This window comes from Suncus etruscus, chromosome 9, assembly GCF_024139225.1.
Source record: "Suncus etruscus isolate mSunEtr1 chromosome 9, mSunEtr1.pri.cur, whole genome shotgun sequence".
In the NCBI taxonomy this organism is placed as follows: Eukaryota; Metazoa; Chordata; class Mammalia; order Eulipotyphla; family Soricidae; genus Suncus; species Suncus etruscus.
The window spans coordinates 99,616,482-99,688,570 of record NC_064856.1 but is presented as its reverse complement, the minus strand read 5'-3'; the positions used below and the strand labels follow the sequence as shown (position 1 = coordinate 99,688,570).

The following is a 72,089-nucleotide window of genomic DNA, read 5'->3' as shown; positions in this document are numbered from 1 at the left end:
GTTATAATATTTTGTTATTTTATTTAATTTATTTTCTTTTTTTCGGTTTCTGGGCCACATACAGTGATATTCAAGAGTTACTTTTAGCTATGCACTCAGAAATTGCTCCTGGCAGGCTTGGGAACACCACATATTAAACCAGGTCCATAGTAGATGGGCCACATAAAAGTTAAATGCCCTATTGCTGTGCTATCGCTCAGGCCCCCCCTTTTTTATTTTAAAATATTTTAGAAACTTCCTGCCTTTCTAACATTGTTCTTGGTAATCTATCTTCCCAGAATGTTCTTCCTTTAGAACTTTCATTGACCAGCAGAATCTTATTATTTTTCTTCTTTTAAAAAAATTATTTTACTAATTAAGAAAGTTAGAAAATATTTTAGTTGTGTCCAGCTATTCTTCTAAAAAAATCTAAAAATGTCTAAAATTTGGGGGAAAGATTTTCTTTATCTGTGTCTTCACTCTGTTCCTTCTCATTTACTAAACCACAATACGCTTTACCTGCCATATATTTTTCTCTGCAGCTTAATTATCTTTCTGTCGTCATATTCTAATATCATTAACACTGAAATTATAATAATTTTTCTAAAATGTTGAACTTGCCATTTATTTAGGGCAATATTTACTAGCCAATAAGAGAATGAAAGTATGTGTTACTAATGAACCTTAATTAATATGATCCCAAGTATTTTGGCACATGTTTTTTTCTACTGCTTTTGCTTAAATACCTGTGCTAGAGACAAAATCATATATATTTTATCTTTATATACTCCAGAAAATAAATTAAATGAACTTATTTTCTTGCTCCTTAACAGTTTTATAAATACCTTTATGTTTTAATTAAAAGTAATTGAAAAAATAAAGATATAGAATTTAAATATATTGTATATATAAACTTCAATTAAGAGTGTTTTTCCAATTTTTATTTTTATATATTATTTTGTTTATTTATTTATTATTTATTTATTTTGTCTTTTTTAATTTACCTATCTACTTTTTGTCGATTTCTTTGTTTTGGTGTGGTTATTGAAGTTGTTGTCTCCATTTATGTATTTTTTTTTCTTCTTTTCTTTTCTTTATGTGCTCTGCCTTGTTTTTTGTCTCAAGACCATGGCTTTTTGTAGTGCTTATCTTTATTGTTGGAGTGCTCACTGGATATTTTATTTGACACTTCTTTTTCTACTGTTGGGGTGTTTCACCTTCTTTTTTTTCCCTTTGTCTCTCAAACCGATGATGAAGCCTCTAGAAGGATTCTGCCCATTTTCGGCATATTTGATTTTCACCCCAGTTTAATACTTTTCTCTTCTTCCAAAAAAACACATAACTTAAACTATCTAGTCCTGCCTCCCAGTTAAAGGGGGAAATAAGGGAGATACCAAGACCAAACAGGTGTAAGACTACTAAATAGTAAGCTAGGTACAGAGGGGACCACATATTCTAGCAGCCCCTGGGGTGAGGGAGGAGGATATGGGAAGTAGGACAAGAACGGAGGTGTAGGGAGGACAAATAGGTGATGGGAATCCCCCTGATTTTATGTAAATATGTACCTAAAACATTATTGTCAACAATATGTAAGCCACTATGATCAAAATAAAAATTATATTAAAAATAAAAAGAGTGAGTTTTTCCTAAACCATTTTTCCCAAATATGAGAAACATATTAAATAAAATTTGAAGACATCTATATTTAGCTTAATGATGCCAATATTAGGACAAGTATTGATCATTAAAAAAACATATGAAAAAAACATTTCTTTATTCCTCTAAGTTAAAGCATTTGATAGTTACTACTGGAGACTTCTTGGGTCTAAGGAATACAAGATTCTTTTACTGTTATAGTGAAGCCCTTTTAAAATTGATATGAAAATTGTAATAAGTTCCAACATCTTATCTGCAAAAATAATATAAAAATGTCACAATAAGTTTAAAATTAGAGTGATTTTCTGTCTTTGCTTGAAATTTAATACTCAAGTTTCAGATACTATGAATATTCTTGATTGTATTTGTGGTAGAGTTTGAAAGAAAGTTTATTATTTTCAGCTTAATGCTAAATGAGAAAAAAACCTGTTTGGGTCAAGTGGATGTTGACTTCCACCTTATTGTCCTTTTTGCTGCATCTTTCACATCCTTATTTCTCAGGCTATAAATCAGTGGGTTTAGCATGGGAATTACCAATGTGTAAAACACAGCAGAGACCTTCTCCTGTTCCAGGGAATATTGAGAGCTTGGCTGAATATAACTGAAAGTCACAGACCCATAGAATAAGGTCACAGCAGTCAGATGGGAGACACAAGTGGAGAAGGCTTTGCGCCTCCCTTCAGCAGAGCGGATTCTCTGGATGGCAATGATGATCCGGATATAAGAGACCATGATGACAATAAAAGTGAACATCGCAATAACCCCAGAGAATATTAAAAGTAGCATCTCATTGTTATGGGCATCTGAGCAAGACAGCTTCAAGAGTGGGGGGATGTCACAAAAATAGTGATTCACAATGTTAGGACCACAGAAGTCCAGTCGGAGCAGTCCGATTGTATGTGTCAATGAGTTAATGAGTCCACCTAAGTAAGATGCAAGGACCATCTGAATACAAACCCCCTGGGTCATTATTACTGTATACATTAAAGGATTAGCTATTGCCACATACCGGTCATAAGCCATCATAGCCAGGAGGATGCCCTCTGTGGTTACATAGACAGCAAAAAAGAAACTCTGGAAAACACAACCATAAAATGTGCTGGACCTGTGCTTTGATAAGAAATTAATCAACATCTTAGGAGCAAAGACCGTTGAATAGCAAATATCACAAAAAGAGAGGTTGCTGAGAAAGAAGTACATTGGAGTATGGAGCTGCACATTTAACCGGATCAAGATGATCATCCCCCAATTACCTACCAGAGTAATGAAGTATATAAAAAAGAAAATCAGAAAGAGAGGGATCTGCAGGTCAGGGTTTTCAGTTAAACCTACCAGAAGAAATTCCTTCACTCCTGTATGATTCCAGCCTGCCATGGATTCAGGTTTATGTAACTCTTTATTTGTTGAAAGATGATCAGGCCACTCAGATACAAAAATTGATTATTTCTTTCATGGTCTGTAATCCACTTCAATATAGAACACTGGCATTTAGCCTGTAATTAGTAAAAGTAAAGAGATAAGTCTCAGTGGTTTACATCTATAAATTAATATATTTAGAGACTGTTATTTTAGAGAGGTAGTTTATCCCTTGCATATTAGATGCCACATTAAAAATGGAAAAAGAATAAAAAATTATATAAGAATAATCTGAAAAAAGAATAATCTAGCAATTGAGTATATTATGATTCACAACCAGAACACACCTCATACCCAAATTTTTGATTCAAGCTATAGTATTCACGAGTCTTTTACCTGCTCAGATTTCCCATTTAGAAGATTAATGACTGTGGTCTCTTCCTAAAGAGTAGAACTTTGAGAAAAGTGAAATGTTTTATGCTTGTATTTCAAGCCTTAAAACTAACAAAATATTGAAGTAATATTTAACATGAATACATTTCTCTCTTGCATTTGCATAACTTTTTATCCTTTATAATCCTTGTTTGCATCAACATTAAAACCACAAATGCAACTTTTATAGAGAAGCAAGACATGATTGAATATGACATACTAAAATGGCATTCTGGTCTACTTTTAATTATTTATTTTGGGGTGTAGAAAATACCTGATTATGTTCAGAATTACACCTGGTTCTGCAGGAACCAGGAATTCCTCCTCAAAGTGTTCAGGGGACAGTATGGAGTGCTGGAGATTGAACCCTGTGGTTTGGCCATAAGCAAGCATTGTGCTTTATCTCTCTGGACCCATCTGTTCTATCTTTAAAAGTATATGCAGACACTTGGTTTTGCCGGGGTTTCTTTAAACTATTTCTATACAATGTTTTTACAATTATATTTAATATTAATAAACGAATTCATAACTAATTGTATGTTATTAAATTTGTATTCTTTTCTGTGTTACAAGTGTTATTCTATTAGCATTAGATGAGAACATTTCATTCTTTCAAAGAAGTCACATTTTCTTAAGAAAATAAAGTAAGCAAACTTTGATATTATGTCTAATAAAGAGAATGCCAAGATTAAATTTAAGGAGTATGAGTAGAATGATATGGCAGGATCCCTACTTTTGCGATTAGTCTCATATTATTTTTGTTTGTCTGTGGGCTATATTTGGCAATGCTCAGGTATTATTCCTGGCTCTGCATTTAGGAATTACTTATGATTGTACTTGGTTATGTAATGCTGGGTTTCAAACCAAAGTTTGTCACAAGCAAGGCAAATGTCCTATGTGCTGTACTATCTCTTCTGCACTTATTTTCATATTGTCAAAATAAATTGTCAAATTTTGTCAAATGTCAAAAATTTCTAAAACTGACATCTTAGAACACAAACTTTCATGTAAGAGATTGGGAAAAATACAGAAGATGTCAAAAAGGCTGCATGGATTATAGTGCTAAGAAAAAACGTGATTTCTACTGAGATCTTGAAAAATAAATTTCAAGTATCTCTGAGTCAAAAGCAATATGCTCATTATATGAATGAGCTTGAATTTCTCACTGATTGAAACTATTAATTAGATCCTATAAATAATTTTGCATCAGTTGTCTTAGGCAGCACAGTGAACTCACCTTAATATATCCAAGTAAAAGATAATACTTTATTTAAAAGAGCAGTGGGTGTTTTTGCTAAATAAAATATTATATAAAATTATTCTTTTCTAAACTAGAACCAATTTTTTAAAATTAGAATCTAAGTACTATTTGTATTAATGTTTCCTATTGGCTATTTTTTTCTCCTCGAAAGCTGTGAAATGTAATGTTAATAACACCTCAAGGGATTATGTTGTAACTACTTTGCTGTTAAAGTGCTAGATTCAGAATATGTTACATTATACTGATCCAGTCAACCAGAATTTGTATAATATTTATATTTACCACTTAGAGAAATATGGGAAAATAAATTACTTTCAACTAGTCAGTATCAGTTTTCACATGTAAAAATTACCTTATGCATGATAAAGATGGGCATGTCATAATACGAACACAAAAACAGAGAGAGGTATGGTAGGAGGAAACCAAGTGTAATTTAGTTAAATAAACAATACTTTTTTTGGTGTTTGGGTTACACCTGGCAGTGTTCAGGGTTTACTCCTGGCTCTGCACTCAGAAATAGCCCCTGGTACTCATGGGGAACCATATGGGATGCTGGAATTTGAACCACCTTCCTTCTGCATGCAAGGCATAAATGACCCACCTCCATGCTATCTCTCCAGCCCCAAACAATATATTTTTAATATTGGTTTGTTTATTGAGCTCATAATAAAAGCAGTAATTTCAGAAATAAAGTTTTATGAAAATTCAAGGTATGCTATGTACTTATCCTATTATAACAGTAATATTACAGTATAGTTCATGCTCTGGGGAAATGCATGGTTTTTGCTACAATTAGTGCTTTGTCCTGATCAAAGATAACTTTCTTTTTTTTTTTTTTTTTTTTTTTTTGGTTTTTGGGCCACACCCGTTTGATGCTCAGGGGTTACTCCTGGCTATGCGCTCAGAAGTAGCTTCTGGCTTGGGGGCACCATATGGGGCACCGGGGGATCGAACCGCCATCCGTCCTATGCTAGCGCTTGCAAGGCAGACACCTTACCTCTAGCGCCACCTCGCCGGCCCCAAAGATAACTTTCTTTACAAAATTAAAAAGTATCAATTATATTTAAAAAAATACATGGACTTTTATATACTAATTTAGACTCAAATGCATTTTCTCCTTTTGAAATGCATGAACAAAATGGGTAAAACTATTTTGTGAAAAACATGAAACTTCACAGTATATTTTGTATAATTTATGACTTTGGATATCTATTATATGACTCTCTTCAGAGTCAATATCTGACTACCAATGCTGAATGTTATACTTGAAGGACTTGAAGGTATGATATTTGAGAAATGTCACAAAATTAAAAACATTTTCATTTAGGTGAATAATAAAACCAAGGTATAGTCTTATTGGAGACTTAACGGTTTTTACAAAAGGGTTCTTGATATTGTTGGGCTATATTTGTTTTAAAAATAAACATTTCACTGTGTAGTCTCATAGACACTTGCCCATATAATAAGATAATATTTAGAAAGTATTTATTTATTTTTGGGTTTTGGGTCACACCCAGTGATGCTCAGGAGTTACTCCTGGCTAATTGCTCAGAAATTGCTCCTGGATTGGGGGACCATATGGGATGCTGAGAGATTAAACAGCGGTCTGTCCTAGATTAGCACATGCAAGGCAAATGCCCTACCACTTGAGCCGCTGCTCTGGCTCCATTTACAAAGTATTTATGAATGAATCCATTTTAAATAACTATGTTCTATAGTAAATTGTTATTTCCATTATTACACATAAATATGGAGTATTATGTATAAACACAAAACTAGTTATATGAAATATGATTTATCTGTAAGTGCAAGTATCTACATGTAGTTTATAAAATCACATATAAGTATAGTTTATATTAGAACTATTTTTAAGACAAAACAAATTAACTAGTACACATTAACTTAAATAATAATGGGGTATCAGCCAGAGCAATAGCACAGCTTTAGGGTGTTTGCCTTGCACATGGCTGACCCAGGACAGACCAGGGTTTGATCCCAGGCGTCCCATATGGTCCCCCAAGTTAGGAGCAATTTCTAAGCCATAGCCAGGATTCTGGGTGTGACCCCAAACAAAAAATATTAATAATAATCATGGGATAGAAGTTCAGTCTATTTTTAAAAAACACATTGATTTAAGGATGACTTTACTCAAACACACTAAAATTAGAATGGAAAGAAGCATCTTATAGCAGAAAATTTATAGTTATTTAGCAGAATTAAGTATCTCTATACCCAGTTTTGTTACAATTAGATTATGGTCAAAACTAAAGAAAATAAAAATGACTGTCAAATATTATTACCTAATCATAAAGTTCAAGTTTTCAGACATACACTTGAAAGAGATTATTTATTTGAACCACAGTTATGACCAAAGTTACAGTTCTTAGAAATTCCATTTTAAAATTTTTTCCATAAATATGAAAAAAGCTTAAAGTTTATTATATAAGATATATTAATGCAATTAATATGCACATCAATCTACACCAAAAGATTATGTAAATATTGCTTTTTTCATAAATAAAATAAGTTTTGAAAGGTAGAACATAGGTTAGCAAATGGTTTTCTATATTTGGAGGCAACAATATAAAATCATATTATTAACTAATAACATTATTTTCATTTGGGTAGTGAATACAAAAATATCAAGAATTAAAGATAAGTTTGCATTGCCACATTATAAACAGATTTAAAACTGAACTCACAGATAAACTCACAAATAAAGTAAGTCCAGTATCTAGTGAAGTCCAAGTTCTCTGGTTTTTGAAGAACTTGTGACTGAGGTAGAGTTTTGTTTTTCAGGGTTCGTTTTCCTATGGTGACTTAAATTATACCCAGATTGTAGATAGAAATCTCAGATGTCCACAGGTTGTATAATTAACATCCTCTCGCCTCCAGAGAAAAGTAATAATTTCAGAGCTTCAGATATTTTCAATCACTGTTTCCTAAATATTTCTGTTTTTGCATTGATAAAATATACTTTACTTTTTACCTTTTTAGGTCTTTTTTTAATAAATAGGTTTCATAAAACAAAAATAACAGGATACTTTCACAATTCAGAGAATATATAAATTGCATGGACCCACAAAATGTGTTCCAATTATATTTATATTATTTCCACAAGTGTTCAAATATTCTAATGATGAGCCATCCAGAATTAATTTAATTCCTGTAAATAGAAACATTCTGATAACACAGGAAACCATACTCCTGATACCTTAATATTCTTATTTAATTATTGTGAGAGAATCAGAATTTAATATAGAGGTTAAAGCAGCCACCTTCTAATAAGCTAACCTAGTTTTAAAAACAGCACTATTTATGGCCCCCTGAACTTAAGCACCATTGGGGGTGAACCCCGGACATAGTCAGGAATAATGTCTGAACATAGCAGGTTGTAGACCACCTCCCAACCTCAAAAATAAAGTTTGTATGAGAAACTACACATAAAAATATGTGCACATTTAAAAAGAAATGGGAGATAAAGAAAAATAGTTGAATTTCATGATATTGTCTTGTACATTTTATAGTTTTATAGTTTATGGAGCTTATAGAGAAACATTTTATAGTTTTATAATTTATGGAGAAATGGGTTAAACTCTATAAATGATAGTGTAGATATACTATTATCAATACAGGGACTCCCACTAATGTTTAAGTTAGGTAAAAATGGCAGTTTTCATAAACTAATATCTTCATAATTTATGAAGTCACTGCTGTAATTCTTAAAAGGAAAGTGTCAAAAAACAAAACAAAACAAAAACACAATTTAAAAGTACTATATACCAATCAAAAGGTTTCCACTGACATACAAATGCTGCCATTTAAGGTAAGATATTTGACATTACTGAGATAGTTTAATTCCTTAATAAATGACAACTCTTTAGAGGCTAATGAAGCAAACTAAAGAAAAAATTTAAATTCACAAATGTAAAATTAACTTTATAGGAAAATGATTTTAAAAAGCAGATTATAACAGTGATCTATGAACTTTGTTTAAATAGAAGCACATTTTAACATGATTTTAATCCATACTAATGTAATTAAGATAATTTGTAATTTAACAGTCACTTAATGTAATTAAATAATTTATTCTCAATATTTTTATTTTAATTGAAATATAGTTGACAGATGACATATTTGTTTAAAGTGTAATGTTTCAAAACTTACACACACTGGAAAAGAATGAGCTCTATAATCTAGCTAATATATATCATCATAATTACAAATTTTTAAGAACTTTTTTACTATCTACACTCAGCAATTTTAAAACACAAATTAAACTATAAATGTAGGGATATTGCTAATTTGATTGCTGTGTGGGTAACTTGACAATAGTTGGTTAATAAACATTTTGAAATGGCTTAAATATAAAATAACTTATTCATATGCATGTACCAATTTAATTTTATGCTGACAGCTTATGAAGAAAAATAAAAGTATGAGTTTAATTTTAAAATAAAGTCAATTTAATATGATTGCATATTATAAAATTTTTGAGGCAATATTAAAAGTAAATGATGCAATTTTCTAGCATATATTTAAATATTTCTAAATATTTAATGTGTCTCTAATTTGAATAAAAATTCATGGAAAATGTTTATTACTGTTTGTTATGGCAAAACATATTGGCAGTGTATAGTCACTTCTGTGTGATAAAGAGTTTTGAAGACAATCAATGACTCACAAACAAATATATATGGAAAATTATTTTTTATCAGCAAAACAGATTTATTCACATGCACGAATGATATGATTAGGGCACGCCCTAGGTAATGAAGTAATCCAATAAAGAAGCACAAAATCTTCAAAAGACATTGGGACTTCCTACAAAGGACAGATTTGCATTTACTTCATAGGTTAAATCTTTCTCTTGTAGAGTTTGGAAGGCTTTTCAGAAGAGTCTTGCTTTGGAAGCTGCGCTTTTTCCTCATTTTCCTGGGCTAACTTTTCTACTGCCTTCTGATATGAAAGTTGATCATCCAGAAGCCTTAAATTCTTCATCTGCTTAATAAAGAATATTCCCAGGAACTTGTGAAATCAGCTTCGCCATTTTTCTGAGCCATGTCTTGGAGATCTTTGAGAAGTGACTCTTAACTCTTTCTCTAAGTCCACAATAGTCTGTATAGCTTCTGAGCCAGTTCCCCAGTTGATGATATCTGGTCTCTGAATCACTGGGAGGGAGACTTCAGCTTCATGACATTTTAGGTATTGTAGGAACTGTCTTGCATGTTCCTTCTTTACCACAACTTGGTCTTCAAAGAATGGAATAAAAAAAGGTAACTTTTTATCAGCAGCATAATAAAAGGCCATTGATGAATAGGCATCACTGATATTCAGTTCAAAAGATATTAGATGATTAATAGCAAGTCTGCTCTCCTCAGCTATGGAAAATTATTTGATAAATATATCATAATATAATCCTTGCAATCTAGTCAATTCTAACTTCAGGTAGATAATATTTTGATACACTAATTGAGTAGCATTCATAATTTATTTACTATATATGTGATAAAATTTATATGTTATCTATATTTTCACATGTTCATAGAACTCCATAGATATTGAATTAAAAATATATCCTCCTTCGGCCAGAGAAATATTGCATGTTATCCTCAGCATGCATGTGGTCTCCTGAGTACTACCAGGACTGATGCTTAAATATATATATATAAAAGAACCTAAACCTAAGACAACTATTGGAATTTTTTATTCCTTATTCATAAGTTAAAATGGGCAATAAAATTCTTGTTGTTTTTTTTACTATGAAATATGATAGTATAAAAGAATAATGTGCACCTCAATTCAATTATAAAATAAAACTTTTAGGAAGAAAGTGCATACAATATGAGTGCAGAGCATCTCTCTTGCATGCAGTTGACATCAGCTTGGATTCTATTAAAACATGGTTCTCAACGAACCACCAGGTGTTATTCTAAAGCAAAGTTAAGAATAGCACCTTAACCCTTTAGGATATGGATCAGCCCATCCTCCAGAATAAAAGAAGAAAAGTTATTAGTTTGGCATTCTTCAAAATCTAATCTTATATTTATTATTTATATTCATTCTCACCTAACATTAAAGACATCAAGTACTTTTGTTTTGTTATTATTTTTTTACTTATCAAGGTCAGGATTTAATTTCACTTGATAAATATCAGTATCTAACTCATGCAAAAAATCCTCAGATCTTTATAGTCAAAATCTCTATCTTTACCTTTAGATTGTCTAAGAAATAACATATTGAGTTATGCAATAGCTATTAGTTGAAAAGCTGAATATGATATTTTATATATTCTATTCCATAACTGTGATTTTAAATAGAATTAATAATGGGCATCATCATATGAAATTATAAGCCATTTGTTTATGTATAAATAACTGAAGGTGTGGAATATACATACATGCATGCTTACATTAAATTTAGATAAAGGGTAAGCAGGCACCACAAATAGAATACTGAACAATTACCTTAACCTAAAAAGATTAGATGCCAGGTCTCAAAACATATAAATGGTATATAATAGTGACTAATATAAATTCAGTAGTATATTCTCTAGTTTTAAGTAAAATAATAATAGTGCATTTGCTTTTAATTAAGATTTTCTTCTCTGTACTTATATATCTAAAGGTGGTTACTTAGCAACTGAACTTCATGCATTTGATTAAACTTGTAAGGAAGTTGACTACTGTGACCACATAAACAATAATAATGTGTATAGTCCAGAAATTTTCCTAAATAAAACTCAAAATAAAATAAGACACCTTATATATCAATAAAAATAATTAATCCTGAAATTAATATTAAGATAGAAACTGTACTAATATTTGTGGTTCTTAATTTAATTTTCAAAATGATAAGAAACTTTTAAAATAATTTCTTTATTTAAACACCTTGATTAAAACATGATTATGATTAGGTTTCAGTCATGTAAAGAACACCCCCCTTCACCAGTGCAACATTCCCATCACCAATGTCCCAAATCTCCCTCTACCCCACTGCACCCCCACCTGTACTCCAGACAGGCTTTCCAGTTCCCTCATTCATTCACATGGTTATGATAGTTCTCAGTGTAGTTATTTTTCTAACTGCACTCACCACTCTTTGTGGTGAATTTCATGAAGTAAGCTGGAAGTTCCAGCCCTCCTCTCTTTACCTCTGAGAATTTTTGCAAAAATGTCTTTCATTTTTCTTAAAACCCATAAATGAGTGAGACTATTCTGCGTCTATCTCTTTCCCTCTGACTTATTTCACTCAGCATGATAGATTCCATGTACATCCATGTTTAGGAAAGTTTCATGACTTCATCTGTCCTGATGGCTGCATAATATTCCATTGTTTATACGTACCACAATTTCCTTAGCCATTCGTCTGTTGAAGGGCATCTTGGTTGTTTCCAGAGCCTGCTATTGTGAATAGTGCTGCAGTAAATATAGGTGTGAAGAAGAGATTTTTGTGTTATATTCTTGTGTTCCTAGGGTATATCCCTAGGAGTAGAATAGCTAGATCAAATGGGAGCTCAATTTCTGGTTTTTGGAGGAATCTCCATATCGCTTTCCATAAAGGTTGGACTAGCCAGTATTCCCACCAGCAGTGAAAAAGAGTTCCTTTCTCTACATATTTCTGCCAGCACTGATTATTCTCTTTCTTTATTAATGTGCGCCAATCTCTGTGGTGTGAGATGGTATCTCATAGTTGTTTTGACTTGCATCTCCCTGATGATTAGTGATAAGGAGCATTTTCTCATGTGCCTTTTGGCCATTTGTATTTCTTTTATATCAAAGTGGCTGTCCATTTCTTCTCCCCATTTTTTTTATGAGATTAGATTTTTTTTCTTGTAAAGTTCTGTCAGTGCCCTTTATATTTTGGATATTAGCCCCTTATCTGATGGGTATTGGGTAAATAGTTTCTCCCAAACAGTGGTGTCTCTTATATACTGGGAACTATTTCCTTTAAGGGGCAGAATCTTCTCAGTTTAATGTATTCCCACCTGTTTATCTCTGCTTCCACTTGTTTGGAAAGTGCAGTTTCCTCCTTGAAGATGCCTTTAGTCTCAATGTGATGGAGTGTTTTACCTATGTGTTGTTCTATATACCTTATGGTATCAAGGTCTTTAATACATATGGATTTTACCTTCATGCATGATGTTAACTGAGGGGTCTATGTTTGCTTTTTATGCAAGTGGCTAACCAGTTCCACCAACAAAACTTGTTGAAGAGGCTTTCCCTGCTCCACTTAGGATTTCTTGCTCCTTTGTCAAATATTAGGTTATTGTATGTCTGGGAACATTCTCTGATTACTCAAGCCTATTCCATTGATCTGAGGGTCTGTCTTAATTACAATACCATGTCGTTTTGATAAGTATTGCTTTGTAATATAGTTTAAAGTTAGAGAAGGTAATGCCTCCCATATTCCTTTACCCTAGAAGTGCTTTAGCTATTCGAGGGTGTTTTTTGTTCCAAATGAATTTCAAAAGTGTATGATCCACTTCTTTGAAGAATGTCATGGGTATCTTTAGAGGGATCATATTAAATCTGTATAATGCTTTGGGGAGTATTGCCATTTTAATTATGTTAATCCTGCCAATCCATGAGCAGGATATGTGTTTCTATTTCTGTGTGTCCTCTCTTATTTCTTGGAGCAGAGTTTTATAGTTTTCTTTGTATAGGTCCTTCACATCTTTAGTCGAGTTGTCTCCAAGATATTTGAGTTTGTGTGGCACTATTGTGAATGGGGTTGTTTTCTTAATGTCCATTTCTTCCCTATTATTATTGGTGTATAGAAAGGCCATTGATTTTTGTGTGTTAATTTTGTAGCCTGCCACCTGGCTATATGAGGCTATTGTTTCTAGAAGCTTTTTGTTAGAGTCTTTAGGGTTTTCTAAGTAGAGTAATATGTCATCTGCAAACAGTGAGAATTTGACTTTTTCCTTTCCTATCTGGATTCCCTTGTTACCTAAACCAGACAGAAATGCTGCCAAAAAAGAAAATTACAAACCAATATCCCTGATGAACACAGATGCAAAGATCCTCAACAAAATCTTGGCAAATAGGATTCAAGGCCTCATCAAGAAGATCAAGAAGATCATTCATTATGATCAAGTAGTTTCATCCCAGGAATGCAAGGATGGTTTAAGATCCATAAATCTATCAACATAATACACAACATCAACCACATGTAGTGCTGGGATTCTAATCAGGTTGACAGCATCCAAGGAAAATCCTTAACCTCTGTAGTATCTTGCTGGTACTGATCCTAGGGGGTTGAATTCATCTATAGAAAAAATTTAAAATTTAAGAATGGGACTTTAAAGTACCCACAGAGAAAATAGTAACATTCCAAATAGTTATTAAAACCAAGGTATTTTAAACAAAAATATCAAAATAGAATTTGAGTTAGCTATCTTTAGATTTATGCAAGATATCCAGTTGAATATTTCCAGTTCAGTACTCCAGCAACCATATAGTGCTGGGGAACAAATAGGAACCTCCTAATGTATCTATAGATAAACACCTTATTGAAATATATGGAACTATCTTTGGAGTACTTCCCTATTAATGGAAGCTTAAGTCAGTGATTTTCATAAACAAAGCAACAACAGCAATGATATCATCATTTTCTGATTTAACAATACCCTTGAAATTGCCTCTATATTTGTGATTTTTTTCCTCCATAATCATTGGTCATAAAAACTGTGTAGACTGGAAAACAAGCAAGCAGAAGAGGAGGATGGCATCAGTAAATTTTTCTTTGAAAACACAGACACACATACACACAAACACACACACACACGAAAGAAAAGTTTCATAAAATTCTGAGGGTTTTGTTGTTCTTAGTTGTTTTTGTTTATTAAATTTTATTTTTTTATACTTGGAGATGGACAGAGCTTATTTGAGACTGGAAATAAAATCAGAGTCACAGACTGATTACATGTAAAGCAAGTAAGTGCCTTACCTTATATACTATATGTATTTCAACCCCTAAATTTATCTTTTGTATATAATTACTATAAATATGTACATATAAAACAAGGCAATGGAACAAATATACTTTAATTAGAATAGCAATGTGTCAGTAATGAATTATGACATGATTTCTACACAATACCTAAGAGAGTTTGCAGCCAAATAGGACAAAGCATAAATTCTTAATTAATACTTAATACTCCAAATTGCTATAGCAACATGAAAAAGAGTATATTATGTGCCTTAAGAAACTATCATTTTTGTTTGTTCTTTGTCTTTGTTTTTGGGTCACACCTAGCTCTCAGGATTTCTCCTGGCTCTGTGCTCAGAAATCACTCCTGGCAGGCACGGGGGATTATATGGGTTGCCGGGATTCGAACCACTGTCCATTCTGGATAGGCCACTTGCAAGGCAAACGCCCTACTCTTGTGTTAAGAAACACAAGAAACTATTTCGTAAAGCTTGAGAAAAATAGCCACTAATAAATTTATTTATTTGAAATAAATTAGATGTTCTAAATATATAATTTTCCTAGAAACCTAAACACCTGTCATAAATGCATTTGCCCTGATGTCTAATGCTCAATAAAAAGCAATAAATAGAATTATTGCAAAGACTACTTATGGACAGAATGAAGAATGAAACATCTGTGTTAAGTTGCAGATATTACTTTGAGAAAATTCTATGTGTACTTTTTGCTTATACTTTCTATTTTGTAACTTAAATGAGAACTTAGCTTCTCAGGTACTGTTTCTCAGCATAAACTGAAGTAGAAAATTAATTTCATTAAATGTCATGACCCTAACTTATTTATTTTACATTGAGCAAAATGGCTCAAATGATAAAACATTCATTTATATGTTGATTCTATTAAAATCATGTGATGTTTCTCTATTACATGTGGCTATTAGACATGAGTCCAAAATTATGATCCAGAAAAAAATTAAAAAATCATATCTGAGATGTAATTTCTAAATTATTATTCTGATTTATGACCTGCTTAGAATATCTTCATTTCTTTGTATATAATCTGACTAATGGACAAGAAAATATTATTGAGACAGTTCAGTGGTACTGACTTAGGACTAATTTTGCTTTGGGCTATGTTAGTAATTTTTGGATGTATTTTGTTGACCACAAATATGAAGAATTAATATTTAGCTTTGAAGAAGCCTGTTTCCCTTGAACAAGAATTTAATCTCACATATCTCTACATTTCCTTAGATAAAAATATTTTTACTTTATACTAAAATAAATATAGAGAATGCCACAGAGGTCTATTGAGTAGATTCTAGCATGCTGTTAGAAGTTCTAAAATAGGGGGCCAGAGCAGTGGTGCAGGTCATCAGGTATCTGCCTTTCTCGTGCTAGCCTAGGATGGACCACGGTTCGGTTTCCGGCGTCCTATATGGTCCCCCAAGCCAGGAGAGATTTCTGAGCGCATAGACAGGAGTAACCTCTGAGCACCACCGGGTGTGGCCCTAAACAAAACAAAACAAAAGAAGTCCTAAAATAAATAATATCGTACTCTTCACCCCATAATATAGATGTTTGGGCTTAAAATACCAGTGATGGGGCCTAGTGGTGGTACAAAGCAATAAGGCGTCTGTCTTAAACGTGCTAGCCTAGGACAGACCGCGGTTTGATCCCCAAGTGTCCCAAATGGTCCCCCAAGCCAGGAGCAATTTCTGAGCCCATAGCCAGGAGTTACCCCCGAATGTCACCAGGTGTGGCCCATAAATCAAAAAAAAAAAATACCAGTGATGTTAAGACTGCTTTTAGGAAATTGATGCTTTGTAAATTCTTGAAAATCTGACAGCTTACAGATACATTATAGTTTATATACAATACAATTAAATATATTTAATTCATTTTTGAAGATAAAAAGAATCCTTAAATTACATAAATTTTGACTTAAAAGTTAAATTTTGTATTTTCTATCACTTACATTCATTAAGACAATGAATAGATTACTAGCTTATTTCATGATATTTTCAGCAATGATTTTTATACACAGTTACAAAGTTTTTCTTTATTTAGTTTCAATCAATCATACAATGTTCTAACATCCATCCCCTCACCAATGAACCTTTCCAAGCACTAATGTCCCCTGTTTCTCTTTTACCCTCCTCCCCATGTGCTTCTGTGACAGATATATTTTTCTCTTTTTCTTTTCTCCTCATTGACACTGCATTTTCAAAATTGTTATTAAAGGGATATCATGCACATCACTTCTTGCCCAGAGTGATCATTTCCAACTATCACCAACAATGATTTTTAACAGGAAAATATAAACAAAACTTAAGATAATGATTCAAAGCAATCCATAAAACAATATTAAAAACATGAATAATAATTTAATCTGCACTCTGATGCACTATTTTTAATAGGACAAAGAAGTTATTAAGCTAAATATTGAGTTTAAGTTTTTTAGCTGTTGGAATATCTTAAAATATTTGAAATATTCCAGAAATATATATATATATATATATATATATATATATATATATATATATATATATATATATATATATGGTTTGGGGTCACACCCGGCAGAGCTCAGGAGTTACTCCTGGTTCTACACTCAGAAATCGCTCCTGGCAGGCTCGGGGTACCATATGGGATGCTGAGATTTGAACCACCGTCCTTCTGTATGCAAGGCAAGTGCCTTACCTCCATGCTATCTGTCCAGCTCCCAGAGATATTTTTAAAAGCTTAAATACTCAAGAATTAAATGTTTATCAGTGCATTAAAATCAAATAAAACATCTACAGTGATAAAATAACAATAAAATTGAGTAAAAATAAGTAAATTGAATATTTGCTATGTAAAATATCTTTATTTAAAAACATAACAACATTCTTAGAGATACAATTCTAATTCTTAAAGAATAATTATGATAGAATTTTACATGCATGAATTCATTACATTTTTCATTTTAAAACCATGCATTTTAGTAGAGATGTCTAATATCATGTCTAATTTTCAGGTTTATGCTCAAAAGAGGAAATCTAGCACTTAATTTTTTTAATTACAAAAAGTGCACAATGTTACAATCTCACAAGTGTAAAATGCAGCCCTTTAAATTTGTAAAGACAAAAAAAGAAAAAGAGAACAAAGAAACATTATACTTTAGTCATCAAAATTTATTCGAAAAAATACTTTTATTTCACTTTATTTTCTTTGTTAATTAATATAACAAAATAATAGAATAAGTTATTCAACTGTCTTGAAGATAAAACCTCTAAGATGGCACACTATAAGCATTAATAATGTGAAAAATTTTAGTTTTGGTCATCTTTATTTTATCAGGTACCTACTATGAGTGAGTAATTACTAGTATACTTGAAAGACAAACTGTTTTGATATTAGTATCAAAATATCACAATATCCAGAATGGTGGTGCAAGTGGTAGGGTATTTGCCTTGCATTTGCTAACCTAGGGCAGACAGCTATTCAATCCCCCGACTGCCCATATGTTTACCCAAGCCAGGAGCAATTTCTGAGTGCATAACCAGGAGTAACCCATGAGCATCACTAGATGTGGTCCCAAAACAAACAAACAAACAAAAAGAATCACAATATCCTAGAAATAAGATTGTTATTGTTATGTACCTTTTATCTGATACCTTGAGAATCTTAAAATGACCATTATTTATCCATAGATAAAATAAATTTTCTCTAAATGGTAAATATTCTATAAATGCAAATTTTTAGTTTATTAATTTGAAGAAAACTATATATTTACCCATATAATTTATACATTTATTCATAAAGCAATCTAACAAGCAGTTGACCTATAGCAGGTGCTATATATAAGCTTATATATATGTTCATAAATATATTTATATACATATATATCTACTACCAAAATATTCTAGTATGAATTGACTGACAAATGAATACATATCATCAATACAACATGATGAAAAGAGAAAATAAATCAATGCATAAAACACATTTGGGAATATTAATCATAACATTGACTATAATTTTATTTTTAAATATTTTATAGTAGAATTATTTGGAGAAGATCATTCTTGACAGAGGGCAACATAATTTTGAAATAAAAAGGATGAAAATGATATTTTTATTTGGAAACTAACGAAAATTTTAGAATGGTTGACGTAAGTAATCAATGTAACCCTGAGCAATCCTTAAATGATTTGAATGTTAGTCATTTGACTGTCAGGTTTCTTTCTAATAGTTTCTTAAGGGCATTTTTGACATCCTTGTTTCTGAAGCTGTATATTATTGGGTTACACATAGGAAAGACAACAGTGTAAAAGAGTGCAACCACCTTATCTGTGTCTAAGGAATAACTGGTGGTGGGACGTAAGTACATAAATAGGAGAGTTCCATAGAATAAGGCAACAGCCACAAGATGAGAAGCACAGGTGGAGAAAGTTTTTCCTCTGCCTCCTGATGACTTAATGTTCAAGACAGTGACAAGGATGCAGAAATAAGAGATAAATATGATCACAAAAGTGCTGGTCTGGATGAAGCCACACAAAGCAAAGAGCAGAAGCTCATTGAGATGAGTATCTGCACATGATAAAGCCAAGAGAGGTGGAATATCACAGAAAAAATGATTAACGACATTGGAGCCACAAAATGGCAGTCTGAAAGTGAGGCAGACATGTACCATGGAAGTCATGCCTCCACTACAATAGGCTAAAACAATGAAGCAGATACAGACCTTCTTGGACATCAGTGTAGAATAGAGCAATGGGTTACAGATGGCTGCATAGCGATCATAGGCCATTGCTGCCAAGATAAGGCACTCAGCATCAGCAAAACATGCAAAGAAATACATTTGTAATGCACAGCCATAGAGAGAGATGCTTTTCTTGGATGCTAAGAAATTCACCAACATTTTAGGAGCAATTGCTGTGGAATAGCTGATATCTAAGAAAGACAGATTGCTGAGAAAATAATACATAGGAGTTTGAAGGCTTGAATTGGTATTAACTAGGATTATTAAACCTACATTTCCCACTACTGTGAGTATATATACTATGATAAATATAAAGAACAGGGTTACTCTAATAGGAAAATAATCTGTGAATCCAACAAATATAAACTCAGTTGGTGGAGTATAATTTCTCTCCAACATCTTAGTTTTCTTGTTTCTCTCATCCAAAATACAGGGTATCAGAACACTTGAGTTGACTTCCGTGATTGCTGAACTGAGAATGTCTTTAATTTCCCTTTTAAGAAAACAAAAGAATAGTAGAATCACATATATGGCATTTTATGGAATGTGCTTAGCTTATCATTGTTTTTTTAATCACATAATTTAAAACCATTACAATGATTGAAAGCCATCATTGACAGCAGAGAATATCACACAGTATGTGTTGAGATGCAGTAATTGTACAAGTTGTGAACTTTACATGATGGAATTAGATCTTTCCAAGCTGGAAGGAAGTCATTTTAGCTGAACTGGTAGGATCTAATATGAGAATTGGCAGAGGTCTTGGAAATTAATTCCTATAATTACCACACTTCAGTGGCATTTTCTACAGAGAACTAAGAAAAAATTTAAGGGAAAAGAACAACCTCTCACAGGTAAATTTGATAATTTTAAGAAAGTGTATTTGAGATCTTGGCAGGCAGTTTAACATAACAGTTAAGAGTGCAGTTATGTAGGGAATTACTGTGCTTAATCTTAGCCTTGCTTTTTACAGTTGGCTTAACTTGATAAAGTAATTTTTCTCTCTCATATATATAGATGTATGGATAAGCAGTTGTGTATTTTTAAAGATTTAAGTGATATATGATAGGTAAATTCATGGAAATATATTAAATATAATTAATTCAAACAAGTAAATTGATCATTTTTAATTATTTCAGTTGCTCACTAGAAAGAACTTGGAAGGGGAACAAATAGCCCTTTCTATCTTTCTTTGATTTTTGGACAATGCTCTCTGTAGTTACTACAAGCTCCACTATTTTTGGTTCTGTCTATAAGTCATTTCATCTGTTATTACAATGGACTTATCTAAATAAATGATGTGCATATCAGGTTTTATTAACCATATTTCTATTTCTTTGGTAATTATTAATATAAATTGTAAAAATCAGGCAAGTTTGTGGCTAGAGATAGTGCAGCAGATTAGAAATTTTCCTTGCACACATAACTGACATGAATTTAATTCCAGTAACCAAAGTTGGTGCCCTGAATTTACCATATAAACATAAAAAGTTAAGGTAGCATTCTTATTTCTTCTTGAATATTCATAAAAGCTGAAAAACTACCTAGTGAGTTTCTATAGTCAATTATAAAAAAAAACTCAGCTTCCCAGACAATATCACTTATACTAAAGAGTCACACTCAGCTGAAATCAAAATAATTTCTAAACTAAAATGGGCCCCACTGATTTTCAGAGGGCTTTCATGGGACAAAACTATTTGTTTCTAAAAAGTGCCTATAAGTGGATATTTGAGTCACTAGAGTAGAACATAGTAGAGACAAAAATTAGAGTACACCCTCAATTTTCTCATTTGAATAGAATTGAGCTATGACATCAAACATACAAAATAGAGAAAAGCAAACCTAAGTTTACCCTCCCTATATTTTTAATATTCTGCAATTTTAATAGTCATTGAACCTTAATACTTAAATCTTGAATACTTAAATATATTAGGTTTGTTTATTCATAATAATAATATTCCAGAAGGTTGAAACTGGAATTAAATTACATAATTTATAAAAATATTTATAATATTTTGTGTGTAATATATTAATAAATTATATTGTTAGTTGTTCTAAATATCAGTGAAATAATGACAATTTTTAAAATAATTCTTTTATTCATCATGATAATTTCACTAAGTGGGTAGTTTTAGGAAAAGCACCCATTAGTCATATACTTAAAAATGGAATGGAGCCATAGAAATTCTGATTTGAATAAAGTTTAGTTCATGTCATTATGCAGCTAAATAAAATAGATAATAAATATTCTCAAATCCTAAAATAAGCAGAATTATTATATCTCTCATGATAATAAAGAACAAAATCAGGCAATAAATTTCATAAAGTGCAATGAATTCAATTTTCCTTACAATATTCCTCATCTACTATACTCACAAACTTAAAATATTAAACAACCAGTGAAGATGCATTTTATCTAAGAACAATTATCTGTGTTATAGTCACACTAGGTGACTATTTTGTTGATACTTTAAGGAATCAGTTACCTACCTTCTATTCATCTAGAATTTTGAATAGTAGAATATTTTTGCAGGAGAGGATAATATTCTCTCCAGATTTTACAAATACACTTTCTAAAGGGTGAGTATTTATTGTCTAGTTTAGGACAAATGGGATAATATCCCAAGATAATCCCCAATCTCAGGAGAATTTTTCATTGGCAATTACCTTCTTTCCAGTAGCATGGTCTAAGAGACTTACTTTAAATGAGAAAGATGAAGAATAATTGCATAATTGACTATAATGAAGACAGCTACAAAATAACCTATGTCTTCATTGCTGTAAGATCTTTGATAAAAAGTTCATCAGTATGAATCAATTAATTATGCCAATTGAAATGAATTATTTTTGACATTTATTATTTAACAGGTTCTTTATACATGAAAGCATTCATAGTAGGAATTGTGAAGTACAAGATCAAATCACTGAGATGAATCCCAGTAACCCAAATTCCTCACTATTATTGCAGAGCAATAATACAGTGTGTAGGGTGTTTGCCTTGCACGTGGTAAACAGGGTCAGGCCATTTATTCAATAAAAAATCACTCCTCATGATTCCCCCAGGCTCTCAACAGGTGAACTACTGCTAACAGAATATGAAGACAGGAAGCAAATCAAGTTTCAATAGTTATATGAAGTGTAGAGGCTGGGATATTTTATATAGACATTAGAAAGCAGCCTTAAAATATAGTTTAAGTAGGAAAATATAGTATAATATAATATAAAATATACAGTTATGACAGTATAATATTGTGTTCTCCCTGTGTAGTCCCTACATCTAAAACCCTAATCAGTCTTATTCTATGCTTGCCTGAACCATTTGTGCTAGTTGGCATCTATGCTATTTGTTACTGGATATATTTTTGAAAACATTTTACTTTCTGATATCTAAACTATCTTACACAGATTATTCTCTCTCATATCCCTGTGAAATTTTTGTTTGGTGGATGAAATTCCATTCAACTTTTTCTCAACTTTGAATCCTAAAATTTATTCTTAAGCATTGACTGATTAGTATTAAAACAGGTCCATATGGCTAGAAAGTGGAAGAGCAAGCTAGAAAGATTCTTAAAGGTTACAACACGGTCCCTAGAGATGAAGATTATTAAAGAAGTTATCTCAAAGTTTAATAAAGAAAAACTATTACATTTCAAGATTATTAACCACTGACACTAACATTAATGGACTGCCTCAAAACAGTTTCTCTTCTTTAATTCTACAGAACCATGCATTTCTTCCAACTCAATTTTCCATTCAAACCTACATAATTATTAGTATCAATATGAAAATAGAAATAAATATTTGGAAGTAAGAAAACAACCATCTTCTGTTTACTAATGCCATAATTAAAACTTACGTTTTATGTTTTCATTGTCAATCCTTTGTTCACAAGTAATTGGACTTTCCTTGGACAATTGCCAAAAACTGCATTTGATAATAATGAGGAAAACAACTTTGCTGAGTTAAAACAGAAAAAAGAATTGGCAGAACACTATTGGATACTCACATAAAAATTTTTAAAAATAGTTGGAAAATGGATAGAAAAATAAATTAGTAAAATTTGAGATTCTCATCATGGAAAAGTTTGCATTACAAACCATACTACCAATCACATGTATTTTGCTTCACATAAAAAAGCCAATAATTATTAATTTTTTTTTGGTTTTTGGGCCATATCCAGTGATGCTCAGGTGTTACTCCTGGCTATGCTCTCAGTAATCACTTCTGGCTTGGCGGAACATATGGGACACCAAGGGATTGAACAGCATTCTGTCCTAGGCTAGCACTAGTAAGGCAGATGCCTTACCACTTTGCCCACCGCTCTGGCCCCCAGGGATAAATTTTTGATTAAAAATTGTAGTGCTCATAATTAAGCATTAGTATACAGGGTACAAAAGTAAAATATCATTTTTCTAAGTTCTAGAGTGGAGCAAAATAATTAATGTTCATTATTAATCAAACATTCATGAACAACTAGAAAGGCAAAATGCATTTATTTGCTTTAAAGGTTTGTAATTCAGAGTTTTTAGGAAAATTCATGTCAGGAAGATTGAAGCACCATAACTTGATGTCCATAACATTATCTCTCTCTTTCTCTCTCTCTCTCTTTTTTTTGTGGTTAGATGGTTGGGAGAGGTGATCCTCAGGGCTTCTCCTGACTCTATGCTCAGGAAATAGTACTAGTGATGATCTAGAGACCATGTAGTATACTGGACATTTAGTGTACCACTGTGTTGTCAAAGTTTATTTCTTAGAATGAGAAAGATAATTTGTTGAAATAAAAGTTTGAACTATGCAAAGTGCTAAAATGTCCATGACATATATGACAGATAGCATCTTGATATTTCCAAGGCAAAAAAAAGTAAGAACATTTGACAAAATTAGTTCTTAGATCTTGGGAATTTGGAAATTGGAGGAAAGAAAAAAAACATAAAGGGAACTATGGACAATATTAAAATTATTGAATGATAATAGTAAATGAAAATATAATATGACTAACTTCCTAAAGAGTCAATCCTTTGGGGCCAGAGAGATAGTACAGTGATAGGGCATTTTCCTTAGATGCAGAAGGATGGTGGTTCAAATCCTGGCATTCCATATGGTCATCTGAGCCTGCTAGGAATGATTTCTGAGGGTAAAGCCAGGAGTTACCCTGAGAGCTACTGGGTGTGACCCCAAAACAACAACAACAACAAAATAAAAAATATATATGTATATATAAAGAAGTTTCTATCCTTTATTTACTGGAAAATTAAATAACAAAAATAATTATAAAAGTATAATTACCATCAGATAATTTACATTTGTTCTGAATATTTAAAGGCTATATTGGTCAGCTTGAGCTGGTTAAACTGCATATCCAAAATTATCCAGAAAAATACCTTACAAACAGATTCCTGAAAAATAACTCTCAAAATTTTAGAACGATTTATTCCATAAGAATAATAATATCTATTTGAAGCTATCAAAAATGTGGTATATTAGTGAGTGATTTATATTGATTGTTTCTGTACACTTAGGCAGCCATTACTTTGCTCTCTGGGCTGGGATGTTGACAACTTGGTAATTAAAGTTATCATGTATTCTTTCCATTCCTCTGTACTGAGACCTATAATAATCAGATGAAACCAGGGCTAGGGTGCCTCATAATTCCCCAGAACAACCAAGAGCAAGAATAATTATCAGGATCAGAGAAGAATGTAACCCCTAAATATCAACAAGTATTCACACACACATGCACACATTCAAGCATGCATGAATGCATGTATGAACACACATACACAAAGAAACAAGAAAAATACTTTAGTCTCTTCCATTGCTCTGTATTTATTCCAGTACCATGCTGTTTTAATGACTATAGCTTTGTAAAACAGTTTAAAGTTGGGGAAAGGGGCTTGTGAGGTGGAGCTAGAGGTAAGGTATCTACCTTGCAAGCGCTAGCCAAGGAAGGACTGCGGTTCGATCCCCCGGCGTACCATATGGTCCCCCCAAGCCAGGGGCGATTTCTGAGCGCTTAGCCAGGAGTAACCCCTGAGCATCAAATGGATGTGGCCCAAAAAACAAACAAAAAGAATAAAGTTGGGGAAAGTGATGCCTCCCATATTCCATTTTCTAAGAGTAGCTCTAGCTATTCGCAGGTGTCTATTGTTCCAGATGAATTTCAGGAGTGTTTGATCCACTTTAAAGAATGTCATGGGTATCCTTAGGGGGATTGCATTAAATATGTACAATGCTTTGGGGATTATTGACATTTAAATTATGTTAATTTTCCCAATACATGAGCAGGTTATGTGTCTCAATTTTCATGCTTCATCTTTTATTTCTTAAAAGTCTTTTGTAGTTCTTTATGGATAGATCCTTCACATCTTTAGTTAAGTTTACTCCAAGTTATTGAGTTTTGTGGGACATTAATGTGAATAGACTATGCAGAGAATGTTTCCCGGACATACAATCAGCTAATCTTTAATAAATGGGCAATGAATGCAAAATGGAGCAAGGAAAGCTTTATTCAACAAGTGGTTTTGGGATAACTGGTCAGCCACTTGAAGAATAATTAACTCAGATTTCAATCTAACAGCATGCACAAAGGTCAAATACAAATAAATTAAAGACCTTGATATCAGACCCAAAACCATAAGGTATATAGAATAAGTAGGTAAAACACTCCAAGACATGGAGTCTAAAGAAATCTTCCAGGAAGAAAAACACTCTCCAAAAACGTTGAAGCAGAGATAAACAGATGTGACTATATAAAGCTGAGACACTTCTGCATATAAAAAGAAATAATGCCTATGATACAAAAGCCACCCACAGAATGAGAGCAGCTATTCACCCAAATACACATCAGATAAGGGGCTTATATTTAAGATATATAAGGTACTGACAGAACTTAACAAGAATAAAACATCTAACCCACCAAAAAATGGGGAGAAGAAATGAACAATTTCTCAAAGAAGAAACACAAATGAACAAAAGGCACATGAAAAAATGTTCCACAACACTAATCATCAGGGAGATGCAAATCAAAACAACAATGAGGTACTATCTCATGCCACAGAGATTGGCACACATCACAAAGAACAAGAACAATCAGTGCTGGTGGAGATGTGGGGAGAAAGGTACTCTCATTCACTGCTGGAGGAAATGCCAGCCCTATGGAAAACAATATGAAAATTCCTCAAAGAACTGGAAATTGAGCTCCCATAAGATCCAGGTATACCACTCCTAGAGATATACCTTAGGAAATAAAAAAACAATACAAAAATCCCTTTCTTACACCTATATTCATTGCACTACTATTTACAATAACTAGACTGGAAACAACCAAGATGCCCTTCAACAGATGAATGGCTAAAGAAACTGTGGTACATATACATAATGGAATATTATGCAGCTGTCAGAAGAGATAAGTCATGAAATTTTCCTATACATAGATGTACATGGAATCCATTATGCTGAGTGAAATAAGTCAGAGAGAGATAGATAGGGAGATATATAGATATATAGATAGATAGATGATGGATAGTTAAATAGATGATAGATAGATAGATAGATAGATAGATAGATAGATAGATAGATAGATAGATAGATAGATAGATAGATAGATAGAGAATAGTCTCACTTATCTATGGGTTTTTTTTTAAGAAAATAAATATCATTACTGAAATAATTCCCAGACATGAGGGTCAGAAGGACCGGCTCATCATAAAAAGCTCACCACAAAAAGTGGTGACTACAGTTTGAGAAATAACTGCACTGAGAAATATCATAACAATGTCAATGTGTAAGGGGTGTAGAAAATCTGTATCAAATACAGGCAGGGGGTTAGGGATATGGAGGACATTGTTGATGAGAATGTTGCACTGGTAAAGGGAGGCATTCTTCTTACGATTGAAACCCAATTACAATCATGTTTGTAAACATTGTGTTTAAATAAAGGTATCATTTATTAAAAAAAGAAAAAAGTTCCCTATTCTTTATTACTGCAATGTAATAGAAAACTGAAATATTAGTTCAAAGAAAACAAGTGTATCAGGTAGGATTTATTTCCATTTATAAGTAAATTAAAACAAGTAAAATATTGAGAACTGAAATCCAATTTTCATTTTAAAAATCATGTTACTGAAACACATTTTAAATCACGTTTCATTTTTCTACCAATGCTTACTACTTTAATTTGGGTTGAGCTTAAATAGTTTCTATGGGATCAGTGGTTTTGCTTTCACTTTTGTTTCTTTGGAGTCAGAGTTCATCTTTGTTGAATTTGCAGTCATTATAATTATGTAGCATTCTCCCTTTGATATAAATAATATAGTAACAATCAATGAACAGATATTTCTCATAGGCATTAGTTGTTCTATTGTACAAAATTATGAAATTCAGGTTCCACTGCTTGACTTTGATTAATCTTTAATTGAGATTCCCCTCAGTGAGGGAAAAATGAAGGGAATAACATAATGATAATAGATTAAAACCCTTTAAATAAACAGTAAATTTATTTTTTTGTTGAAGTGGATTCTAATTTTTAAAATTTCTAAACTTTAATTTGAGTTTGCCAAATCTTGGTAACATGACCAGTTTTTAAATTATTTACTTTAAAGAAGATTTTTTTCTGGATCAATGCAAAAAGCATTACCATGAAATATGAGATACTTACTAAGGGTGTCAGGAAAAAATAAAATTTTAATTTTTACAGTTAATGTCATGTATTAGTTTATCTAAAAAGTATTTAAAAATGTAAAGAGGCAAAGATTTACAACTATTATTATACAGTTTATAAAATAATCAAAATTATTAAGATATAACTTCTTTCTCATTAGTTCATTTAGTCACCTACAAATGTTTCATCTTTATTTTTTAACTATAGAGTTCCTCAGAATTGTTCATCTATTTTTTTTTATTTTCATTAAAGTTTGTATCCTGAATATTTGTCAAAATCTTTTTCCGTAGACTCTTTTGGATAAAGTGTTTTAGACTGTGATTAGTAAAAATTTTATGATGGTAACAATTAAAGATCTTACTATAAAAAACTTGCTAGGTTAATTCAGTTTTGTGACATAAAATTTCTTAAAATAATAACCACAGTTAATTAGAACACATTAGACCTCTAGGTATTTTATTTTGTACTTAGAATGTGCTAGTTTTAATTATTTAATTATATATACTCACATTTAGAAGGTAAAATACATTTCTCTTTGTGACTATATGTCAACATATCAAACATATCCAACCCATATAAATTTTTATATCTACATGGAAAGAAAATAATTATTACAGATATAATAACATTTATAAGGCTTTCCATACATACTTTCTCCTTAACCAATTAAGATTCCATTTTATTCTCAAATTTTGACATAGGAATCTTTATTACATGGAATGAAGAATTTACTACTGTTAATATTTACTGCTGTTAATAAAATATATAATTATCTAACTGACAAATAAAATGGTACAAATAAAGTTTCTACAGCTCTTTATTTTCTCCATACCTCAACACTATTATTTCTTATTTATTAAAATTATTTATTAATTTTTTTTTATTTATTTTTTTTAACTTTGGAATTTGAGTTATTATTCTCACTTTATTCCAAATTTATTTGACTGACAGTTTTCATTTTTTATGCCCACATTTTTTGATTTTTATAAGATGGTTTATAGGCTTATACATATTTCTCTTTCTTCTGTGTGACATTGTTTATCTCTGCTTGATCTCCTCTTATTGAATTTAATAGTGGAGTTCCCCCAGTATAATCTATTTTCCTTATTTCCAAACTTTTCTAACTTATCTCATCTCAACATGTACTTACTAAAAAAATAGCAGTTGCTGTGTGAATAATAAAGACAGTGTGCATCCATTCAAATTTTGATAGCATATTTTCTGATAAATGTTAGCAAGTACCTATGAGGTCAGCAAAATACTTGCAATTATAAATTTTTTTTATTTTAATAATATAATTTTTATTTTGATCATAGTGGCTTACATATTGTTGACAATAATATTTTAGGTATATATTTACATAAAATCAGGGGGGATTCCCATCCCTAAATTGTCCTCCTTACACCTCCGTTTTTGTCCTACCTCCCATTTCCTCTTCCCTCACCCCCAAGGCGTCTAGAACATGTGGTCCCCTCTGTATCTAACCTACTACTTAGTAGTCTTGCATCAGTTTGGTCTTGACGCCTCCCTTATTTCCCCCTGTAAGTGGGGGCAGGGCTAGCTAATTCAAGTTGCGTGGTTTTGCCTGAAAAAGAGAAAATGAATAAACTGGGGGTAAAAGTCTAATACCCCGAAAATGGGCAGAATCCTTCTAGAGGTTCTCATCATCGATTTGGGAAATGAATGAGAGAATGAAGGTGAAACACTCCACCAGTACCAAAAGAAGTGTCAAATATCCAGTGAGGACTCCAGCTATATCGATAAGCACCACAAAAGACAGATAAACAAAACAAAACAAAACAAACAAAAAACAAAAACAAACAAAACAAACAAAAAAAACACGCCGTGGTCTTGAAATAAGAAACATGGCGTAGCACATATTGAAAGAAAAGAAAGGAAGAGAAAAAAAAATAAGGATAATTGGGGACAACAATTTCAATAATCACATCCAAACAGAGAAATCGACCAAAATAGCTAGGGAAATAAAAATAATAATAACAGAAGGTTATATATATACATATATATGTATGTATATATATTTATATATATATATATATATATATATATAAATGTCCAAGGTTTTGTGTTTTTTTGTATTTTTGTTTTTTTTCCCTCCTGCCCTGGCACAGTAAATATTGGGGTCATTCGAAAAGGAATTCACTTGCCCTATGCGATATGGGGTTTCTCCGTCCTTGGAGTATACTGTCATGGAATCAGCTCTAGTCTTTGCTTTGCTTTATTAATTTTAATATTTTCCATGAATTTATATTTTATCTGTTTCCCTGTGCTGAAATATTTTAAATTTGCATATTATGTAAGTTAGATATTTGTTAAATTAATATTGAGTCATATATTTGTCCTACATATTTGGGATAAAATTTATTTAAAACTCTTGTTCTATTTACCTATTGCTCTCATGAATTAAAATTTCTATAGTTTCTATGGAAAACAGTATGGAAGCTTCATAATATAAATAATACAAGATCCAGCAATTTTACTCTTAGATATCAAGATAAAAGAACACATAATGTCAAATTACAAACATATATTTCTATAAAACATATATCATTACACAGTTAACAATAGACATAATTCGGAAACAACCAAGCCCCTAATAATAGTAGTATAAAATGTACTATTTGCCTTTATTCTATTATACAATAGCATTCCATTTATTATATTTGCATATATATTATATATGTATATATAGTCATAACATTGAGGTAGTGTTCAACTCTAAGAAGATGAAATTTTGGGATTTTTTACAACATAGATAAACTTGAAAAGAGAATTTTAACTAAAATGAGGCAGAGGACAAATATAATTACGAAATGAATTAACTCATAGTTAGTAGTACATAAAGAAATAGAGAACAAGAGAAAAGAAATGTCCAATAAAAAACAAAGTCTTTGACTTTGGTAACAAAACTGAGGTGACCAAACAATAGTGGAGAATGGACTGAAATGTGGATGGGTAGAGAACCAATAAACAAGGTATAAGAGGTATTTTCACTTTAGTAAAGTTGTCATATACCTGAAAATTACTTTACTTTTTTTTTACCTTTTCTGAGTTAATTAGCACAAGTACCATTAATTCCACCAAACTTAAAGAAGAAAAAGATGGAAAAAGAAGAAAAGAAAGAACAAAAGGAAAGAAAGGAAGAAAAAGAAAGAAGGAAAAAGAAAGAAAAATAAAAAGAAAAGAAAGAAAGAAGAAAGTAAAAGGAAGAAAGAAAAGAAAGAAGAAAGAAAGAAAGAACTGAAACCCAAACACAATCATGTATGTAATAAAGTTGTTTAAATATACACACACACACACACACACTCAAAAAAGCACCTTGATGATCCTAAATAGTGTTAAATAATAGGTAATATTGGTGCCTCATACTTTCCTTGAAGGTATATACCAATCACTTTGAAGAACATTTTGGCAATTTCTGTGAAGCTATATTTACCTTATATCCAGCAAATATACTGCTTGTGATTTACTGGAGGAAAAAAATATATTTACAGAAGTTTTGCTGAGGCTCTGTTTATCATCGTCAGAATCTGGAAATAAGTGAATGGGTAAGTGAATGAGTGATCAAATTATGGCATGCTCATATTATGAAGTTCTCAGAAATCAAAAGGAATAAAATACATAAATATGAAGCAAAATGAATAAATCTCAAAAGAAAGGAAGGAAGGAAGGAAGGAAGGAAGGAAGGAAGGAAGAAAGAAAGAAAGAAAGAAAGAAAGAAAGAAAGAAAGAAAGAAAGAAAGAAAGAAAGAAAGAAAGAAAGAAAGAAAGAAAGAAAGAAAGAAAAAGAAGAAAGAAAGAAAGAAAAAGAAAGAAAGATAGAAAGAAAGAAATACAGAAAGATAAAAATAAAAAAGAAAGAAGGTTGTCAGCTCAGTAATAACTATGAAACTGCTCAACAACCCCTGACTGAAATGTACTCATTCCTATGAACCTGTCTGTTTTTTTTTTTTTTTTTTTTTTTTTCTGTACCACGTCTTGCTTTTGAGTCATCCATTCCAGAGTCGGCAAGAACATGAACCATGTACCATGAACCATGAATGAATATCATGATCTGCAAACAGCTGAAAACAAGTCGCATGTGGCAGTCGTGAATTCCCAGAAACCAGCCAACCATAGAGCTCCAGAATTACCCCCACAAAATGGCACTTGAACGGGGATTGAAAACTTCAAAGTAGTGCCTGGAGTAACACTTTCTTCAGGGTACTGAATAACAAAACTGTTATCACTGTGTCAGCCTCCTCAGCACTGCATGTGCTATAACATCTACTGCAATATTTACTTGCATAACTCTCTTTCTGAGTTGCCTTACACTGCTCTAGAGTATTTACCAAGATCTTTCAGATAAACTGAACATGGTATATTGGTTACAATTATGTTTTTAATTACGGAGTTTAAATAAAGTATTTAATAAAAAAAAATTCTCCCAGGCACATACCCCAAGAAGGGAAAAGTCTTACTCACAGGACTTTCCTAAGGCTGATATTGGACCTGGTGGGATAAGTAAAATTCCATTAATTGATGTCTGACTAGTGTGTGCAGGATACAGTAGTTAAGAGTCCTTTACTAAAAAGACTTCCCTTTCTTTTGTTTTTATTTTTGGGTTGCTCCCTTCGGCACTCGGAAAATGATGATCTCCCTGACAGCTCTTTTCTGACAGATTACTTAGTCAGCTGGTCACTATCCAATATTTCCTCTATCCATGGATGTTTTTTTAACAAATAGGAGTGGAGAAATTAATGTCATATACCTGTAAAATTACTTTACTTTTTCCTTTCTTCTTTTCTAAGCTAATTAGCATAAGCACCCTTGATTATGTCAACTCTCTCAGTTGATTTATGTTAAACTCTGGTCAATAAAAGTGGATAGAAAGCAGCAGAAAAAAAGAAGCTTTGCTGGCTCAGTAATATCCAAGTAACTGCTCAACAACCTCTGGTTAAAATGCACTCATTTCTATAACTGTCTGGTTTCTTGTTTGTCACTCTTTGCTTCTGAGCCATCCATTTTAGGGTCGAATGAAGATGAACAGTGGAAAGGCCATGATCTGCAAATGGCTTAAAGAAAGCTCCATGCAGCAGTCTTAAACTCCTGGGAAACCAGCTAATCCATATGTCCCAGAATTACCCCCACAAGTAGATAACATGTCATAGTCATAGTGTACCACTAAAATATATAAACATTTACAATCTTGTAAATAAATATTGCATAAATAAAATTGAAACTACTTAAGAATACAAACATACTAATTTAAAAAACAAAATTCCCCTATGTAAATGCATAATCATAATAGCTGAGATATTAAAACAAGCTAAATACCATTTGATGTGTGAGTGAACAAGGACAGTACTATGTATCTACATAATAGAAAACAACCAGATTTGAAAAACAAAAGGATAAAATCTTGAACTAGGTTGTTTCTGAAATAGTAGACTCTATACCTCTCATCTGTGAGGCACTAAATTGTATCCCTGGTGCTTCCTCGTCCTCCCAGAGGCACCAGAATCAGCTGCAGTAAAAAATAAAATGATGAGATCTTGGCATTTGTAAAAAACATGGCTGAATCTCAAAGATATTTTTTCTGAAATTAAATGAATCAGATGATAAAATATTAATGTCTCATAGTTTCATTATTTGTAAAATACAAAACAAACACACAAAAGCTAAATCAAATGGACCACAGAACAAAGCAAAAGTCAGATTCTGACAACAGAGCAGGTGGAGGTTGTTGGAAAAAGCACTGAATGGTGGTACATGGTAACTGTAACATTGCTCATGGATATGTATCATGTCACATACTTAAGAAGAGATAGAATTGAATGTGGGGGTAAACAGTTCATTTATTTATCATGTCAAATGTCATACAGTGCTATAAAAAGTGTTATTAGGAAAAAGTATTTTATGGAAAACACTTTTTATTAGAACAGTTAGTATACCATCCAGGAGTACAGAATACCTAGTGCAGAGAACTGAAAAGATGAGACATACTCTCTACTGACTGTAAAATAGCCTGAACTACTGACTGATGGTCAATAGCAATTTTGTTAGCCCTGCCTCTGGCTTTTGCATTCTATTTATTTAGTCTAAATATCTAGGTCCAAGTGACCAAATATGAGTGTTGATAATTATGAGAGTCATACAAGAATGAGGGACAAAGCTAAAAGCACAGAAAAAAGCAAAAGATAGGGTTGATGGAATGATAAAGCAGCACAATTTGCTTAAAGGTTTTTCAGTCCCTGAGCTAATCTTTCTATAGGGTAAGCATTTTAATCTTGCTTAACCAAGATAGAGTGTTTATCTATACCAGAAGAGTTTTATATAGATTTTCTCTAAATTGGAAAAAGTCTTAATTGCTAATAACTGATGATTCATGGATGCTTGGTTACAACTTAGAGGGGAAAAGTTATTAATAATACAACAGTATGATTGAATTTTCAACATGACAGTGAAAGAGAAGATAGACTAAGATTGACTATTTGTTTCTGTTGGTTCTGAACCAACAAAATAATTATGACATTTTTTGGAATTATTAGCCATATAATTGTTTAGAATAAGCTAGAATTCCAAAGATGGGGGCAATAAAAACAGTTAATTTATTTACCATGTCAAATAATTTTAAGTGTTTGAGAAATCAGGAGACACTTTCTGATGCAATTGTCAAATTACATAGAATCCATAGACCTGCATTTGATAATCTTGACTCTTGAGATTTAAACTATCTTCAAAGGAGATAATTAAAATCTATACTGTAATCCCCAGGGTTTTCCATGGTTTTCTTTATATAAAGAAACAAATGTGCATCAATGCACTTCTTATTCAGAAGGTATCTACAATTTTTACAAAAGGTAATTCAAATATTTACTGAATTTTCTGACATTTAAAAACAATCTTTTAAAGCTACAGCAAATGATCATGAAAATAATGGAATATGCAAGAAATATTCTGAAAGGAAGCTCTAAGGATTTGGCACTGACACTTCTGGCAAAGACAGGTACTGTTTCTATTACCACATGAAGATGAGAGAGCACATTGTAATGAGAACAATGGTGTAGGTTCACTTTTCAAGCACCATAAATATCACACTTCAGGTTATGATCAATGTTAATATAAGAGTAAGAAAATATATATTGATAACAAATGGACAGAAATAATTATACTTCAGTGACTGAATTTATCCTTTTGGGATTAACAGACACACTGGAGCTTCAGATTATTTTCTTTGTAATTTTCTTGGTAATTTACACACTTACCATTCTGGGAAATGTTGGAATGATCTTTTTAATAAGGATAGATTCCCACCTTCACACTCCCATGTATTTCTTCCTGGCTAACCTTTCCTTCGTGGATGTGTGTTACTCATCTACTATCACCCCAAAGATGCTGGTAGACTTATTATCAGAGAAGAAAACGATCTCTTTTGCTGGCTGCTTCTTACAGATGTACTTCTTTATAGCCATGGCCACAACAGAATGCATCCTCTTTGGGCTAATGGCCTATGACCGCTATGTGGCCATATGCAACCCACTACTTTACTCCTTGATTATGACTCCCACAGTCTGCCTTAAAATGGCAGCGGGGGCTATTACAGCAGGTCTGTTGAACTCCATGGTTAACACCAGTTATGTAAGCAACTTGCCCTTCTGTGGTTCCAAAATCATCCATCATTTCTTCTGTGATAGTCCTCTACTTTTTAGACTCTCATGTTCTGACACACAGCTGAATGAAAGCATTTTCTCCACTTTTGCTGGTGTAAATATGGTAGGAACTCTACTTGTTATTCTCACCTCCTACTCTTACATTCTCTTCTCCATTTTTCGGATGCACTCAGGGGAAGGGAGGCACAAAGCATTGTCCACATGTGCCTCCCACTTGACAGCTGTAAGTCTGTTCTATTCCACCGCCATCTACACCTACCTCAAACCTAGCTCCAGCTACTCCCTCAATCAAGACAAAGTGGCTTCAGTCTTCTACACAGTGGTGATCCCCATGTTGAATCCTCTCATCTATAGCCTCAGGAATAAGGAAGTAAAGAAAGCATTAAGACATGTAATGACAAGGAAAAGGATTTCTTCATTTCTGTGATTCCTAATGGTTTGTTGTATGACCAGAATATTTAATGGCTCTAAAAACTGATTCAAATATAGAAATGTTGATTCAAGCATTTCTGATTAATTTCAGTAATACTCAAATATGCATATGTAATTAGACATGCTTTTATCCATGTGCTCAACTATAAAAACTTACTACTTCAGCTCTATTGAATTTAAGTAATCTTATTTCAACATTTCAAATAGTTTCTATTTGATTCTTAAAATCTATAATTTTGCTTTTTTAAATGCTTTATATACATATGTATTACTTATTTAACTAATAATAATTTATAAAATTGTATATTTCTGTAGTTCTACATATTTTTGAAAAATTTCTAAGATTTTTGGGAGTTGGCACCACGATCTGTGGAACTTAGGAAACATGGGAAAGTGAGTTTCATGTATGTCTAATTCTATCACATTCTTTATAGATGCCAATCAATATTTTGACTTCCATGGTTTTTAGTAATTTATTGATGTGACGGATATTTATGAGAATCTGAGAACATGAGGGAAACTGGTAGAGATTTACAAACATAATGGGCAGTGAAGTATGGTGATGAAGAATTTTGAGCACAAGAAAGTCCAGACCCAACAGAGCACAAAAATTGAAAAAAAAAAAAAAAACACAAAAAAACAGTTTAGTGCAAAATCCTTTGTTCTTCAAAGCTACCTCAACCTTAATTGAATTTTTTATTGTGAAATTCTACATGCTCACTTCTACACTTAAAGACATACAAAAATGGACTGGATTTCCTTTTGTCAGAGCTGTGTGTTGCCAGGATCACTGAAACTCTCAGTTCAAGTGAATAAACTCCTTTCTCTTTTACCCACCTTGAAATGCAATCTTGGTTCCTTGAACTTCCCCTAACATTTCTGGAGGCCCCAGCAAGACTGGCTGACATGACTCCAATAGTGTGTAGGAACTATTCTATTCGGAAGCTGTGCTCTGCTGATTTGCAGATCAAAATATGTGCACCTCTGAATACTGGTCCAGATTTGATCACCCAGCTCAAAGTTCTCTGTGGTGAATCTAGAGGTTGCATTCACAGTCTTCTGCAAAATGAAATTTCAACTTCAGGTTCAGTAAGGATTACCTTGGTAAGAACTTCTGATGTGAATACAGAGGTGACACTAATCTGGTAACAGTTGTGTTGGAAATATCTCGGATTTGAGAACCTTTGATGTAGATCCAGGGCACTTATCCAATGATAGGAGAGTTGGAGAAAACACCGATCTTAATTCAGAAATTTAAAATTAGAAATGTTTTTAAACTGGATGATTGAATGAATGCTTCTATGAGTGAAGGATTTGGACTAAAAACCCCAGCCATGGGATATGATTGAGTTCATACCTGTGTTAGTGTTTAACGTTCAGTCTTACAGAGACTTGCATCTCAGATTCTGGTCCTTGAAAACACAGACTAAGCCACAGGCTTACATTAACTCCCTTTAACTTAGTTTTTGAGATCCCTTGAGGGGTGCTGTCAGGTGAGCTCCTGAGAATTGCCTGTGGCTTGTCTACATGGTCCCCCTCTATTAAGATACAGGGTCCCCCTCTATTAAGTTACAGTTCCTTGAAGCTAGGCATATATAAAATCCGAGATACCCCTTTCTTGGGACTTAAAAAATGTGCTGAGATGGGAAGATCTAGAAAGCTCTTTGCAGAAGGGATGTGGTTTAATGAATAAAAAGAGGAAAAGAATTTGTCCTGTTTCAAGAACAAAATTTGAAGATTAGATTCTGAAATTAATGTATTTGCCTTGTGCTTTAGCACCTCAGTAGCCACTAGTGCTGCTGTCACTGAGGCTGCCACTGGTGCTGCATCTACCAGCCCTCTTACTATCTACTGTCTACCACTACCACTGTTTCTACAGCTGAAGAGTCAGCTATTGCCCTCTTAAGGGCAAGTAATATCTGGGAATGGTGATAATTACCATATAATGCTATTTAAAGTTTTGAACTTAGAAAACTTGTGTGTTAAAGGTTCTAAATGATTTATAAATAGAAATAGAGACTACAAGGAAAGCTAAATATGTATTCATGGTAAAAATAAACTTAAAATTTGAAAATATCTAGTTCAAGTATTCTATTTTAAGAGAAAATTTGTCTTCAATGCAAAGAAAAAGAGAAACAATTTAAAACTTTGTCTCTGTTCTAAATAGTGTTTTCAAATGCTTTAACAGCACAAACTTCAACTTTGTATAAGATTATCTCGGTTGTGTACTAAAAATGCATGTGAATTAAAATTGCTTTTCCTGGGTAAGAAATAGTAGGAAGTAGATTTCAAATAGAGAGTGGCAAAATGAGAAATTTTCTGAGAGTGGAATAAAGTTAAAGGAATTTAGTAAGTTGAGATGTTGTGCTTTTTTGAAATGACTTCTGGCAAAAAGATCTTTAAAGCATACTAAATGAAAATAAAAGAAGGAAGTCAAGACATTATTGTGCAAAAATAATTCTATTCAATTATATCAAAATGGTCTTGATTTTAAAACAGCATAATCCTATTTGCGATCTTGAGTTTTATACTGCAGTTAACAACTGTGTTACTCTGATTAAATGTGTAGTGATATAATGTTTGTAATAAATTATATTGGAGTTTGGTGAAAATTTATAAGCATATAAGAATTGTCTTGAATAAGACCCACCATCTGCACCCACTATCCACTGCTACTGTTTCACAAATGGTTCAGTTTCAATAATTAACCATGGAGATATGCAGATACATCAAACCATCCAAAACTTCAGGTATGCCAATATTTAAATCAACATTGCCAGGACTTTTTAGGAGTGAGTGCAAGCACCCTTCCCCTAACTTCATTTATTTCAGGATGGTCTAACAGCCAAATGCATACCCCATAAAAGGCACAATGCCAGTTATGTTTTTTAATATTGCATCCCTGTAAGAAAACATATAATGTCAACATGAATCCAAAGTTACCTAACATTCAGAATCAAACACACATACAACCCCCCCAAAAAAACCCCAGAAAATAAACCAGCAAACTCACTCAGCAAACCTTCTGATAAAAACTTAATTACCTCATTAATGATGTATTAATTTTCACAATTTTATAACTTACTTAAAAAACAACTTCATTATCATGTACCTGTAAAAAAAAAAGCAACATAATATATCTAATTTAATACCTGCCAAGGAGGTACACTTTAGAATGGGTGGGAATCTAGGGACAAAAATGGAGGGACTTTTACGTTGGTGGTGGGATTAATCTTGATACAAAGGTGTTTTCGTAGCTATGTCATTGTCTTTAAATAAAGTAATTTAAAATATAAAAAGGAATTGCAGATCAGAAAATTCTTTAAGGGAAGGAAAAGGAAAACAGGGAAACTTCCAGATTATTGATGGTAGGTCTCCTGAAGGATTCCAGAGAAAGGTGGAAGCCTTTTGTTCCAACTGTGAAGGGACACTTATTATTTTCTACAGATTATTTTCTACTGTCCAGTCAGATTACACTGTTAGCTAGGTTATGAGTAAGGGCCTAAATCTTCCATATTTTCAGGTATCTCTTAGGCCACACTTATGAATATCCATATCAATAATTCACTTTTCTTAGCACAATAATCTTGTCTTTTTTCCATGAGAAGTGAATGATATAAGTGCAGTCAAAAATTGCACTTAAATGTGATGATTTCATGCCAGTAGTCCAAGTACATCTCTTTTGTTTTTCCAAGTACACCTCTTAATCATCTTTCAGAGGCATTCCTGCCACACAGATTATGAGACATTCCCTGTTTGAACATACTTGTTATTGTGCACCAGGGATCATATACATATGTATAACTTAGAATAAATGCAAGGGTTAACACGGGTATATTTGGCCACATATTTATGTTTGAATTATATGTATTTAAGGATATAGACCCTATGTTTGTGAACATTTATGGATGTGTGCACTATAGGTCACTATAGATCATATGCATATGGGAATCACATTTGTGCAATCTTCATATAAGTACACAGTTTTCTGTTATATGCATGCAAGTTGACCTGTGTTTATTCTGGGCTGGAACACTTTATTGCGAGTATAAGACTGACCAAGGTCAAGGAATGACCATGTTCTAGATGGTTCAATTTTGCATTGAAACTGAAGAAGAAAGTCTTCAGGCCTTTTCACCTGAGTGGGACAGACTTATTTATAAGATGAGGGTATGTTTACTAATGACACATACAAGAACTTTGACAGATTACATTCATTATTCCACGTGAAATTAGAAAATTCTTTGAGTATTTGTCAAGATACCTTTTCTTGACATTTTTATTGGGTTTTCCACTCAGGTATTTCAAATTATGCAAAATATAGGCATGCAGTAGGCCCTGTGTTCTCATAACTTCAGCCACGCTTAAGTTTAGCTTAGAATTAGTGTCAATGGGATGCAATAAGGCTCAATAATGTTACAAATCAGAAGGTTCTCCTCCCAGCGATAGATGAACCAAAGTCTTTATATTCGTTGCTTGTAATCCACATGTCCTTGAAAGTGGAAAGGGAAGACAGGATGGAGCCACCTATCCAGGCACTGCAATTGGGAAATGGGCAGTTGGACACCTAGAGGGGGTGGAGAAGACAGAGGTATAGGAACAGGAATGGTAGCAAAAGAATGTGGAGAGGTACGAGAAGGAAAACCGGAATCAAAACAATTCTAATGTGGAACATAAAATACCAATTCTTGAATAAATCACCTAAATTATTTATTTTCCCCATTACTCCTTATAATATATTTATAAAATATATTTATAGTATCCTTTAAGTTTGGTTAACTGTGTACTCCATATGGTATTCTCATCAATGCCAGGAGTGATCCCTGACTGCCTAGCCATGGATTAGCATTACCAGCTGTACCTCCATATAATAATATAATAAAAAGTACAATAATTGTACATATACATGTGTATGCATATATAAAGACTATATATACTTAAAGCATATGCACATTGTGAAAAAATGAAAAATTTGGGCCAAAGCAATCGTACTGTAGGTATGGAGATAGTCTTGCATAGTGTTAACCTAGGTTCAATCTCTAGTATCCCATATTGTTTCCAGAGCATTTTCAGCAGTGATCCCTGAGCAGAAGTAAGAAATAAATACTGCCAGGCATGACTTTCTGTAAAAGGAAAACTGATGTAAGAAAAATATGGTGATAATAAGAACAAAAATGCATCATCACATCACACAGAGAATTTCCTTCCATACTTCAGAGTAAACTTCTTAAGACATTTTTACACTCTTCTTTCTATTCTCTCACACCAATACTTCTCAAACTAATTTTGTTCCATATTGATTCTGGCGATAGAGACTCCAACTCAATTTTCTATGGGCTGACCAGAGGTAAACATCCATGCACCCACTTGTCCGGAGAATTGAGGCTAAAAAAAAATCAAACTATGAACAGGGACACAAAGTTGTCCTCATCTGGCTGTTCTTGTTCCATCTGTGGAAACTACAAAGATTTTTGTAATAATTTAACACACAATTTTCCTTCATGAACCTTTTCCATTCTTGACACCTAGAATGTATTCCAGAAGTATGTGCCTATGATATTGGTAAATCCTCAAAATGTGTGAATGTGTGTGTATGAGAGAAAGGAAAGAGAAAATGGGAGGTAGAGAGCAATAGAGAGGGAAAGAGAATCATACCTTCACCGAAATATTCGGGTGAACAAGTTTGCCGAGTTCTTTCTGCAACCGAGCCTGCAAGCCAACACAGGACCCAGTTCCTCCAGCCAGCAAGATGTTCTCAAATAGAGTTTTCCAGAGTCGGGAAGTGCATGAATTTATGCTCTGGAAGGCCTGCATGTGGATACCCAGGCTATTTATCTCTGTGGAATAGAGTAGAAAGAGAAAACTCTTGGTCCTTATATCAAACTGACAGCATACTTAGGCTTTTCCTATTCAGCTGCAGGCCTGGAGTCTAAAGGATACCCTTGCCAGGCTCACATGCTACAGGTGATACTAAAGCCACTATTCCCATCCCATGTCTTTATGAATCTCAATAGAAAAGTGCAGTGGCGGGCGTTTGCCTTGCAAGCAGCCGATTCAGGACCAAAGGTGGTTGGTTCGAATCCCGGTGTCCCATATGATCCCCCATGCCTGCCAGGAGCTATTTCTGAGCAGACAGCCAGGAGTAACCCCTGAGCACGGCTGGGTGTGGCCCAAAAACCAAAAAAAAAAAAAAAAAAAGTGCAGTGGCATGATTCGCTACACTAAAGAAATGTGTTTTTTTCCCTCTTTGATTTTTCTTAGCTATAAAAAAAGATCAGGTGGAAAGTACTATTTTAGGGGGTAGGTGTAGAAACTGAAATATACATCCATCTATAGTGATCAGAAAATAGATTTAACCTTTTTTTTTTTAATCTGAGTATCCATAAGCTTTAGAAACATGTGTCAGCTTGCTAATGGTTTATGATTGAGAAGAAAATCGTGCTCCTTTCCCAGGGAAACTCCCCGATACTCTGTTCCTCAGGAAGCTCACCAAAAAGGTCTGGCTGGAACAGAATTTCTGGACAGAGGAACCTCTCTGGCCCAATGATGATCTCCTGACCATCAGGCAGCTGACAGTTTTGAGTCTGCGGGGTAACCTGGAATTGCTCCTTTGTTTTATCAAACTTTAAAGTCACATAACAATACTTTTCTTTAATATCTTGGATATAGTCCTTTTGAGCTGTGGGAGAAAATAAGAGACAAGTAGAAAAGAGTGTAAATGAAGGAGTAAATGCAGATTACTGTTTTCTGTTTATTTTTTCCCCAGGAGCTGTCTTTCCAATATTGGGGCCTTTCCATGATAAGGCTGACATAAAGTGATGAAAAGTTCACAATCATTTCATATTTTAGGATTCCTTGATTTAATGTATAAGCTTAGACTTGTGGACAGAAAAGAAAAGTAGCACAGGTATTTTCTGAACTAATATATAAAAAAATATCTGTGGGTTTTTTTTTTTTTTTGGATTTATATCCTACTACATTTGTACAGCATTTAACTGAGGAGATACTTAAAATTTCAATTTAATTTTATCATCTACTAGTAGAGAATGTGTGGTGTGCTCTCCTCTGCTATCTAGATTGACCCTGGACACATCACAGCTTTCCCTTTCTCTGTGGAATTTACTAGCCAATGGAAGCCCCACTAAACAGGATATATCTGAAAGGCCATATCTGTCCATTTTTTCTGGTGACATAAAAAGTTGAAAACCCAGTTTTGGAAGTATCTTTGATTATTAAGAACTATTCTATATTCTTAATTTTTGAGTATGATTCATATTTTCCATATTAGCTTCCCAGTAAGTTCACAGATTCAGCTTTCTTCAGCTTTCTAGCCTCTGACTATTACCTTCAACCTTTCTACCTATCTGCTTGTTTGCCACTTATTATTCCTTAAGTCTCTGTAATTTTCACAACTCTATATGCATACGAATATCTGAGAAGAATGAAAAGCACAATATAGAACTATATATTTGAAGATGGGAGCCATAGAGGTTACACAGGCTTGGGATGAATTCCAAACACTAGATGAAAAGGACAGGGACATTATCTTCTTGAGTCCAGATCTCAACTGCCACACCTACTAGTAAAATGATATTATCACCTGACCTTTCTAGAACTCTTTCTTTTGTGATGGAGGTAATCTTTACCTTCATTATGCTTCAGTCTAAAGCTAAAGAGTACATGGGAAACATTTACTTAGCACTGTGACTTATACAAGACAAGGATTTTGCAAGCATATCATATCACTGTTGTGTATGTGTGTATTTTGGGTCATAGCTGGTGATGCTCAGGGTTTACTCCTGACTCTGAGACCAGGGAACATTCTTGCTGGGAATAAGGGGGCAACATATGATGCTAGAATTGAACCTAGGTTAGCCACATGTTAAGCAACAACCCTACCTTCTGTACTCTAGTCCCTCATCATTCTCATCGTGTTAAAATAATTACCATCAAGCATTGGCCTTATCATCACCATACTCATTGTCATTATCAATGCAGTTCATGTTTATAAATATTCATAGTATTTGTCAAAATTTGTCAAGTTGTTTAAGCTTTATAAGTTGAGAAGAAATTGAAGAGTAGATACTGAGTAAATCAGAAAGAATATTATATTCCAGAGACTAATGTTTTCTGGCCCAAAATTGCAGTTTTCCTACCTTCTCCTACAAATGAATTTCCACTTTCTTCCAATAGTTTCATGAGATACAAGGTAAGGTCCTGCCCTGCTACTTCCATCTTAAAGGTTGAGTGAGGCAAGGCATAACCATCTATGACGGGCACAGAGTATGTCATTCCTTCTCCACATTCAATGGTTGTTCCTAGATGAAAATACATGGCATGATTGTTTAAAGAATATTACATTTCTCACCATTCCATATAAGATAAACCAAGGGGAAACAGTAGGATTGGAAAAGTCTAAGTGAAAAGTGCTCTTTCTTGTAACAAGAGTTTGCTAGGATAGAACTTAGCAATTTAGATCAAGGGTACCATGGACAAGAAGAATGAAGTTGTGTGTGTGTGTGTGTGTGTGTGTGTGTGTGTGTGTGTGTACATATACATATTTGGAGACAAACCAGCAGAATGTCTCAGAACACAAATAATTGATAAAGGGGCCATAGATGGAAAAAGGTAAAAATATCACTACTTAGTTTATATAAAAATGTATCAAAAAGTGAGGCATAAAACTAACCATAACACTAAAAATTCGTATCAATTTTAGAAGAAAATAAGAGCTGAAAAACTTTGAACTTGTATGTTTCTTAAAGATGACTCCAAATACACATTAAAAATGTGGGTTACATGAACATTGTTAAAATTTAACTTTTATTTTACTTTTTTATTTTGTTTTATTTTGGGGCCATACCTGGTGACACTCAGGAATTACCCCTGGATATGTGCTCAGAAATTGCTTCTGGCTCGGGGAACCATATGGGATGCCTAGGATTGAACCAAGGTCTGTCCTGGATCGGTCATATGCAAGGCTGTGCTATTGCTCCATCCCCTAACATTTAACTTTTAAATAAAATTAATGAATATAGCCATAAACTAGAATCAAACATTTGTAAGACATAATTATGTCAAAAGGCTAGTACCCAAAATATAAGAATAAGTTTTTAAAAGTCAAATAAAAGCAACATGATAACAAATCGTGAAAGACATTTAAACAAATTATTGACTGATGAAAAATAAGAATAAATGGCAGATTTACTTTATGGAAGAATGATCAACACTGAATATTATGAAAGACAAGTCAAAACCTCCAATAATTTGTCATCTTTACACATTCTGTAGAACATTAACAATAAAAAACACCAATAAATCAAAGTGTGGCAGAATAGTAAGAATTTCACTTTGACAACTGCTTAGGCAGAATATGCAAACTTAAAAAAACTATGCAATTAAAGAATCATCATTCACAAAACTATTGATGGTTGTCTTTTGGGTAGGAAATATAATGTAGCAAAGGGGGGATGCCTAGATAATCGTTAACGTTAAATATTTATTTTTCAAAATTAGTTATTCTACTACAGGTCCGATTCACAGCTAGGAACTGACCCAAATGAAATGAAAGTATACGACCATCTAAAGATTTTTATACAAATACTTTTAGCACTTTAATTTATAATAGTTCCAAACTTGAAACAACCCGAAGGGCCATTTACTACTGAATAGGCCAAGCCATTATACAGTACAATCCTACTCAGCAATAAAAAAGAAATTGGAAAATGATACAAACAATAAAAACAAACCACCCAATCATTCCGTGAGTAAAAAAGTCGTACACAGAATTATAAATTGCATAACTGTGTTTTACACAAAGTTCAAGAAAATTCCCTAGCCATACACAGGATTATAAACTGCACAACTGTGTTTAAGAAAATGCAAATGTACCAGTATAAGAACAGATTAGTGGTCACCCCTTGGAGGAACCTTGATGCATATGTATTAGAAGGCCATGAGAGAAACACGTAGATGTGAACTCATTAGCTCCACTCTGAATAAATAAATAACGTGAGTGCATTATCTTTGCTGGTTTCATGAGTGTGATGATATAAAACACATCAGATCATATTGAAAGCACAGGCCAGTTATACCTATATAAGCCTGTTAAAAATATCCAGAGCATCGAATGTGTGCAAACTATTGAACTAGAGCATTCAGAAAAGAGAAGGATCTCTGGAAGGGGTGAGGGACACTAGTAAGCAGTAAGTGGTAGGTTAGATTCATGCTCTCAAAAACACAGATTCCAAAGACTTACCAGAAATGGACTGGGGTGATAGCACAGCAGGAAGGCATTTGCCTTGCATGTGGATAACCTAGGACAAACCTGAGTTTGATACCTGGCATCCCATATGGTCTCCTGAGCCAGGAGCGATTTTTGAGCTCAAAACTAGGAGTAACCCCTGAGCACTGCGGGGTTACAAAAACAAAAACAAAAAACAATAACAACAACAATGACTTACCAGAAATGAGACCAGAAGTAAAGAGTGAAAGGACCCCTTGATTAGCTAGATATAGAGCAGGTACCCTGAACGCCTCAAACAGGATCTGTGGAAAGCAATTAGGGAGTGCTGAACACTGGAGGGGTACAATGGGTCTTTCATATTATATCTGGGACACAACTTAAACCTTGCTTTCTAGAAATCTCAGGGTCTCTGACATTGGAAAGCACATCCTCTTTATCCTAAACCCTGTGAGTCCCCAATTTCCGGTCTATTCCGGGTTGACAACACTTTCAGAGACCAGGAAGTGGAGTAGGATTGATTACAGTCAGGCTTCTTGAACACTTTACTCAAATGCCAATGGACAAGATTTCTATGATGATGTCAGATCCACACTGGGGTCCAGTCCCCAACCAGAGCAGGCTCTGTTATGGGGTTGCAGGGCTATAGAGGGACCATGAACTGAAAGGACAGGGCACAGCTTAGGTAGAAATGAGGGGAACTGAAAAAAATAAAAGCTGATTGAATTCACAAAATTTCACTGGATACTTCTTAGGACATTCAATGGAATCAGGTCACCAGGGCCTCGAGTTAGAGGTACTCTCCCTTAAAGTCTAGGCCCAGTTCTGGGAATAGAGAGGGTGTAGGGATATGGTGGCAAAGGGCAGAAGCAAAATGGCAGTTTGGACATTTGCAGTTGCTCAGGAAGGAAATACCCTGGTTTTTAACTTCAACACTTATTGGAAACAGCATTCAAATATATGTTACTATCCAGGGCCATAACTGGTGGTAAAGACCTGGTAAGGTCAGTTATTTTTATGGGGTTTCTCAATATTTCCTAGAGCCCCTCCCATCTCTTGGTCTTTCCGAATGGAAAATAGAAAAATAGAAACCTGGTTGGAAGACAGATTTTATCTGAGAACCATCAGTACTCATGCCTATCCTAAAGTCTTCTGGGGAACCCTGGGGGTCGAGAGTCTGCATTAGATAGGGTTTGTAATCTTATGGGCTTTCTCAGTATGTACCTCATTTTTCTGTCCTTACCAACATCTTTCTTTGCTAACCTATTTTCTGCAAAGCCTATTCCTCTAAATTTAGAGGGGCAGTGTCTCCACAAAAGTCTTGCACTGACCTGCTTTTCTATAACCCATGCTCACCTATTTCCATGATTACTCACAATCATTAAACCCCCAATTCCCCCAAGACCTCAGATTAGTCTTATAATTATGGCTTCCTCTATTACAGTTAGGTGGTGAATTCCCAAATAGTCAGGGCAGAGATCCTAAGATGACAAGGGCAGGAAGGAAGTGTAGAGAGCAGGCCCTGTGCCTGGCACTAGACTTTCCCCAATATGGGTTATATGCTGATAACCTCTGTATGTGCATACATGGAAACATGATATCTTAAACATTGGGATCCTTGCAGGGTTTTTTTCCCATACATTACTCTAGGTCCCACACTCAGGAATTAAGCTCAGGCTCCCAGTCACAATCTTACCTGCAACACTTTCTCTTTTTGTTGGATTGTGCTTAAAGGAGCCTCTGTGATCAGCAGAGGGTGCTGCTCTGGAGCCACTTTAAGCACCTGGTAGAAGGAGTGGTGCCACATCTAGGGGGAATAGAGGGTGAAAGAAGCTTTCCTGAGTAATGCAGGAGCTGCATCTGTCATTTGCATCTGACATTTTGAGACAAGGTTCTTGAGTACAAAATCTGAAATCTATTTAGAAGAGAGAATTTAAGCTCTGCCAAGGCACAGGACTACCAAATGGGTCAGACATTGAATTACAAAGAAGAGCAACATGAGCCTGGTGTTTTTGCAGAGGACCACATAATCTGGGCAAATTGGGCCCAAGCAATAGCAGGAGAACACAACCTAGTGAAAAAGACTTGGGCAAAGTCCCCTTTGCAATTTAGGATTAGAGAGATGGGCCAATCTGGGCAATGCTTTCTGTATCATTGCCAATGACAGAAGTGGGTGATAGTGGGTTGTTGGAGAGCTAGTTGATTTGTTTTCTGGGGCTGTCCTTGCCTATATACATAGATGAGACTAATTAAATCATAGACCATAATTTGGGGGATTGAAGTCAGAGATACAGTTAATTTTTGGCAGAGTTGTCTCTCCTGAGACTTTGGCCTTCTTGGGGTATAGATGTCATCTTTATCTATGTCCTCATAAGGGTCCCTTATCCCTTATTTCTTCTCCATTGAAGAACTCATGTGAGTTCACCTCTTAAAAGACCTTCCCTCTAAACGAGGCCTCATTCTGAGGGTCTAGGCATTAAGAACTAGAAGTGAGAATTTAGGGGATAGGTCACCATCCAGCCTAGAAAAGCAAAGATAGCACCAGGAACATATTATGTGTTCTACAGGCAATGCTTTGTCATGAGATATTCCTGCCATGGCTGGAGGAGGAAAGTTTTTTGACAACCACAACAGAAATGAGAAGCAACTGGGTGCTAGAGGGAGGGTCCAGGACAGAGAGCACAAAGTCACATGGTGGCCAAAGTGCCAGTGAATTAGTTGATACCAATGAAAACAGCGAGTGGAGGAGAATGGAGGTGGAGCCATGGCACAAGGCATGCAGGGCCAGAGCCTGCATGGTCTCAGTTCAAAGATATGTCTGCATTGCTATTCCTGTTATGTACTGGTACTACAATTGACCAAAGATGACTTGTTTCTTTAAATGATGTTCTGTTTCCACCCTCTAAGATGGTCCCTGTTGGTGTCCCTGCACATTCTCATAATTGGATTGGCAATGAAATATGACAGAAGCTATGGAAGCAGAAAACAATGACTTCTAAGTCTGGCACTGTCACCTCCTTCCTTTTTTCTTTCCACTGCCCTCCCTCCCTATCTTCCTCTCTCCCTCCCTTCCTACTTCCCTCCTCCCTCATACACATACCGTATTTTCCAGCATATAAGACGACTTTGAAACAAAAAAAAGTCAACCAAATCGGGGTCGTCATATATGCCAAGTATATCCCAAAAAATGTTTCAACATGCCACTAGCCGCTAAAGGAAAATTGTCTGAATATTGCCACAAAACAAATTTTCCAACTAGATCCTGCACCAATCACGGTAAGGCTTCTCCGACCACCTCTCTAACTCAGCCAATCCAAGCAGGTTTTTGATGCGTGCAAATTAGACAATGTTCTGGACTCGAATCTACACTGTATAAAGCCTGCTCAGATTGACCAGAGCCAGAAAGGAAGTCTATTACAGTATAACCTTTGAACCTTTGCTTGTTGTGATTGGCTCACTGTGGTACATGAACACAGGAACACATGCAGCACAGTAACGGTCTGTTTGATACAGTGAATATAGGCCTAAACCTATGTTTTAACTGCGAAATTAGGAGGTCATCTTACACGCCTGGTCGTCTTATACACCGGCAAATACAGTAGATGTAAAATTAATTTAAGACCATTGATCCATTATTTCCTTTCATTCTCAAACACAGCCATGTGATATAAAATATACCTTCTTATTTGTTTTCTTTGGGGGTGGGCACTCATAGTGGTGCTCAGGTGTTACTCCTGGTATTTGACTCAGAAACAGCTCCTGGAAGGTTTGAGGACCAAAGGCAATGCCCAGAGTAGAACCCAGGTCTGTCCTGGGTCCGCAGTGTGCAAGGCAAACACCCTACCTCTGTGTTATCACTCTGGCCCACTTCTTTTATATATGGAAATAAAAAGTCAAGAGATCAAGTTCTTTGTTCAAGATGATGAGATAATCAGTAGAAAGACAGGATTTTGCTCAGACAGTTCATTTAGTCTTTGGGATTAATTTAAACTTTGACATTAAATTTGGGGTTGAATTTAATCATGGTATTATATTCTCAAGGATCAAGAGCTTGGGTGAGCCCTGGACACAGTGTCAGATTTACTCTTACATATGAATGCATCAGAGCCACCAATTGGCATTAGCAGAGGGAAGGAATAGTCAAGTCTTACCCTTGAAGAAGCTACCCCTACCTTTTCCATGTTGTCCCAGTTAGTGACAGTTGCCCTTGAGATGGGGTAGTGCAGGCAGAGTTGTTCTTTTTTATTCAGCGTTTCTTCTCCAATGAACCAAGCTTTTTCATTTTCCTTCCTCAATGGACTCTGGGTAACACGAAGAAGAACACATCATATATCAGGAGTAAATCATTCTTATTCAACTTTTATATTTAGTTTCAAAAGTCTGTACAATAAAATTTTGAGGAGAATGCTGAGTTATGGGGGTATGATGCTCTTAGAGAGGTTGTCCTGTGATAGTGCTACTCTTGTGATCTACTCAAACCTCTACACTATCTCAAAATGCCACAAAGAGGTTTTGGGGACCAAAAAGATAGCACAGTGATTGCATATTTGCCTTGCATGCAGCCAACCCTGGATGGACCAGCGTTTGATTCCCAACATTGCAGATGGTCCCCTGAGCCTGCCAGAAATTATTTCTGAACACAGAGCCTAGAGGATTCCCTGAGCACTGCTGGGTGTGGCCCAAAACAAACAAACAAACAAAAAACACAAAGAAATTTTTCTACGGAACTTAAAAGGTCAGAGTTCTCCTGGAGATAGGTGCCAGAAATTTCCTGTTGTTGTTTTGTGGATGAATAAATTGAGGGAAGTGAGAGGGAGCCTAGAGTGATGCACATCCTTTTCTCTGTTTGTAGTTTCAAGTTTGTATGGAAAACTTTGAAATTTAATTCCACGTATGAAATTTACTAGGAAGACATATATAGTTTTCTCAAGGTATATTAAAGCACTGAATTTAGTCACTCAAAGATGATTTACCAGTTGGCCTCTATGTTAATCTTAGTTCAGGAAGAAACAGCCACCAATATTGGATTATAGGTGCAAGGGTTTATTTAAAAATATACCTAAATTAGACAAAATGGGGAGATAGCTAACAATATTAGAATAATCAGGGTCTTTCCAAATTCTAACTTGAACTCCAGAGAAAGAATGGATGATTGTCCTAACACTAGGAAGCCAAAGGAAGTCTTAGAAAAACTATTGATATTGAAGGTATGGCATTTCATATCCTAAGAATAATCAATGTGATCTTAGCTTCCATGTAGTTTCAAGATATATTTCTGTCTAGATAGCCTAGTGAGAAATAGGAAAGCTAAAATTAAAGAGATAAAAATTTGAATTCCTCACTAAAATAGGTATAAATGACCAACACAAATGATCATAAAACGTATGGCTAGTCTTTTTTTAGGGCAGGAACACTTGGTAATCAGGTTTTACTTCTGAATGTGAACTCACAAATCACACCTGGAGGGATAAGAGGATAACATGGGAGGACATAAATTAAACTCAGTCAGCTATGAGCAAGACAAATGCCTGACTCACTGTACTATCTCTCTGAATGCCCCATCCATATGGTTGTCTAGTTTTCATTTTCAGCTGTTTCTGGCAGCAAGAAATAATAAGAGCCACTCTGCCTGGACTCACATTTTCTTCTAGATCCAAGCTCTATGGTTCCCTCTCATACTCCTAAATCCTGAATCCAAGATGGCAAAGAGGTTCCTCACAGTTGGGTGCAGGCAATAGAAACATAACTTTATCCAATCAAACCCAGTCCATCTTAAGCAGTAAGTTTATTACCACTGCTTAAGTCTCTGACCTTCTGGGAAGCAGGAACTGAACTCGAAGTTGAAGCTAATGCGTTTCCTTTGCACAAACACCCATCCTCATCCATTATATTTTGCTGTAAATTAAAAAAAAAGTCAAGTAAGGAGAAAGTGACTATTATAGGCATCATGGCATTCATTTTGGCTTATAAGATTCTGTACCATAAAAGTCTCATTTTACTTTGATTCCTCTGACTATACTAAAATTAGGTTCAGGGTATAAAACCTTTGCCTGCAAAGAACCTGGATTTCAGTGAAGGCAAGGAATATATCCAGGATCAAAGCTGATATTTCTTACCTGAAGTAAAAATATGCTTCTATCCCAAAGGTGATTTGCTAAACTGTGCTAAATCACTTCCACTATGGACTTTACTATGAATACTTTTGCATTGTGGCAGTCTAGCATCAATGCATCATGACATCAGGGTACATTTTCCACCATGCAACACTATAGAATGGCATCATTGCCATCATTCACCACTGCCCCATTCCATTCAAGTTCTTAGCTCTAACCACGTAGCCTGGGTTAGCAGCATCCATTTCACCCCATAAGCATTTAGAAATATGTATTCTTGTTCCCGTCCAGACCTCCTGCCTTAGAAATTCTGGTTGGTGGGCCAAGCATTACCCATGACATAGAAACTCAATTCTCCATTTCTAAGAACTTAAGTTAGCCTCCTATTAATAATGGTGAAAGATGCTGTGTGCCCTAGGAGAATTCTTCCCATCACTCACATCATGCAGAAGTGTTCCAAGGACAGTTGGAAAGGTGGCTCTGGGCAATACTGAGCCTCCAAAGCCCACCTTACTGAAGCCAGAGCCATAGTCACCAACCAGGGGCACGTTCATCTGGATACTGGGAAGCTGGAAGAAAAGATAGTTCAGTTATTGGTGCCATCTGTCTGTAATTCTGGTTCTGGAAAGGGGTACTGTTGGATGACTACACTTATGGTTGTCCATTGTGCATGGTGTGGTCATCAGCTTATTCTTTTTTTTTTATTTCTTAATATTTTTTATTTAAACACCTTGGTTACAAATATGATTGTGGTTGGGTTTCAGTCATATCAGATGACATCCCCCCCATTACCAGTGCAACATTTCCATCACCAATGACCCAAATATCCCTACTCCCCTCCCCGCCCCTACCTGTACTCTAGACAGACTTTTCACTTCCCTCATATATTCTCAATTAAATCATTATTTCTATGCATCAACAATGGCATCAGAAACTGACTTTAGGAAGTAAGACTTTTGTATTAATAATTTACAAAACTAATATTCTTTTAATTAGTCTCAATCTTATACTTTGCCAGGAAATTCAAAGTATTTTTATATAAAGTTATGTAAATAGCATCTGATAAAACTCATTCTTTCATCACTCTATTCAAATACTTCTTTATTTTCTACTGGGCCAAAAATGGTCTTTTTTTTTTATTTTGAGCAATTTAATGTTCCAACAATAATGTTATGAAGAAAAGGAAGACATTTCAGCAATAATAATTTGTATTCTCTATGTGAGGAATGATAGAAAAATTTATACCAGTCACTACTTAATTCATTCGTATAATGCTTTCACATTTCTTGACCACTGTTCCAAGCGTTCAAATCCCACATTCACTGCTAAGTGAGAGTACCATTGTCTAATGTGTATACATGTTTCACATTTAATGTACCAGTAAGCATAAATATAAATGGGTTGTATCCACATTATGATTTTTCTATCTAAAAATAATTAAAAAAAATTTTTTTGGGTTTTGGGCCACAACCTGTGGGTTACTCCTGGCTATGCGTTCAGAAATTGCTCCTCTCTTGAGGGACCATATGGGACGCCTGGAGCTGGAACCGAGGTCCATCCTAGGTCAGAGGCGTGCAAGGCAAATACCATACCACTGCACCACGGCTCCAGCCCCACCCATCAGCTTTTTGTCTTTGTTCTTGTTGTTTTATGGGGTACACATCCATTGGTGATCAGGACTTTCAGTGAGTTCTAGTTCAGGAATATGGTGGCCTTCGGGTACCACATGGGTATTGGTAGAATCCACGTTGGCAGCATGCAAGGCAAGTGCCCTATGCTCTACTATCTCTGAGTCCTCAAGTTCTTGTTCCACTCTATCTTTGAACACTTCAATACTTCTAATTGTGCTATCATCATTATGTCTAATTCAATAAGATATGTTCTCCTACTACCTTTTACATCATTTCCTATTCAAGTAATATCTACTTTCTAGATGTTAATATATATTCACATATATGCATATATACACATTATGCATAAATGTATAAGAAATGGGCTTTTCCACTTAAGTTTCCCTAATTAATGGTTAATACATTTTTCATCTTAATGTAAATAAAAGGAGGATATCATCTCTTGAAATTTAGGTAGTTATAACTAGTACAGTATAGGTGCTTATTATAAAGTGTGTAGTTTATATTATTGAAATTATGAATATTAAGTAGAAACCATTCTAGTCATATATAAGATTTGAACAAAGTTTGCCTATTCCCTTAGAAAACTTTCAGGATAAAAATATTTTCTCTGCTAGGATCTTTGAAGAAAGTTAGAAAATGTTTTACCAGTTTTGAAAGACAAGTTTATTATAATATTAACTAGATATCAAACCTAAATTTGATACTTATTTTAAAACTAGCAAGCATAAGTCATGATTTGTTAATTAAAGCATGAAAATTCTAAAAAATGTTTTTCCCTAGATAATTCTCTACTCATAGTTTTGTGGATAATTTTTTTTTTTTTTTTGGTTTTTGGGCCACACCCGGTGATGCTCAGGGGTTGCTCCTGGCTATGTGCTCAGAAGTCGCTCCTGGCTTGGGGGACCATATGGGAAACCGGGGGATCGAACTGCGGTCCATCCAAGGCTAGCGCAGGCAAGGCAGGTACCTTACCTCTAGCGCCACTGCCCGGCCCCAGTTTTGTGGATAATTATCTACCTTTAAATAACAATTTCATATAATAGCTGTATGTTTACATATTTTAAAAACTGCTGCTTTGTTCTTGAGCTGTGAGGACACAGCCTTAAGGAGGGTCTTTCCTGTTCTATGGAGACCTTCACCTGGAGTTACCTGCGCTTCCCCACCCTCTGACCCTCACTGAGAGAGGAATTGCAGATGGAACCTATAGGAGACCTCAGATGAATCTGGTGTCTCTAGTGTTCACTTATGCCTCCCCTCCATAAACATTTCAAGTTCCAATGCATTCTAACCCCATTCCAAATTCCAAATAGATTCTTCTAGAAAAGAACTCAGACTTGTTCCCCTAATTTGCTTCTACACACCTTTTTGATATATTTTTTTTCAGATTTGGTAACCATTAATAAATATAAAGAAAATGATTATCATTCATCCATGTTCTTCATAAATACATGTTTCCTATCTTAGCCTGAAACTTGTTTCAAATTACTTTATGTCTATGAATGTTTTAAGAAAAATCTATTCTCACAGCAAATAAACTAATTTTTCCTTCTATTATGCTGCACTTTAACTCTTTACCATGAAACTGGGACATAGAACAGAAATTAAAATTCTGAGCATTATATTTTATCAGAGAAGGTTCATCTAAGATATCTTTTTTTTTTTTTTTGGTTTTGGGGCCACACCCAATGATGCTCAGGGGTTACTTCTGTCTACGAGCTCAGAAATTGCTCCTGGCTCAGGGGACCATATGAGACACAGGGATTGAACCCAGGTCTGTCCTGGGTCAGTCTTGTGCAAGGCAAATGCCTAACACTGTGCTATCTCTTGGCCTTCATCTGGAATATCTTAAGTGGCATAAAAACTATTTTATTGGACAACAAGGGCTCAATCCTTGGCATTCCATAAGAACCCCCCTATAAGCGACATCAGAAGTAATTACTAATCTCAGAGCCAAGAGCAACCCCTGAGCAATATGTTCCCTTATTCCCCCAATGATAGTTCAGAGCAGGTATAGAGCTCATCCTGAGAGGCTGGTATTGGAAAGGCCTAGACTCCTTGATCCAAGATGCTACTCATACTTATATCCAAAGTGAGAAATATTTGTTTCTTTGCTTTACTCCAAGTCCTTTGACTTGTTTGTGTGAATTGATAAATTTAGGACCAACACATAGAAAGAAAAGTCTTAGGGTTAAAGAAACTAGCAAGGAAAATGTTAAGAAGAAAAGCTTGAACATGTGTATGGCACAATGAATTCATTTCTTCCCAAAGTTAGGAATTGAACACTCAAAAACCTAACTAGCAAGCAAACACCAGTGAGAAATGAATAGTAAAGAAGCATGGAAACTGCAAGGGCAAAGTCATGTACCTTATCACTGTGTGACATTGAGCCCAATCTGTTCTCTGTTGTGGAGACTGCTTTGAATTTGAAAGGATGGATGTAGTTCAGTCAAGTGTAGCCTTCCTTCTCCATGTCAACACCAAATGAAGCCCTCTCCCCTTTTCCACTTTCCAGATCTCATTAATAGTCAGGTCTCTGTTAAGATTACTTTTGCTTTTTTTCCCCTACAGCTTTGCAGCACCTACTTTTAATTCTAAGAAGATATTTGGTTTTTCCTGCTTTCAGAATCATTTTATCCAAATGGAATAAGTATCTTTGGTTCTTTCATGACTCTCTTATTTAAAGTCTTTGGAGACTCTCCCATATTTATGTGTGTGACACTGAGTAGTTTTCACTACTGCATATTTGAAAATCATCTTAATAAATATTTGTGAATTAAAGCCAACATATATGTTTGAAGAACAAGTGGTCAACAAGCTGGCCCTATGCAAAAGTGTCCATGTTTCTCTGGAATAATTGGAGAAGTCACTTTGGTTCTAGAACTAATTCTAGGAAATATGCAGAAGCTTATGCAAGAAGAAGATTTTATTTAATCTTGTCTAGGGAATGTCATAAAAATTTTAAATTATTAACTTGAGTAATAGGCCTATTATGCAAAATCTTCAAAAGAGAGAACTTTCCAAACCTTTCCCAAAATTATATTATTTTTCTATAAAAAGTAAAGCTTCTGGGTCTGGTTTTTTTTTTTTTTTTAACCTAAATCTCAAGATACTGTCTTACCAAAGTTCGAGAAATTCAATAGCTTCCAGTTTACTCTGCACTATTCAGTGAAGCAGTGTGATTGTTTCTGTGGTTGAGTGCCCTCTGGTGGTTAATTCCTAGTTTGTAAGTTGCCTGATCTGTCTTCCAGTGTTCTGGAAAGAACAAAATATGAAGCACAATATACCCTGAATAATACACTGTAATTTTAAAGATTCTTATATGAACATACATACTGTTTTTGAAAGTATACTAAGAAAATAAATAACTTTTAAATACAACTGTACTTAATAAAATTAGCCATTTCTATTTCAAAATGAAACAAAAATACAGTCTATAACAGACTTGGGGTTTGCCATTTATGCCCAGGTGCTTATTTAAAATAAATAAGAGAGAGAGAAAGAGAGAGAGAGGGAAAAAGAGACAAGGTCAAAGAGACAGAGAGAGATACAGAGAAATAGAAATAGAGACATGCAGACAGTGATAGAGACAGAGGAAGACAAGAGATAAACACAAAAAGAAAAAGAAAAGATTAAAAAAAGTGTAAACAGATGAATGTCCATATTTCTTTGTCCATCACATCCTTTTTAAAAAGATAAAAATCACTCAGCACCTTCCTGAAACCAGCCTTAAGTTAACTAGCAGCAAGCATCTACCATGAACTAGGGAATAGTGAATGAAATCATAAGCAATGGAACCTGCAGCAAACTTCTCAAACTCTTTCCTTCTTAGAGGTAAGACTGATCCATCTGCCTAACTGGGAGCTCCAGTTGAAACATAGAATCTCTGAAGAAAATCACAAGCCTTCTGATTCTGTCCAAGAATGCTGGCTAAAGGCCACCTTTTCTTATTGTGAAGTTCTTGGTTATATGCAGCAGTGGCATTGTGACCTCAGTGTCCTGGAATTAAGGCAGCCTCCCAACTTGAAAAGTGCCAGAGTAGTGGGGCTGGAGTGATAGCTCAGTGGTAGAGCATTATGCTGCTGACCTGAAACAGAACCGGGTCCGATGAGTACAGAGCCAAGAGTAAACCCTGAGAGCTGCCAGGTGTGGGCCAACTTCCTCCAAAAAAAAAAAAAAAAAAAGAAAAGAAAGAAAAAGAAAGCAAAGAAAGAAAAAGTAAAAAGGAAGAAAGAAAAAAGAGAAAAGAAAAAAACAGAAAAGAAGGAGGGCTGGAAGGTTCAGCTCAGGACATGTAGCTCACCACAAAGAGTTATGAGTGCAGTTAGAGAAATAACTATATTGAGAACTATCATAACAATGTGAATGAATGAGGTAAGTGGAAAGCCTGTCTAGAGTACAGGTTGGAATGGGGTGAGGAAAAGGAAGATTTGGGACATTAGGGGTGGGAATGTTGAACTAGTGAAGGGGGGTGTTCTTTATGTGACTGAAAACCAACTACAATCATATTTGTAATCAAGGTGTTTAAATAAAGATAAAGAAAAAAAGAAAAAGAAAAGAAAGGAAAGGAAATGGAAAGAAAAAAATAAGAAAAGAAAAGTGCCAGTGTGATATCTTCAGTTTTCTTTTACTCTTTTTTTTTTTTTTTTTTTTTTTTTTTTTGGTTTTTGGGCCACACCCGGTAACGCTCAGGGGTTACTCCTGGCTATGCGCTGAGAAGTCGCTCCTGGCTTGGGGGACCATATGGGACGCCGGGGGATCGAACCGCGGTCCGTCCGAGGCTAGCGCAGGCAAGGCAGGCACCTTACCTTTAGCGCCACCGCCCGGCCCTCTTTTTTTTTTTTTCTCAGGATGGGCTCACAAAGTGTTCAGGGCTCTAGGGATAATTCTTTTTTTTTTTTTTTTTTTTTTTTTTTGTGATTTTTGGGTCACACCCGGCAGTGCTCAGGGGTTACTCCTGGCTCCATGCTCAGAAATTGCTCCTGGCAGGCACGGAGGACCATATGGGACGCTGGGATTCGAACCGATGACCTCCTGCATGAAAGGCAAACGCCTTACCTCCATGCTATTTCTCCAGCCCCTAGGGATAATTCTTGGTCATTCTTGGCAAACTGATTTAGTAAGTGCAGTAGTAGACTGCACGGATGTAGGGATCTTTGGGCTTGATGATAATGTGAGACAGCCTTGCAAATGCTGTAGTGTTCTGAGAAATCCAGGTTTGGAAAATTCAGAGACCATCAAAGCTTCATATACCCAGACATGCTCAGCAAGCTATGTGATATCACGGATAAAATCCAGACAAGGTTCATGCAATTCAAGCACCTAAATGTTATGAAGAAAATCAGGAGGAAAAGGCCAAAATTAGAATAAGATAAGGGACATGATCAAGACGTCAGACATATCACTTTATAATTATCTTTTTTCCATTTTTTTCATCTTTATTATTTTCTTTCTTTTTTTTATTCTTCTCTCTCTCTTTTTTAATATGTAACACTTCATGAATTTGCGTGTCATCCTTGCGCAGGGGCCATGCTAATCTTCTCTGTATTGTTCCAATTTTAGTGCTGCCGAAGCGAGCACTTGTTTTTTTTTTTTTTTTCATTTTTATTTTGATTTTTGGTGCTATCCAGAGATACAGAGGAACTACTCCTACTTTGTATTCAGGGATCACTGGTGGAGCTTAGGAAACCATATAAGGTGCCTGGAATTGAACACAGGTTACAACTTGCTAGATAAGTACCCTGCCCTCCAGAATAGTTCTTTGGTCCCTCCCTATAAATTTTATTTTTTATTTTTTTGGTTTCTCAACCACCCCCGGTGACGCTCAGGGTTACTTCTGGCTATGCATTCAGAAATCGCCCCTGGCTTGGGGTGCCATATGGATACAGGGGATCAAACCTTGGTCCACCCTAGGCTAGTGCATGCAAGGCCGATGCCTTCTAGTATGTGCCACCACTCCGGCCCCAGCCCTCCCTATAAATATTAGAAGGATAGATGTAATCCTATTGGACATTTCTGGACCTAATTTGCTTAAAGATGCACAAGTTCTCATGAAGGTAATTGTGATCTGAAGAATTGCTTCAGAAGTATTCCATATCAATCATTTGAATATGCTGTTTGATTGTTCTTTATAATGACATGACCTCAAAGAATCAGTCAGGTAGCAGAAACAACTAATGGGCAGAGATGAGCAATGCATATAATTTTAGGCTGGGGCGGGAAGAGAAGGTAAGGAGGTTTTCTTCCTCAGGGGCAAGTTGGCAAGTAAGTGTCTCTGTATACCTGACTCTCACCCCCAGGCCATTCCCTGTGGATGCCAGCATTTCAATAATTTGCATTAAGAGACCTTAGGTCATTATCTGCATCTTCTCTTGGACTACCTACTTTACCTTACCTAACTTACCTCTAGCTAAAGGGGGTTGGTTTCTGAATGTCCTCCATTACATAGAAGTCAACTATAAAATAATTTTATATAATATATATTTTATATAAATTACTGTATTTATATAAATATTATTATAAAATATATTTAAAATACATACATTATATAAAATATATAAAAATTAAAATATATAAATTGTCATCTTCTATTACAATTGGTCTACAAGAGGTAGACCAATACTGAACACTGATTGACTCTGCAGCGTTCTGACTCTGCAAATCCCTGGAAGCAAAGGCAACTGTCTAAAGAGTTTAAATCCATGGGAGAAAATACACAATGGTCAAGTGTTGGAGAAAGGCAAGGTAGACATAGAGGTACATGAATAAGCATAGAGAGGAAGATGAAGACAGAAAGAGGATAGAGGGGAAAGGAGGTGGATGAAAAAAAAATGATACATAGGAACAGGAAGATAAAGGAATTAGGTGGATAAAAAGTAAAATAATATGAGGAGGAGGATGAAGAATTAGAATGAAGGGCTAAAAAGAAATTGAGAAGGAATAATTGAAAAAGGAAGATAAAGGAAGAGAGTGGAGTATACAACCTTTACAGGGTCCTACTGCTCTCATATGAATCCTCCAATATGAATTTCCTCTATGATGATTTATCTTGTTAAAAGTGTTAATTTTTTTCTGGAAAAAGAAGGTGTTGTTATTTCCTGAAACAATGAAGATTATAGAAAATTTAAATAAATCTAAAATATTATCATGAAAAAAAACGTCAATTTTAATTTGCCTGATTTATTTTTCAACTAATTCGTGTAGAAACTATAAAACAATGTAGTAGTTATAATTCTATTAAATACTATTAGAGTTTACAGTTTTGATATAAAATCATTATACTACTCCAGTACTAAAATGCTTATGCATCTCCACTATTGTCCCAATGTCCTATTTGTTTTAGGGTATATTATTTTTTTCAACCTTGTATAGTAGATTTTCTTTCCTCTTCTCATTAGCTTTATTCCAGAATACAGTTGGATACTCATAGAGCCAATGAATAATAAAGAAAGAATAACTTATTTGTAACATGCTTATTTATATTGAATTAGGCAAATTTATTAAGAGATAGGTAATGTCTTGATTTGATTGTTCTTAACTTGACCAAATTCTTGCAAGTAACATAAACAACAGCAACCATTCTGTCAAGCAAGTCTTACATGATGCTTGATTTCACAAGTCTGCATCAGATCCTATTTTCTTTCCTCTAGAGATTGGAAATTCTGTCTTGAGAGGATTGCCTGCACAATTAACACCCACAGTGTAATTCCCATGGTTAACCAATCTTCTTTTTAAGGAAAACAAAAGTGCAGCATACAACACATAGCTACTCAGAGCATGTCTTCAATTTTTATTAGAAGGTAATCCAATTTTCATTGCATATTAGAGTATCTAAAACAAGGAAATGTTCTTGCTTTATTTTAAGCTTCAGATAAGAAACTCATTAAAACAATAAAATAGTGGACTATACAAGTAAGTAAATTGGAAAAGAAGCAAAGAGGATTCACTAAAAATTTTCACCAGAATAGACAGGTACCAGGTCTCTTACTACATGACATTTCTGAGACTGTGATGAGTACAATTTTCTGTTTCACGTTCAAGACACTGCAACATCAGTATTTGTAATATGAAGGATGTCAGATAATTGGTTACTTGAAATGGTCCTTATCCGTTTGGAGCACACAAGAGGAACTAAAGGACACTATGAATTGCAATATTGAAGAATATTGTTTGATATTTAAGGGAAAAGAAATAAAATTCAATTGAACATACAGATCGGTAAAGAGGTAAAGGGACTCCATTGAAGAACATTCCAGCCTTTGTACATTGGTTATAAACTTGCCTAGAAAGATTGGAAAAATGTCTGTTGCATTTGTAGCAGCATATATTATAGTGGAATATATGGAGTTAGACCTGTGAATATGGGTTGATCAAAAATTATTAAATAAGGTACAACATATTTACTTATTAACAATTTGCCATTTGCCAGTTGCCCTCTTTAGTCTGCTGTTATTCTACATCTATTTTCCAGTTCCTGTTTGACTTTTTAATTAACATTTTTAATTGTTGTTTGCTGTAAACTTCAGAGAGGACATATTTTATACTTATTGCATATTTAAGAAAATTATATTCACAAATGAGCATAAATAATTATACTTCAGTGACTGAGTTCATCCTGCTGGGACTAGCAGATACGCTGGAGCTACAGCTTATCCTATTTTTGCTTTTCTCAGTGATTTACGCAGTTACAGTTTTGGGGAATTTAGGAATGATTCTTTTAATAAGGATTGATTCTCAACTTCACACACCCATGTATTTCTTCCTGGCTAACCTTTCCTTTGTGGATGTTTGTTATTCGTCTACCATCACTCCAAAGATGCTGGCAGACTTATTAAGAGAGAAGAAAACCATCTCCTTTGCTGGCTGCTTCCTACAAATATACTTCTTTATAGCCTTGGCCACAACAGAATGTATTCTCTTTGGGTTAATGGCCTATGACCGTTACGTGGCCATATGCAATCCACTACTTTACTCTTTGGTTATGAATCCCACAGTCTGCCTTAAAATGGCAGCAGGGGCTATTACAGCAGGCTTGTTGAACTCCGCAGTTGTTACCAGTAATATAAGCAGCTTGCCATTCTGTGGTTCCAATGTCATCCATCACTTCTTCTGTGACAGTCCTCCTCTTATCAAGCTCGCATGTTCTGATACACACCTCATCGAAAGTCTTATTTTTATTGTAGCTGGTGTAAATATGATAGGAGCTCTGCTTGTTATTCTCACCTCCTACTCTTATGTTCTCTTCTCCATCTTTAGGATGCACTCAGGGGAAGGGAGGCACAAAGCATTGTCCACCTGTGCCTCTCACCTGACAGCTCTAATTCTATTCTATTCCACCTCCATCTATACATATCTGAAACCTAGTGACAGCTACTCCCTCAATCAGGACAAAGTGGCTTCAGTCTTCTACACAATGGTGATCCCCATGTTGAATCCTCTCATTTATAGCCTCAGGAATAAGGAAGTAAAGAAGGCTTTAAGAAATGTAATGACCAGGAAAAGGATCTTTTCATTTTTATGATTGCTCATTTTATGAAGTAGAATGATTTAAAAACTGTATAAGGTTGCTTGATTCGATTGCTGTTTTGATTTTGATTATTTCCCACACAATCAAGTGATATAATGTTGAAGTGTATCTGATTAAGTTTAATTTTGTATCTCACAATTGACTTTGAAACTTTCATCTTACTATATGTCTTCACAAATTCACCAAAAAAGTACTTTTCAGCAAAATAGTATTGCTTATAGAAAGAGATTTAATTGAGACAAATTATATCACATGAAATCTGATCTTATATGTTATAATTTTGTTTTATCTTATACATTTTGCATCTCTTATGAATTTTAAGAATTTGTTCTATATCACATATGCCAAATTCTTTCATTGAAACAGACCTAGTTTATACCTGCTGCACATCATAGTTCCCTCGAACTACACTGGGAGTGATCCTTGGATGCAGAGCAAGAAATATGCCTGGACACTACTGGATGTGGTTCAAATCATCCTCCCAAAATTAAATAACTGTAGTTTTAGTGGCAAGTATAAGCTGTGTGATTTTTATTTACCTTCTCATTCATCCTTCCAACTTAGCCACACATACACACATCCATTAAAAATTAGTGTATTTAAAAATATTTGCATCAGCAAAACTCTTGTCTGGTTAGAATATGCTCATTTACCAGAGATCTTTTCTCTTCATTTCTCTTTAAAAATACTCAGCTCTGGAGCCGGAGATAGAATGGAGGTAGAACATTTGACTTGCATGCAGAAGGACGATGGTTCGAATCCTGGCTTCCCATGTGGTCCCCCGAGCCTGCCAGGAGCGATTTCTGAGTGTAGAGTCAGGAGTAACCCCGAGCGCTGCTGGGTGTGACCCATAACAACAACAACAACAACAGCAACAACAACAACTAAAATACTCAGCTCTCTCACTTTCTTTCCCTGGGTGACACACATACACTATGTGATATTAGCATACATACTTTTAAATGATTTAGTGCTTTTCCAGTTCCAAAAGACAGAGATGATTCGCAGTCTATAATCTGTCAGCTTTTCTAAAGATTTTATATTTTTGTTTGTTTGGTTTTTTTGGGCACATCTGGTGATGCTCAGAGGTTACTCCTGGCTAGTGCTCAAAAATTGCTCCTGGCTTGGGGAACCATATGGGACGCTGAGGATCTAACTGAGGTCCGTCCTGGATTAGCCCTGTGCAAGGCAAATGCTCTACTGCTGTGCTATTGCTCTGGCCCTATGCATTTCTTTTTAAAGTAATTCAGCAATTGATACTAAAAATTGCTATACAATTCAAGCACAACATCTTAGTGTTTTACTGGTGGATGTTCAATAGGGATAAGCTTGCTAAAGAGATAGACACACTTACAGTATTTTCTTTGATATTTTGGGGGACCACATCTGGTTCTGCTCAGGGCTTATTCCTGGTAGGGCTCTGGGTTTCTGAACTCTGGTTGGTCATATGCAAGGAAATTGTACTATACTATTGCTCTGGCCTCCCGGGTTTAAAAAAAGAAATTTCTCATCCTAATTTCTAGCTTTAATTTACTTAAATTTTATTATATTTATTGAATAATCACCTGAGAAGATGTATGATGAAACTGTAGTATTCATATCACTTGTGATCCAGCATAATAGACCATTTGAATTAATCCATCTTTCTCATCCATCCTTCTGCGTTTATTACTTTCAATGTAACTTATAAATGACATATGCCTAATGAAATTTTATAAGGCACTTTTGCTCTTTGTGCATCTGTGGACTTCATTTTCATAGCAATGATCCAAACAGGTTAACTGGCCCTGTGGGCCTGCAGGTCAATTAAAAATGATCAAGATACTTTCAGATATGGTTCACTTTCTGTGAGATTTACCTATATTATTTTGCACAGAGTGGCTCCTTCTTAGTTGATATCTACTTATTTTCTCTGCTGTGTGGTGAAATTATATATGGCATATATTTCAAAACTAAAATTAATGATTATATTTATCACATTAAATGTTTTATATTCCTGTAACAATAATAGATAAGTTCAAAATAAAAACCAGAAATTTTGAGATTTCTCCTTTTCGACAGATGTTCTGAACAATATTCTTTGATCTTAACTCAACTCTTCCAAACAGAGTTAATCTCATTTAAAATATATGCAATTATTTCTTTTTTGGGAACTGTCATTAATGATATTGGTTGTGTTTTTATCAATTGAACATGGCCTTTTGCACAATGATTTATTGTTTCTTTAACCCATAATTACTTACGCATTTTTTAATTCTCATGTTCTCTTGATGCTTATTTAATGCATTTAAATACAATATGTTAAAATATATATCCTATCTTTAACACAAAAGAAATAAATTTCTTTTTTGTTTTTTTTTTTTTTTTGGTTTTTGGGCCACACCCTGTGACGCTCAGGGGTTACTCCTGGCTATGCGCTCAGAAATTGCTCCTGGCTTCTTGGGGGACCATATGGGACACCGGGGGATCGAACCGCGGTCCGGTCCGTCCTAGGCTAGCGCAGGCAAGGCAGGCACCTTACCTCCAGCGCCACCGCCCGGCCCCAAGAAATAAATTTCTAAAGAATCCAGAAACTTTCAGTTATCAAGGACTGGCTGAAGAGATAGTTCATTGGGAAAAGAGTTTCTTGCCTTTCCTGCACTTGACCTGGTTTGATCCCAGCATCCCATCTGATCTGAACACTACCAGGAGTATCTCCAGGGTGCAGAGCCAGGAGTAACATCTGTGTATGGCTGGGTATGACTAAAAAACTAGAAAACAAAATCAGTTATCATGATTTGTCATGTTCTTTTTTCTAGAATCTGACAATGCTGGCTAGATACTTCCTCATTACAGTTAATGATCTTTTGATCTCTTCATTATGATATGTCTATTATTTCTATTTTCTAATTTTAAGTCTCTGAATTAACTTGAGTGCTTCATGTTACTAACGTTAAAAATTCATATATCAGCAGTTTTAATATTTAGTGATTTTTTAAAAAATAATTGATATAAATTAGCGATATAAAAGTTTCAAATGTTAGTACTGGTCTTTGTTCAGCCACATAATCAACATTGATATAGTGATCAAAATAGACAGTAACTTAAACAATTTTTAAAAATCAAAAGAATGATAATATTTAGAGCACAAGATGAAAGAGATAAAAATGTAATAATGAAGAATGTCATAAATTGAAATATACAATAACAATATAACATTATTAATATTTAAATTATACACAAGTTTAAAATCCAATTTTAAATACAATTTAATTTAATAAATTTTGGGGGTTTGTTTTTGGTTGCTTGTCACTGGGCCACACACAGGACGGTATGGTGCTACTCCAGATATGGTTCTCTGGAATCATGTAGTGACAGAAATTGAACTCAGGGACTCAAACAGGCAAAGCAATGAACCCATTCTCTGATCTTTAAACAATCTAATTTTAATATTTAATATTTAATTTATAATATTTAATTTAATAGTTAATTTTAATTTTTATTTAATATAAAATTTTAAAATTTAATTTAATTTAAATTTAATATTTAAAATAATGAAATGCTTGGTAATGTACAGCAGTCAGTCTAATTAGTCATGAGTTGAATATATAAAATAGTTTATATATTTAGAAATATATCAATAAAATATGGTGATGAGATTAAATGGAGTCATAACCCCATTTAATTTCTCTTAGGTCAAATAAATTAAACCATAATGAATTCATAATTTCTTTTGGACAACTATTAAATAGATCTCCAGGGAAAGGTTTGTGGGTCGCTTGGAATATTCATTCAATCAGAACTGCAATCTCAGGAGATTAATTATACAAATTATTGGAAGCATCAGATATATTATTATTTTTTATTTTACTAAAACAGTTTAAAGCAAAGCACAATGAATATCAAGTAGTGTAAGAAAGCAAAAATAGGGGCCGGAGAGATAGCAGAGTGGTGTTTGCCTTGCAAGCAGCTGACCAAGGACCTAAGGTGGTTGGTTCGAATCCCGGCATCCCATATGGTCCCCCATGCCTGCCAGGAGCTATTTCTGAGCAGATAGCCAGGAGTAACCCCTGAGCACAGCCGGGTGTGGCCCCAAAACAAAAAACAAACAAAAAAGCAGAAATATAGTTCCTTACTGACATATATATAATTTATTACTTTGAGTGAAAATTGTATATACTGCTTTAGATTATCCTTTATTTAGTACTATATTTTTACTTTGGGGTCTCATATGGTGATGCTCAGGTATACTTCCTACTCTACACTTAGGGTTCACTCATCATGAGCTCTGGGATCCATTTGTAGTGCTTGAGATTGATCCTAGGTTGGCCACATGTTATCTCTCTGACTCTATGATTCTTTAAATATCACAATTTTCATCCTGTTTCCAGAACATTGAATATATCAAAGAAGCATAACTAAGTTTAAAATAGACCTTGATAGCCTTAGTCTTAAAAATGTATTTTAAGTAGCTTAAATAAGCTACTTAAAATATATTTTCCATATAGCTGATCTTAAGAATGTGATGACTAGAGGCCGGAAAGATAGCATGGAGGTAAGGCATTTGTCTTACATGCAGAAGGTCGGTGGTTTGAATCCCGGCATCCCATATGGTCCCCTGAGACTGCCAGAAGTGATTTCTGAGCACAGAGCCAGGAGTAACCCCTGAGCACTGCTGGGTGTGACTCAAAAACCAAAAAAATAAATAAATAAAAATAATGTGATGACTATTGATTAATCAAGGAATATTAAGGGTTATCTTTGATTGCAACAAACTTGTGAAGATCTGATTAAAAAAAGGACTATAGGGGCCAGCGAGGTGGCACTAGAGGTAAGGTGTCTGCTTTGCAAGCGCTAGCCAAGGAAGGACCGCAGTTCGATCCCCCAGTGTCCCATATGGTTTCCCCAAGACAGGTGTGATTTCTGAGCGCTTAGCCAGGAGTAACCCCTGAGCATCAAACGGGTATGACCCCCAAAAAACAAAAAATAAAAATAAATAAATAAAGGACTATAAATTAGGCTAGAAGTTCCTAATTGTATGTAATTTTAAAAATATGTTATAGAACAAATAAAATGAATTGAATAAAATCATATTAGTTATGCTTTTATTGAGTCTTGTCAGAATCATTAGTTTACAAATAAAAGGAATATACAACTAGAAAGTACTATCTAGAAAAGCATATGAACATAGAAACTTTATTTATTTAGAAAAGAACATCTACAAGAAAAGCTCCAGAGCTTGTAACCCTTCTTTTTTTAAAACAGACAAACTCGAAGCTATTTTTTTAAAGGGATAAAAGATAGTAGTTAAAGAATCTAGAAGGAGTGGAAAGTTTGTCAAGGGATATAGGTTTTCTGAAACCCGGGAAACACACTCTGGGAATCTAATGTGTAGTACAGTTATGGCATTAAGCATGTTTACTAGTTACTTGAATGTGCTAGTCATTTTATCATTCATATATAAACACACAAATAGCATTGAATTGGATGTGTTAATATAATTTATTAAGTTGTATGTTTCAATATATTTTTATATATTTCATTGCATTAAATCATTTGTAACTTAATAATTATAGATATAAAGAAAACTAAAATGTTACAAATACCATTTAACTTAAGCTAAAAACAACTCTCAAAACTCTTTTTGGTTTTGGGGCCACACCCAGTGATGCTCAGTGTGTATTCCTGGCTCTGTTCTCAGAAATCACTCCTGGAATCCCCAGGTCAACACCATGATAGGCAAATGCCCTACCCACTGTGCTCCAGCCCAGACTCTCAAAAATTTAAATTAGGTGAAAGTCCTATGGAAGGAAAGAAAAATATCCACAATAAGTTTGATTTTTGTCTCCATGATAAAGTCAAACTTTAGATGATTTATGCTATTTTTTATTAACTTTGAATTATAATTGCAAATTTCTTTGATTAAAATGCCATAAATATTTGATAAATGGAATCAAAGGATAGTGATGGGTTCTACTAGTGTTTTTAATTCTACCCAGGACAGAACATCAAATGCTGATTTAAATATAATCAACAGTCATGTGTTACTGACCTTGTGCACTTTTACTTGTCTTTACACTTAGCCATAAAAAAATAGACAATGTCTATAGTATGAAAAAATTGAAAAAGCATACATACATTTTGAATTCCAAAAGAGCCACAAGACTATTCCATGAAAAATATATGTAGAACTGGCTGTGATATGGTAAATAAGACAAATGACCAAAAGATAAGAGTTTATGACACCAAGTGTCAAATTATGGAATAAGAGTCAAAATGCAATGTAACAAGATTCAAAGGTGAGTGGAGAAGAGAGTGCTACACTTAAAATAACTGTAGGAATAATAAATCTCTTCATAGAATGGAGCATATCAATTGTTAATACATGAGGAGTTTGACAGACAAATACTGACCACTCTACAGTATACTGTGGGTTGTGTTTGCATGTTTATGTGTGTCTTTTGAAGAGCTTATCATGGCACATATAGACTTAAGTATTTATGGTTTCTAAATAGAGAAAATATGAATACATTATTGTACACATCTTAGCAACAGAATGACATAAAATCTTTTAACTATTACTTTGTAAACTCTCAGTTGTCGTTTCTCTCAACTTCTTTATATATAAAACCTGAGAATCATTCATATATCAATCATATAATAACCTGAGAATCTCCATATATAAAACTTGGTTCACATTTATTTTTATATGAGCAACTGTAACAGTATATTATTCATGTCATGAAAAAAGTGTTAAGAGAAATATTACCAAGTTACTATCTTGGTAATACCAATTTATAATCCTCAAGGAGAAGCAAATGGGAAGGATCTTACTAGCTATGGTGGAGAAAATCAGAACTTTGATGGGTGGCAAGATATGATAACCTAGTCACCTAAAAAATGGACATTTACATTTACACTCTTTTAAATCAATATAAGCACAGTAAATTAAAAATAAATGGAAAAATAAAATTTATTTGCCTTAAAAATTTATAGGGACTAGAGAAATAGGTTCCATTATCTGGGCATCACTAGAGTGACCTTTGTAGACAAGAGCCAAGAGCAAGATCAAAGCAAAGCTGGGGAGATCCCAAAACTAAAATAAATAAATAAATAATAAAATTCCATTTTAATAATTTTAAATTTAGTATTCTCAATTTTATGCATGTAGTCCTATTAACAACTGTGAATGTTCTATACAATTTTTCCAAAGAATTTGTTTAATTCTCCAGAGAAAGAGGATGAAGAAACAGTCACAAAGGTATAGCCTGGAGGCTAGTAGATCTCAGAACATATTCCATGGAGGGAAATATTTCAGTGTAGCAGTGATTCAACCACAGTCTTGGTTATTTTTTTAATTATCCCTTTATAAACCGAGAATTATGCTTAAAAATACACTGTGTTGGCAGGGAATCTGAGTGTAGTACTAATAATGTACTGTTTAAAATGCACTCACTTTTGCTGGGGCATGAGTTTAAGACAAAACTTTATAGCTGGAATTTTTAATGATAACTACAACCATAAATCTGATTTACAGAAATATATTATTTATAAATAGCAAGTAATCTCCATAATATAAAAAGGTAAGCTGTTATCATTTAAGCAGTAGTAGTTATTTATTTTTGGCAGTAAGTAATTAAATCAAAATTTATTTTATGTACTTACTGGCAGTATATTATTAACATTATTGTTATTATTTTGATGTTTGAGTAACATCTGCTGCTGTGATGGTGCTTGATATCAAAACCAGGCTTTCTATATGGCACTTGTGTACTCAGCTTGTTACCCTGGTCCTGTATGTAATTTTTTTTTTTTTTTTTTTGGTTTTTGGGCAGTGCTCAGGTAATTTTTAATTAGAATAAACATTTAAGGAAAGAATAACTTTTTTCAAACAAATTCACTTTTAAAATAAATATACAAGATTTGAAATAATCAATGTAGAAATATAAGTAGTCTTTAACTTTTATAAGTTTAAAATGGATCTGAAATCAACTTGCTTTGTAAAAATTTTATTTCTATTAGGCAAAATATTCAAATACTGTCCACTGAATGTACAATGGAGCCCTCTGAGTTCTGATTAATAACATTTGTCAAGTGTGCACTGCTGATATCTTCTGGGTCACATACTAACTTCTTAATAATAAGCATTTTTTAAATTTCCATCTACTTCTAGATCTTTATGCTAAATTTGAATCATCATATCTCTCACTACATTCAGAATTTAGCAAACAGGGAGCACAGGTGGTGATACTAACAGAATAAATAACATGGAGAAAGTTATGTGGCAGAAACATAAATAACAAAAATAACATGAGTTCAACAATCATTCATAGTAGCCAAAATTCAAATATATATGTCTCTCTACCTTCATAACTATGAAAAGTATGCTTAAACAGACTGTTTTCTGCTAAAATAAGAGAAAATAAAACAAACTAAACTATTTGTGGCAGAGTTTTCAATATTATATTTATTA

General features: G+C 34.2%; 5 protein-coding genes and 1 pseudogene across 5 annotated transcripts; 2 read left to right on the top strand and 4 right to left on the bottom strand.

The window, feature by feature from the left end:
* Positions 1–2,070: 2,070 nt before the first annotated feature.
* LOC126018675 (olfactory receptor 1052-like) lies at positions 2,071–3,009 on the bottom strand. The gene has a single exon (XM_049780774.1). It carries the CDS (start codon positions 3,007–3,009, stop codon positions 2,071–2,073), a length of 939 nt encoding a protein of 312 aa, XP_049636731.1.
* Positions 3,010–18,823: 15,814 nt separating this feature from the next.
* Positions 18,824–19,762, bottom strand: LOC126017752 (olfactory receptor 5AS1-like). Its single transcript, XM_049779805.1, has one exon. The coding sequence runs from the start codon at positions 19,760–19,762 to the stop codon at positions 18,824–18,826; it is 939 nt and encodes a 312-aa protein (XP_049635762.1).
* Positions 19,763–35,174: 15,412 nt separating this feature from the next.
* On the top strand, positions 35,175–36,119 carry LOC126017731 (olfactory receptor 5F1-like). The gene has a single exon (XM_049779784.1). The coding sequence runs from the start codon at positions 35,175–35,177 to the stop codon at positions 36,117–36,119; it is 945 nt and encodes a 314-aa protein (XP_049635741.1).
* A 4,428-nt stretch (positions 36,120–40,547) lies between these two features.
* Positions 40,548–53,034, bottom strand: LOC126018674 (actin-like). The gene is made up of 9 exons (XM_049780773.1): positions 52,921–53,034; positions 52,179–52,262; positions 50,519–50,668; positions 48,064–48,174; positions 46,588–46,672; positions 44,281–44,442; positions 42,594–42,803; positions 41,780–41,961; positions 40,548–40,691 (listed from the first exon to the last, which is right to left on the bottom strand). The coding sequence occupies exons 1-9, from the start codon at positions 53,032–53,034 to the stop codon at positions 40,548–40,550; spliced, it is 1,242 nt and encodes a 413-aa protein (XP_049636730.1).
* A 6,556-nt stretch (positions 53,035–59,590) lies between these two features.
* On the bottom strand, positions 59,591–59,691 carry LOC126019845 (uncharacterized; annotated as a pseudogene).
* A 2,995-nt stretch (positions 59,692–62,686) lies between these two features.
* On the top strand, positions 62,687–63,631 carry LOC126017730 (olfactory receptor 5F1-like). Its single transcript, XM_049779783.1, has one exon. It carries the CDS (start codon positions 62,687–62,689, stop codon positions 63,629–63,631), a length of 945 nt encoding a protein of 314 aa, XP_049635740.1.
* Positions 63,632–72,089: the final 8,458 nt, after the last annotated feature.

Coding starts and splice junctions, on each gene's coding strand:
- LOC126017731 (XM_049779784.1), top strand. CDS start 35,175: ATGGACAGAAATAATTATACTTCAGTGACTGAATTTATCCTTTTGGGA.
- LOC126017730 (XM_049779783.1), top strand. CDS start 62,687: ATGAGCATAAATAATTATACTTCAGTGACTGAGTTCATCCTGCTGGGA.
- LOC126018675 (XM_049780774.1), bottom strand. CDS start 3,009: ATGGCAGGCTGGAATCATACAGGAGTGAAGGAATTTCTTCTGGTAGGT.
- LOC126018674 (XM_049780773.1), bottom strand. CDS start 53,034: ATGAACGTGCCCCTGGTTGGTGACTATGGCTCTGGCTTCAGTAAGGTG. Junction 52,263..52,920: donor TTGGAACACTTCTGCATGAT/GTGAGTGATGGG, acceptor TTTAATTTACAG/CAAAATATAATGGATGAGGA. Junction 46,673..48,063: donor AAAAAGAGAAAGTGTTGCAG/GTAAGATTGTGA, acceptor TGCTTTCCACAG/ATCCTGTTTGAGGCGTTCAG.
- LOC126017752 (XM_049779805.1), bottom strand. CDS start 19,762: ATGTTGGAGAGAAATTATACTCCACCAACTGAGTTTATATTTGTTGGA.